At 45.9% G+C, this 72,089-nt stretch overlaps 2 protein-coding genes across 4 annotated transcripts in view; one reads left to right on the plus strand and one right to left on the minus strand.

Moving 5' to 3' along the window:
- The first annotated feature begins 5,233 nt into the window (after positions 1 to 5,233).
- Positions 5,234 to 55,824, plus strand: LOC135813709 (uncharacterized). Of its 3 annotated transcripts, XM_065326735.1 has the most exons (9): positions 5,234 to 5,403; positions 5,654 to 5,732; positions 6,112 to 6,414; positions 18,408 to 18,536; positions 28,077 to 28,160; positions 30,435 to 30,494; positions 34,845 to 34,904; positions 47,691 to 47,864; positions 55,612 to 55,824. In XM_065326735.1, the coding sequence occupies exons 1-8, from the start codon at positions 5,386 to 5,388 to the stop codon at positions 47,858 to 47,860; spliced, it is 903 nt and encodes a 300-aa protein (XP_065182807.1). In that variant the 5' UTR covers positions 5,234 to 5,385; the 3' UTR covers positions 47,861 to 47,864; positions 55,612 to 55,824. The 3 variants fall into 3 exon arrangements, with proteins under 3 accessions (XP_065182807.1, XP_065182808.1, XP_065182809.1); XM_065326736.1 differs by lacking the exon at positions 30,435 to 30,494; XM_065326737.1 differs by lacking the exons at positions 28,077 to 28,160; positions 30,435 to 30,494.
- Positions 55,825 to 61,350: 5,526 nt separating this feature from the next.
- The window catches only part of LOC135813540 (uncharacterized), a 21,094-nt gene continuing 10,355 nt past the window's right edge, over positions 61,351 to 72,089 (minus strand). The window contains exons 6-12 of the mRNA XM_065326631.1: positions 71,536 to 71,595; positions 70,993 to 71,040; positions 70,396 to 70,446; positions 63,984 to 64,129; positions 63,121 to 63,244; positions 62,743 to 62,815; positions 61,351 to 61,991 (exon numbers count right to left, since the gene is read on the minus strand). Coding sequence (XP_065182703.1) covers positions 61,988 to 61,991; positions 62,743 to 62,815; positions 63,121 to 63,244; positions 63,984 to 64,129; positions 70,396 to 70,446; positions 70,993 to 71,040; positions 71,536 to 71,595 — 506 coding nt within the window. The 3' untranslated portion in view covers positions 61,351 to 61,987. The remainder of the gene's footprint in view (positions 61,992 to 62,742; positions 62,816 to 63,120; positions 63,245 to 63,983; positions 64,130 to 70,395; positions 70,447 to 70,992; positions 71,041 to 71,535; positions 71,596 to 72,089) is intronic.

Consider the following 72,089-nt stretch of genomic DNA (forward strand, 5'->3'; position numbering starts at 1 on the left):
CCGCACAATCTGGGTTTCGTAAAGGCGACTCCACCTCTCTTCAACTGACCCGCATCGTGCAGCAGGTGTGTCAGCATAGGGATAACAGAGCGCTTGCTGGCATTTGCTTCTTTGACTTGGCCAAGGCTTTTGATACCGTCTGGCATCGAGGACTTTTGGCAAAGCTCGAGCATGCATTCAGGGTACGCAAACAGCCACTCTCCTGGCTGAAATCTTATCTCTCTGGGCGTTATCAGTACGTAACTGTGCTTGGCACATCCTCGGCTGCAGAGCCAGTATTGTCGGGCGTTCCTCAAGGATCAATTCTTGGTCCCCTACTATTTATAATTTACGTAAACGACTTACCTGCAGTCTTCCCTGGAACGTCTCTGTTTGCTGACGACACGACCCTTCTCACCTCATCAGCTTCCCTCACTGGCCTGAAAAACAACTTGCGTGCTGGCATTCAGGAAGTTCTTTCCTGGATGTCGTCCTGGAGGTTGTCCCCAAATCTATCAAAAACAAAGATCATGCTCTTCCCGCCCCAACCGGAGTTCACAACCCTCATCCATGCCAACTTTCCAAATCCAATTGACATAGTGTCTTCTCACAAACACCTTGGCGTTGTGATTGACTCTGCACTCTCTTGGGTACCTCACATCGAATATATCTGTAAAAAATCAAGTAAATCCTTAGGAATTCTCTCCCCCCACTGCTCCTACCTCCCACTTTCTTGCAAGCTTCTTTTTTATTTCGCCTACCTTCGCCCAATATTTCATTATGCAGATACGTCTTGGGTTGGGTTATCCTCTTCCGCTGCTGCAAAGCTTGAAATACATCACAAGAAAATCCTTAAAATTCTCCTCCGTCAACCCCGCATGCTCTCATCATCTGCCCTTTATAAAATCGCTCACACAACCCCGTTATCACATGGACGCAGTGCACACCTGGCTTCTCTTGTCCATTCTATTAAGCTTGAGTTGTGCCCACCTCATCTCATGTGTTTTAATTGGTTCTCTTCTCTAAGAACTAGAAACTCACTCTTACTCCCTAAGTGTAACTCATCCACTCTTTTGCGCTCCCCTCTCTTTATTGCTTATTCTGTTTGGCTCACTCTACCCAGAGAAGTTAAGGACCTGACCTCACTCCGCCTGTTTAAGATCCGTGCCGCCCATTATTTACTACGACATGCATAGCTCATTATCCACATGTCCTTTGCGTCTCTGTGTTTTTCACTGTTTTTATTTGACATTATCTTTCTTTACGGAGTTGTTGTTGCTGTTCGTTTTGCTACTCTTTCTTTTTCCCTCCCCTTCTTTATATTTATCGCCGTGGATGGCAATCACCCACTCTCGTAATATTGGCCGGTGTTTCCGCCGAGTCTTGAGATGTTGCAATAAATAAATAAATAAACTACTACTACTACTACTACTACTACTACTACTACTACTACTACTACTACTACTACTACTACTACTACTACTACTACTACTACTACTACTACTACTACTACTACTACTACTACTACTACTACTACTACTAAGGAGAAGTCGCAGAAGGCACTAGTCGCGGCGTTGTATCCCGATCTGCCCCCGCCTCAGAAATGCCTCACAGATATCGCCGGTGAGAAGGGCGTGTCGTCATGGCTGACATGTGCCCCGCTTACTGCGCACCGGACAATCCTGAATAAGTCCGACTTTCGAGATGCGGTGTGCATACGCTATGGGTACCTGCCACTGGATGTCCCGTGCAAATGCGCTTGTGGAGCGGACACCACCCTACACCACTCGATGACGTGTCCACATGGGGGGTACCCGATGGCACGTCATGACGAAATCCGGGACACCCTGGCGGCTGTCCTTGGCGATGTCGTGCCAGACGTGGAGGTCGAGCCTAGACTGCTCCCTCTCGATGGCGAGGTGCTCGCCGGCCGGACCGCCAATCGCAGCGCTGAAGCTCGTTTGGACATCAGGGCCGGGGGTTTCTGGACAAGGCAGCAGGACGCTTTCTTTGATGTCAGGGTCACCCACCCTAAAGCGTCCCTGCTGTCGCGTTCCGAAGCCCTTGGCCAACTGCGCGCCAACGAGTTGGAGAAGAAGCGGAAATACTGCCAGAGGATCACGGACGTCGAGCGAGGTGCCTTCACTCCGTTGGTGTTTGCTACGAATGGCATGGCTGCTGCAGAGTGTGGAATGTTCCTGAAGCGGCTTGTTCAGCGCGTGGTGGAGAAGCACTCTGACCTACAGTACTCCGTCGTCATGCACCATCTTCGTGCCAAGATTGCCTTCTGCCTCCTCCGCTGGGCCGTAACCTGTCTGCGTGGATGCCGGGGAGCTCGGGGCGTACGCCGTGGCAATTCGTTTGTCACGGAGTGCAGGCTGCTCCGGTAGTGCCATGGGGCTGTGTGGCCAATCCTATACGGATGTTGTGACGTAACAGACATATCTGTTTTTGAGCATGTCTTTGCATTGTTTTTTTTGTTTTTTTTTGTTTCTACTTTTATAATAGTTTGTTTTGTTTTGTTTATCGGACAGATCGAAATAAGCATTCACACGCAGACAAATTATACATCCACCACCCTATTGGTTTATGATGTTTTTACACATATACCCCCAATAGGCTATTTATCAGACTCGAGTTTTCAACTTACACATTCCACATTCACCACTCAATCGGCTTTTGGTTTGTTCACACATACGTACCATACGCGATCTATTGGACTTGAGTTTTACCTTCTGTCCTTTTTTGCAGTCTGCAGATTCTTTTGTTGGACATTGTTTATTGAGGTTCTTGTTGCTTTTGGTTTACGCATATGCGTCATTTGCCCGTAAAAGAGGCCTTGTTACTACTACTACTACTACTACTACTACTACTACTACTACTACTACTACTACTACTACTACTACTACTACTACTACTACTACTACTACTACTGCTACTACTACTACTACTACTACTACTACTACTACTACTACTACTACTACTGGACCTCCAGTATGGCCTCGGCACGGCAGGTGATTGATTTGCTTCGTCGCCCTGATGCTGACATTGCTCCGGCTGATTTGCAGGCGGAGGTAATGGCGTTGCGAAATGCCGAACGTCGGAGAATGGCTACTGCGGCTAAGGAGGCTCAGGTTGCTTTGCGTCCTGAGCTCAGCCCATGTCAGCGAGTGCTGTTGGAGATTGCTGCTGATGCTGGCGTGTCCAGTTGGCTAACGGCTGAGCCTCTGGCTGTGAATGGCTTTGCGCTAAATAAAGCATGTTTCCGGGATGGTCTCGCCCTGCGCTATGGCTGGGGTATTAGGGAGGTTTAGTCCCACGTAATCCGTGGGTACTTTACGTGTGTGTACCACGTGATACTCAGTGACCCACGTACAGACGTTTTCTAGTTCACGACATACCGTGTATGGAGGCTCACCCACGTTCCGCCAGAACGTGGGTGAAAATCAGAATGGAGCGCATTGTACGAGCTGTGAGGGTGCTCAGCTGAAGAAGTTTCCGAAGCACGAAATCAAAATATTGGATGAGCTTCTTAGGCCCGGGTAGCTTTGTCTTTGACCAGGTTTGGGCCTTTCGCTTCATGCTTTTGTTTGTTCCGTGTGACTAAACACAACATTGCAACGTAGGTGCCCTTCATCCACTTTACGTGGATCACCCACGTACGCGTTTCCGTTACGTGAGAACTAAACCTCCCTATTGATGGCCTCCCACCAACTTGTGTGTGTGGTAGAGACATGTCTGTCGACCATGCATTGACATGCCCTACAGGGGGCTACCCAAGTCTGCGACACAATGAGCTTCGCGATGTGCTGGTGGAGGTGATGACTTCTGCCATCCCGGATGTTCAAACAGAGCCACCGCTTTTGCCGTTGGATGGTGAACAACTTCACGGCGCTACCGCTAATCGTGCTGCAGAGGCTCGATTGGATATCCGTGCAAGGGGCTTTTGGTCGCCACAGCAAGATGCATTTTTTGATGTGAGGGTTACTCACCCCTCGGCGTCTTTGCTGTCTCGACAGGAAGTCCTTGCACAGATTTCCCGGAATGAACATCAGAAGAAGCGGGCCTATCTTCAGCGTGTTGTCGATGTCGAGAGGGGGTCATTCACTCCGCTCGTATTTTCGACAAACGGCGTATGTGGCACGGAGTGCTCTCGTGCATTGAAGAACATTGTTTAGCTGGTGGTTAACAAGCATAGTGACCTCCAGTACGCTGTTGTGATGGCACAGCTACGCTGCAAAATTGCATTTGTTTTGCTGAGGTGGTCAATCACGTGCCTCCGTGGTTGCAGAGCGTCTTACTTGAGGAAGAGAATAGGCCCATCTTTTCTCGACCAATGTCGCCTTCTGTCCATGTAACCGCCTTCGGTATTCATATGTTGGCCTATTTAACATTGGCATGCTCTGCGGATTTGTAGGCATGCTAGGCAATTAAAATATTATCCTGCAAAGTATTTTGTAGGTGCTTGACTACTATACTACGTCATGTATTACAATTGGTACATGACTTAATAATAGCCGTTTGGCATGGTACAATGACCTTTTTTGTTTAATTTTTAATGGTTTTCTCTTCTTCCTCGGATGGTTTACAATTTGTATCACAATTATTTGTGGGTTCAGCAATAAAGGATGTGACTACTACTACTACTACTACTACTACTACTACTACTACTACTACTACTACTACTACTACTACTACTACTACTACTACTACTACTACTACTACTACTACTACTACTATAAACACCCGGATGAAAACCAAGGCGAAGCCGAAGTTTTTACACCTCTCCATATTCGCCGGGTGTTACCTCCTAATGGCTTCTTCCTCAACTACTGCTAATTTCCCTAAGTTAGCGGTGTATGATTCATACTTCATCTCGCGTACGGGAAACCCATCGCGCGACCGTAGCGCGATGGGTTTCCCGTACGCGAAATAGTTGAGCTCAGATCAACTTTTTCGCGTGTACTTCTTAGCTCTTTGTCGTACATGCTGCTGCTTTTGTGTCTCTTTGTTGTACATGCTGCTGCTATTGTGTCTCTTTGTTGTACATGCTGCTGAGCCGTGCTACACGCTGCTGCGCTGTTTTTGACTCCTGCGTACATAATAATAATACTAATAACAACTTTATTAGGATGACCCAAAGGCTGACCATGCGGCTGCACCGTCTTCTGTCATAGGTCTGTGGGGAATGCCCTAGAGAAATATGAATAAATACTATCAAGAGTACATAACAAGTGTACATAACCCCGTGTAATGTATTGTTGACACTATACTTCTCTAGTTGGAGGGAAAGACACAAACGGGAAAAGTCTGAAGAAAAAACTTGACTATACTACTAATATCTTTCCAAGATCGTGTTAGTGAGTCAGGTCAGTGTAGTGAAGTTTAATCCTTATCAACATCAACATGTCTCGTCCGAACGCCGTAAGTTTTGGTTTCGTCAATTTAGTGTTTGTATCAGCAGCGTTATGAAGGCGTTCAGTTGTGATGGTGTCAAGTAACAGTTGAGAACCTTTTGATGCCTGATGGTCATGATGCCGGTTGTCGTCGATCCAGATGTCATTGCTGCCTGCCTCAAAGCCTATATAACTAGGCTAGGGATAGGCCAGAGAACGGCATGTTATTGCACTAGATGTATGATGGCTATTCTTCTCACTTTCCTTCTGTACTCCAGGTATCAATTGTGCTGATAACCGCCATCCTGCTGGTCGCTTTAATTTCTTCCACGATTGCAAAACAACACGCAAGCTACAGTGAGTGTGCTCGTCTTCAAACGTTGTCGCACCCACACGTTTAGAAGGTCTAGCGAACTATCGCATAGGGTTTCAGGGTGGCAGCTGCCTGCAGCACATATGCATCGTGATGATCATGAGCAGACGAGTGTTTCATGGGATTCTGAATACTGTACCTCAATTGCGCACCACATGTTTATTGTTTCTTCGTTCGTCGCTTTCACCAATATACCTCCCGTAGACACTTCTACGTTTTTTAGCTTAATCCATTGCAAGTAAAACTTCTTCCGCGTATCCGGCGTGCTGTTTTCTTTTCAAATGACGACGGTTCTGACTTTGAAACAACATACCTGTAGTTGGTGGCTAATACATCTCGGTTATTTCTATTCCATTTTTACAGCTCGTGCAAGTCTTACTGGCTACAAGTACTGCGCTGCAAGGTCAACCATCCTGAAACGGTCGCTGACTGGCGAACAGTTCACTTTTCAAGGCGCAAAACAGTTATGCCAAACCAAGGGTGGTCATCTTGTCAGTGTGCACGCAATCTCAATTGGCTGCGTATCGGATCTGATCCCTTTGGGGCTGACAGTTTGGATAGATGATCTTCTGCCGGGATCAGGCGGTAAAATTGCATATGTCACGGCCCCGATTGGTATTTTAATCAGTTCCACAAGAAACCGTCAACACGTCGTGTGCGAAATCCGTAAGTACGAGTAAAGCCTGATTCATACTTCATCTCGCGTTCGGGAAATAGTTGAGCACAGATATCTAGATCAACTTTTTAAGTTAATAATAAGTTACGAGCTATGACTAACAGTCCACCAAGGTAACGAGATATTGTTCAGTCAGCTGGTGCGACAAGGCACACAGCTGACAGGTAGGGTCCAGCGGATAATGCTCCGAAAATGTTCGTATAATGCTAACCATAATGCTCCAAAAAACTGCCTTATATTGCTGATTTTATTGCTGATTTTATTGCTGATTTTATTGCTGATTATAATGCTTCAGCCAGGGATACATGTATAATGCTCTTGGTGTGGGACAAAAATTATTATTACTATTATTTAAATAATCGACGCGGAGGCAACAATTTTATAATAGCTATAAAGAGAACAAATTCTGCTGTCATCGCCACACTACAACAAAGTCATGAAGGTTTACCAAAATCGATTTTCTTGTCACAATCAACAGTGGAAAGCCGTGACTGAAGAATAACCATGCCAAATCAATAATTTATATACATTCAATAATGTGTTACGAGAACAAAACAAAGTGCTAAAAATATAATGAGGGAAGGTGAGACAATAGAAGTAAAGTGAGAGCTAAGTGCAACAGGGGTGAGGAACTAATTGCAACGCTAGCACTGTGTAGTGAGACAAACAATCATGCTGTGCACCTACGAAAACAATCTTAACGCAACTACATGTTTCTTCTGCTTACAAAGATCAGGCTTATGCAAACGAATACAAACAGCCTCAAGTACTTTCAACTGACTAGCGTACCGTGCACGACAAAGAATAGAAAAACTAAAATCATCATACACCTGCAGACACTTAGGGTGAGACAACAGATGAAGAAAAACGGCTGACTTCTTACGATCACAATCACCATCCGATTTGTTTTGTTCTCGTAACACATTATTGAATGTATATAAATTATTGATGTGGCATGATTATTCTTCAGTCACGGCTTTCCACTGATGATTGTGACAAGAAAATCGATTTTGGTAAACCTTCATGACTTTGTTGTAGTGTGGCGATGACAGCAGAATTTGTTCTCTTTATAGCTATTATTATTATTATTATTATTATCTCTCCTTTATTCACTTCTTTCGAAGGCGATAAGCCAGACCCACCGGGAAATATTTCCATGGGTGGGACAGCAAAAAGAAAGTGAAAAAACAAACAAAAATAAATAAAAAAAACCTAAAAACCAAAGGGACAAGAAATAGTTGAAAGAAGAGGAAGAAAGGAAAGAAACTCAATCCGAACTCCAACATCAAAACAATAATAAAGAATTTGCAGCGACAGGCAAAATACATCAACCAATGAAGGGAGTAACAAAGGAAATATCAGTCTTTATCAGTCGTTATTCAAGTTATTATTATTATTATTATTTGAAACTCGGATGTTGAGCCAATAATAAATGTAGAAAGGAAAAGGAAATATAGATACGAGTTGAGAGTAACTCTCCATCACTGTAACCAAATACTATATACAGTCAGAAAGTGCAACAATGCTACGGAGATGTGTTGAAGCTAGGTGTCAGGACGTCGAATGTCTCAGTACTCTGTCAGTGTTGTGCCTAGTTGTTGCACTTCCTGACTGTATATAGTATCTGGTTACAGTGATGGAGAGGTACTCTCAACTCGTATCTATATCTCCTTTCCTTTATACAATTACGTGGCCATGTGTCCAATCCCATAAAGGTTGTTTCCAACCATAAACACCTGGGAATAATGCTTGATGATCGTCTCTCTTGGTCTTACCATATTGATGCTCTTTGCAGCCGTTCAAGCTCTGCCGTGTTATACGTCCCCATTGTTTCCATCTTCCTGTCACATGCAAAATTTTGTTTTACAAACTGTACATCCTGCCTCTTTTCATGTACGCTGCTGTTCGCTGGTGTGGCTTGTCCTCGGTTCTCGCTGAGCGTCTCGAAATCCACCATAGAAAACTTCTTCGTATCCTGTTTAGTCTACCCCCTCTCTACTCTTCTGCTTCCCTGCATGTCCTTGCAAATGCTTGCCCACTGTCGACTCACCGTCAAAAATTAATTTGCACTTTTGCTCACAAATTAGGGGTGAAAGTTGGCACTGAGATCCCGAGTTCGAGTACTCTGATTTTCTCCGATCGAATATTCGAGTATTCGAGTATTTTTCATCTCCTAAAAATTGCACACCAAGGGCATCAAAATAACATGATACAACCCTGATTGAACCGAGTAGCAGTCATTTTTCTCGGGTATGTTGGTTGGTGGGTCATTTGGGCTCTCTCTACTCGTGAACAAATGTTCACCACACAGCCTGCACATCACCATCTGCCGACTGCTGCCCTGAAACTTCAGATTTCTGTAGTAAATGCATGTACCATGTATGAACGAGTACTCTGATTTATTCCGAGTACGATTATTTTTGAAAAAACCGAGCGAGGACTCGAGTACTCGGTATAATTGTTTCACCCCTATCACAAATTTAAACTAGCTCTACATCCTCCTCATCTTAGCTTGTATAACTGGTTCCGAATCACAGATGGCTCCCAGACAAGATGCTCTGTTGCCCTCCCCTTGGCTAAACTATGTGACGTCCTCCCTTGTACACTCTCCACTCTTTGTTGCCTACTCTGCTTGGCTTGCGCTTCCCGCTACTACCCTCAATGCCAGTACCCTGGATGCATTTAAATCTGCTCACTAGATTCACCATCACCTGTCCCTCCCATGCTTCTCCGTCTTGACCATTACTTTTCTTCTTTTATTCACCATGGTTGGTTAACACCCACATCTCCCGTACTGGCTGATTTTCTTTCATGCCATGAGGTGTTGTCTATAATAATAATAATTATAATAATAACGTGCATTCTGTGCACCTGGTCTGGCGGCGGATGTGGATGCTGTTTCTGTGGAGGCCCGCATTCCCGCCACTACGTGACGCTAAGTCCTCCTGGGGTTTGCCGCTCTCCGGTCCTCTTTCATCCCGTTCTTCCCCCTTTTTTAGGGATTCTTTGTACTTCGTCTTTCTTGTTTTTCTTGTTCCTTTGTTTTTTGTAGGACAGATTTTTGGTGTACTGATTTCGGTTGTTGTTGTGTCTGACTCTATTCCCAATATCTAATTCTGTGGTTGGTTTTCCAACTCATTGGGTTGTAGTTTCCATCATGAGTTTGATTCCATCGTGAGTTTGATTCCATCGTGAGTTTTGATTCTATTTGCTATTTTTCGTTCCATTTTTGAGCTCATATTTTATTTTCCTGATTTCTTCTCCAGTGTATGTTGTATTGCATTTTAAGGGGGCAGACTACCCAAAAATTCGCTGAAAAATCGAATTTGTAAATTCATATTGAGTGCTACGTCAGTTGAAAGACTCAAGCGTCGGCCTGACTGGACGACTTCCAAAGAAGACCTCAATGTTCTGTCCTCTTGGGAATCTTTAGCATGGCGACGGCAGATTCTTGGCCTTGTCTATTTCCACCATGTATTCTCCCAATACCCCTCCTTGTTGTCTCACTTCCAGCTACCCTCTTCCCAAAGCAGTCGTCACCCTTCATCCATAATTCTTCCTAAAGCTGGCACCTTCTTTCGTAAATCAACCCTTTTTTCTTTGAGTGTTGCCTGGAATAAACTTCCTGAAGATATTCGTTCACTCTCTACAACAGCGAAATTTAGTATTGCTGTTCGTCGGTATCATTCGCAATCTATGTTTTCTTTGAAAGGTATTCCTGACTTTTGTGTCTAGGCTAACCACATCTATGATAGTTTCAATAGTTTGTGTATATGTCAGATAGTAGTCCGCAATGCTGCTTTTCTAATTCTCATTATGATTAGCATGCAATGTACTACCCGAAGTACTGAATTTACTTCTTCTGTACTCTATATTCTAATGTATCTTCTACCTCTTCTCCCTTACGAACATACTTTCTCATTTTACATACTTACTTAGGAGACTCCCTTCGATAGGCATCTATTTGCCTCTGGAGGATCCGTGAAATAAAAATCAATCAATCAATCAATCAATCAAAGAGCATGAATAGCTGCAAATTCTCTGAAAATTGTGTCCCGATCTGACCGGCCGTTCAAGAGTTATGGCCGAAAATGTGCCCTTGCAAGGAAAGATTTTTTTGTTGCACGCTGTCATTTGTTGGCAGCACTGTATTTGAATGTGAGCAGACCGTGCGCAATTTGTCGTATCATGGAAACACGTGAAAGTGTGCAGAATTTTGCTCCAAGTCCAAAAAATCAGGTTTTTGAGCCACGTATTGGGCTGCACGGCGGCGGGCGAAGCCCGCCGCCGTGCAGCAGGACTTTTGCCAGCACCCTCGTGACGTTGCAGATATGTGGCTTGATTATTGTAGTTGACATTGATTTAGTGACTTTGGCAAGTTTGAGTCGTGTCAAGAAGTCAGGTAGGATTCAGTACTAGGCAGTAGTGAAACGTGAGTGGTAGTCTTTGCCGGTTTCTGAGGGTATCCTGGATTTGGTGTGCAGCGCTGTGGAAATGGCTTGCTGTGGAGGTCCCAGCACTGGATGTTGTATCAAAGGTACGACCTCGTAGCACACCCTGAACCTAAAAAAATTCAAAAATTGACTTGGGTCTGTGGGAGTGTGTGAGAGAACGCCAACTCGTTCCGTTGTGACAGATTCCAGGGCCTCGTTGAGGGGCCCTACCCCATCACCCATGGCTGCTTCTGGACTTGTTCTAGGTTTGAGTCCCGCGCACGAACAGAATGAGCACGAAAATGTGAAAAAATTGTAAATGCATTTGTTTGGCTCCTGGGTGGCTCGCACACCGTGGCACTATGCCGGAAATTTGAGTTTTTCCGGCCTGGAAAGCCTGTCAGTGAGGCGCAAGAACTTGTAAATCATGTCCTGAGGGCCAGCATAGTGGCAGGAGTGTGTGGTCAAAATTTCACTCAAATCCATTGAGAATCACCAAAGTTACGGTCAATTGAATGCCATATGAAATTTATGGGTAGGCTGCCCCCTTAACTTAATACATTGTGTTAATTTTTGCCCGTAAAAGAGGCTTGCACTTCAAAAAAAAAAAAATAATAATATTAACTGGTTTGAGGGAGAGAGACAAACGGGAAAAGTCTGAAGAAAAAATTGACTGTCACCACCAGGACTCGAACCAGGGATCTATAATAATTTTAATGTTATTTTTCTTCCAGCTCTCATTGCTCGCGCTAGATAGGATCTAAATTTTCCTTATTGGCCATGGGCCATCGTGGAAATAAAGAATAATAATAGATTATGACTTGCATTGTGCGTATATATATATTGAGTTTAGAATTAATTTTGATTTGCCAGTAATCCTTCTGATGAGATGGCCACGAAAACATCCAAGGAACAAGTTTTTAATCATGAAACAAGGTTTTGCTAAATGGTGTTTGTACTGAGTGCGCAGCTTACTCTATTCATTGCGTTAATTATTATTTACTCAGATGGAGAGCCACGGTTTAATTTGTACAAAAGAAAAAGACCAAGGTACTGTTAGAGGGCAGTATAGCGTAACTTGTAGTTCCTTGGTCTTTTTCTTTTGTATAAATTATTATTATTATTATTTCTAATTTTCTTTCACCGCCCACGGCCGCACAAAGTCCTTGGCTACAAAAAAAATTAAAGTCTCTCCAAATCTCTCAAAACCAAACTTCAAACTCCTTTCCAAATTTTCGCCCAAGAGGGCATCTTCAGGGATATGTGACTCCTGTGAACAAAACAACAATATAACTACAGAAAAAAGGGTAATAACAATAACGTGGCAATATACCAGCAACATCATAACTAGTGCTAAGAATTGAGACTAACATTGAAGATAATGTCACATATTCAGAAACAAAAACAGAACCTACCCACAATATCGCACGCCAGGTAATAGCCTAAAACAAATGTCTCAACTTGCAAGATCTCAAGTCAGGTGATGATGGGTCAGCGTGAAGTGCATGTCTCAACTGGTGTGATCGCCAATTACTTCAAGTAGATGTGAAGGTGACGAGGCCAGAAAGAGAGAGAAAGAGAGAGAGACAGAGGCAGAGAAAGATAGTGTGTATGTATGTGTTTGTGTGTGTGAGTGCACGTGTGTGTGTGTGCGTACGTGTGTGTGTGTGTGAGCGTGCGTGTGTGTGTGGGGGGGGGGGGGGGGGTGTGCGTGAGTGCGAGCCTCACGGGTGGTAATTGCATCCATTCGATGAGATGGTCTTGCCCACAGTAACCATGAAGGTCCTGTTGTCTTGATGAATTTATGCCGATAGTCTCCATCCAGTGTCACAGTTGATTGCTGGCTTTCTGCTTCTGATTTCGGTTGCTTCCATGTACTTGCGGGAAGGCAGCGAAGACTCCCTGCCGAGAATCTTGGCGTGGTGGAAAGGCCGAAAGTTAGGCGATGATGTTGCAAATTCTCGGTGGTCAGACTTGTAATGCCCCCCCCAGGGAGTCTTCACTGCCCTCACCCTTGCCTCTCGATAATGTTCCTTGAATCTTTCCCTCACTGGACGCTCAGTTTCCCCGACGTAGAGCTCCTCGCACAATGTACATGACATACAATAGACACTACATTCTTCGTCAGACATTCACTGCTCTTCACATCCGCGTCGCATGCTCTGCACACCATTGGCCTGCCAGGACCATGCTTCACCTTCGCACGCTGCACATAACGCGGACACATACGCGTACCAAACGACGAACGGACAAGTCTACGCTTCAATGATGGACCAGACGTGAAAACAAGACGAACATCTGGACTATACTGACGAACACGGCGAGAAACCCGAGCGGCCAGTGCATCATTGATGAATGGGAGCTTGAGAATTGATTTATTCGGCTTCTTCCATGGATTCATCTTGCCACGATTCGGTTTCTTTGCTGTTTTAACTGCCCGCTGAATTTCTCGATCTGGATAGTCGTTGGCATCCAGTAGCGCTGTGATTTTCTGGATTCCAGCTCCTCTTCCCGCCTCCGTTGAACCGTTGGAGATTGCCCGACGACACTGATTAACTGCGACTGCACGCTTTGTTGACAAAAGGGACAGACGACAGGAATGACAGGTGAACTCCGCTGTGTGAAGGCTTGACAAACAGCTCCCACTCCAACGTACACTCGGGACTGACACTCAACGTCAAATCCAGGAAGTCGATGCTCCTGGTGTCGTTGTCGGAGTGTGTGATGGTGAATGTTATGAAGGGGTGTTGGTTGTTGAGATGGGCAACAAACCTGCTCAGAGCCGCTCGTCCATGTCGCCACAGCATGATTATATCATCGATGTAGCGCTTGAAAATGCAGGGCTGAAATTCAGCAGAAGACACGGCTGCATTCTCAAGCGCTGACATGAAAATAATGGCCAATGGCGGCGCCAGATGGTTGCCCATGGCGATTCCCTTCAGCTGTCGGTACTGCTGATTGTCGAACTCGAATATGTTATTCGTCAGGATGAATTGGAGGGTATCTTGGACATCCTTCACACTCAGACCCAACATATCGACATCCTCGCGGTGCTCCTCCAGTAATGTGGTCGCAGCTTCAATGGCGTCAGCGATCGGGATGTTGCTGTAGAGGCCGACCACGTCGAGGGACACCAACAGGTAGTCTTCATTCAATTTCTTGTGTTTCGTGAGCTCTTGAATGCATGCCAAAGTAGAGGCCAGGTGCGAGGGTACAAAACGCAACAACTGGTTAAGGATTCGTTCCATCAGCACAGATAGGTTGCTTGTGGGTCCATCACAACAGCTTACAACTGGTCGGACTGGCAAACCTTCCTTATGGTCTTTTGGAAGACCATAAAATTGTGGCATTCGACTATAACTCGGGTTCACGGCATCCTCAAGCTTCTTCGGAATCTTGCCATTGATGTGTTCCTTGAGGAATGCTTTCGTTGTGTCGTCCAGTTTCTCAGGTGTCATCTCTAGCTTCTCGTAGCTATTGCAGTCTTCGAGCAGGCTGCTGCACTTGGCGACGTAATTCGCCTTGGACATAAGGACGAAACCCTTGGACTTGTCAGAAGGCTTGATGATAATGTCGTCGTTGTCTTTGAGGTCTTGAAGATGCTGGCTCTGCTCTCTGGTGAGCTTCAGGTTAGTACTTTTCCGACTCCGTCTGTCTTGCTCCTTCTGAAATATGTTTACTACATCTTCCTTCAACCTTCGTATGTTTGCTTCCTCTTCATGGCTCAAGGATGGCGGCTGTTTCGACGGTTGGCAAAGCCTCCTTAGCTTCAGGTCGTTATCTAGGCAGGTATTCGGTGTTGGGACTTCCACCTGCGAAGCAGACTCGGGTAAATCAGCTTGTTGGTCTGTCGGATAATCCCTGCGTATGTCAGCCAGCAGCTCTTCAGATCTCTGTGCCTCCAAACGGGATGTCCGGATGCTTTCCATCCAGCGCCTCCCGAACGCCATGCGCTCAATGGCCACACCAACATCCCTGACCGTTGAATCTGTTATGGTGGGCTTGAAAACGAAATTAGGTCCGTGAGCCAAGGTGCTGACGGCCACGTCCGACACGCTCTCCGCAAGGGAAGGGTCCACGACAACTCTCTTTTCCCGAGGGAACCACTTGCTGTCTCGGGCTGCAGCACCCTTCCGGACAGATTCTCCACCGCTTGTCAGTTTGCGAAGCTTAAAGTCGAGGCGCTCGCTATCATCTTTACCAACCCGGTCTGCAATCACTCTCGCGTGGCCCTTTATCCAGTGGCTCTCCGGCGGGCTGAAGGAGGTCTCAACCTCCTCCTCCAAGACCTTTATGTCCCTGTATAGTGAGTCAATGATCTTGTACTTGTGGCGGATCAATCGAGACAGGACACATCGATGAAATCCCTGCTCAAGTGTTGCAATTCCAGCGGCGTTCTTGAACAGCGAATTAGCTTTGGAACAATTTCTCACAAACGGTGGCAAAACACCGAGACGACGACTATTAGAGAGGAACCGCACTGACACACGAGTCTTCACAAGAGTCACCCGCGCCTTCACCAACCTCCATGGAGTTACAAGCGACGGACCATCGCCATATCGTTTAATAAGGATGGCGTAACTCCTCTGTAGCCTTGTCATGATTTCTAATTTTCTTTCACCGCCCACGGCCGCACAAAGTCCTTGGCTACAAAAAAAAAATTAAAGTCTCTCCAAATCTCTCAAAACCAAACTTCAAACTCCTTTCCAAATTTTCGCCCAAGAGGGCATCTTCAGGGATATGTGACTCCTGTGAACAAAACAACAATATAACTACAGAAAAAAGGGTAATAACAATAAGGGCCTGTCCACACTAGGTAATAAAAACGGCGTGCCGTTTCAGAGTACGTGACGTACACGCGGTGCGCTGTCCACACTTCGCTCTGTCACCTGTACCACTCCGTGTACCTGTTCATTTTTGTCCGTGGATGCACTACTGGCAGACACACAAGTGACTTATAGTTGTAGCGTGTACACCAGGCAAGCACTCCCTGGCTTGGTCTAGACCTACCCAGCTAGCTACAAAAACGAGTGGCGGCCCAGCGATGGCAGTACTGACGCCGAGCGCAAGGAACATCACCCTGAACTCTGTTCCAGGTACGGAAATTTGGCCACACTCTCGCGGCAGCGCAGCATCACGGTCGAGGCCCGCTATAGCATCGCTTGATGAACTAATGGTTGTGGCCGCCGTGTATTTCCAGTAAAAGTCCCTGGCTTTGGCCTTCAGGTCGTCAATTTCTTTCATCACAACTGAACAGGGTTCTACTTCCGATCCAAACAGTTTCAAATTCTCGCTCGTCAGTGAATCATCTCTCTCTCTCTCTCTACTACACCTTCCTCTTCACCAGACCCCGGGATTTCTCTGCATGTCCAGCCACGACTGTATCAATGTCGCCTCAGAGTCGTAGCTGAAACGGACGTGTGGCATTATGAAAACGGCAAAGCAAAAACAAGCTGCAGCAGCTGGAAACAGCAAGAAAAAATGCGATCCGAAAACTCCACCGATCGACTCTCACACAACAAACACCGCGAAAACGGCACGTAGATGAGAAACGTGCTTTGTACAGGGGTCCTCGACTCACGTTCCGCGTGAATCCCACGTTCCCCGTTATCGGCCATTTTTCGTCACTCACCTTGGCAACAAGCATGTTTACGGCGTGTTTACGTGGTTTCCTACCTAGTCTGGACAGGCCCTACCGTGGCAATATACCAGGAACATCATAACTAGTGCTAAGAATTGAGACTAACATTGAAGATATTGTCACATATTCAGAAACAAAAACAGAACCTACCCACAATATCGCACGCCAGGTAATAGCCTAAAACAAATGTCTCAACTTGCAAGATCTCAAGTCAGGTGATGATGGGTCAGCGTGAAGTGCATGTCTCAACTGGTGTGATCGCCAATTACTTCAAGTAGATGTGAAGGTGACGAGGCCAGAAAGAGAGAGAAAGAGAGAGAGACAGAGGCAGAGAAAGATAGTGTGTGTATGTATGTGTTTGTGTGTGTGTGAGTGCACGTGTGTGTGTGCGTACGTGTGTGTGTGTGTGTGTGTGTGTGTGTGTGTGTGTGTGTGTGTGAGCGTGCGTGTGTGTGGGGGGGGGGGGGGGGGGGTGCGTGAGTGCGAGCCTCACGGGTGGTAATTGCATCCATTCGATGAGATGGTCTTGCCCACAGTAACCATGAAGGTCCTGTTGTCTTGATGAAATTATGCCGATAGTCTCCATCCAGTGTCACAGTTGATTGCTGGCTTTCTGCTTCTGATTTCGGTTGCTTCCATGTACTTGCGGGAAGGCAGCGAAGCACGCACGCTCACACACACACACACGTACGCACACACACACGTGCACTCACACACACAAACACATACATACACACACTATCTTTCTCTGCCTCTGTCTCTCTCTCTCTTTCTCTCTCTTTCTGGCCTCGTCACCTTCACATCTAATTGGCGATCACACCAGTTGAGACATGCACTTCACGCTGACCCATCATCACCTGACTTGAGATCTTGCAAGTTGAGACATTTGTTTTAGGCTATTACCTGGCGTGCGATATTGTGGGTAGGTTCTGTTTTTGTTTCTGAATATGTGACATTATCTTCAATGTTAGTCTCAATTCTTAGCACTAGTTATGATGTTCCTGGTATATTGCCACGTTATTGTTATTACCCTTTTTTCTGTAGTGATATTGTTGTTTTGTTCACAGGAGTCACATATCCCTGAAGATGCCCTCTTGGGCGAAAATTTGGAAAGGAGTTTGAAGTTTGGTTTTGAGAGATTTGGAGAGACTTTAATTTTTTTTGTAGCCAAGGACTTTGTGCGGCCGTGGGCGGTGAAAGAAAATTAGAAATCATGACAAGGCTACAGAGGAGTTACGCCATCCTTATTAAACAATAATAATAGTAATAATAATACAGAATGCTGTAAAATGTGGGGTTTTTGAACTTTACTTCCTGTTTTGCCTTTCGTGGACCCATAAATGGGAGAGTGCGTATTCATTTCTCAGCTTGGGTTCATATCTGAACATGTATCATGGCTATCCTTCACTGAAAGAGCACTTTTTGCCAGTTTTCACTGAAAAAAGAGCACTTTTTCAGCACATTTTGAGGGACGCGAAAAGCACTAAGTGGGAATTAAAAGAGCACCTTTGGGAAAGGGCTACTGTCGGTCCGCAGCGTCAGCATGATCTAGCGGCTGGTGGTCCAGTGGTGGAGGGTACGCCCATGCCGGCCGTGCTGAAAGAGACGGATACCAAAATAATTTCCGGAGGCGGAGGTACTAGGTCGACCCTTGAACGGCTGAAGCATTCCGACTAGTGCCTTCACCGTTGGCCAAGTGAAGATACATGACTGTACATATCCACTGCCAGCTAGCTGTGGAGGAGAAATTGGGGCCAAACAAAAGATATGGCCAGCGAGACTGTAGGGCGCGTGCTGCCTTGTGATCATCTTACTCTGGGGGCAGCTAGTCAACGCCTGTACAGAGTGCTTGGATATGTAGGATGAAAAATGGACAAGATATTCCTTCTTTTTGTCTCTTGTTCCTCAGCTTGTCACCGCAGTGCTGGAGACCGGATTGCTTCCATATCAAAAACAGGTTCCGTGACATGTATTCCTGGGGATAAATTTGATAGTCTTCAGCCCGTGTGCAGCGATGGAACGCATGTTGGGAAATGTGGTGAGTACACAAGCTGTTTTACTCTACGCTGTGTGTTAAGGGGGCAGCCTACCCATAAATTTCTTATGGCATTCAATTGACCGTAACTTTGGTGTTTCTCAATGGATTTGGGTGAAATTTTGACCACACACTCCTGCCACTATGCTGGCCCTCAGGACATGTTTACAAGTTCTTGTGCCTCACTGACAGGCTTTCCAGGCCGGAAAAACTCAAATTTCCGGCATAGTGCCACGGTGTGCGAGCCACCCAGGAGCCAAACAAATGCATTTACAATTTTTTCACATTTTCGTGCTCATTCTGTTCGTGCGCGGGACTCAAACCTAGAACAAGTCCAGAAGCAGCCATGGGTGATGGGGTAGGGCCCCTCAACGAAGCCCTGGAATCTGTCACAACGGAACGAGTGGGCGTTCTCTCACACACTCCCACAGACCCAAGTCAATTTTTGAATTTTTTTAGGTTTAGCACGTGCTACGAGGTCGTACCTTTGATACAACATCCAGTGCTGGGACCTCCACAGCAAGCCATTTCCACAGCGCTGCACACCAAATCCAGGATACCCTCAGAAACCGGCAAAGACTGCCACTCACGTTTCACTACTGCCTAGTACTGAATCCTACCTGACTTCTTGACACGACTCAAACTTGCCAAAGTCACTAAATCAACGTTAACTACAATAATCAAGCCACATATCTGCAACGTCACGAGGGTGCTGGCAAAAGCCCAATACGTGGCTCAAAAACCTGATTTTTTGGACTTGGAGCAAATAATTTCTGCACACTTGCACGTGTTTCCATGATACGACAAGTTGCGCACGGTCTGCTCACATTCAATTACAGTGTTGCCAACAAATGACAGCGTGCAACAAAAAAATCTTTCCTTGCAAGGGCACATTTTCGGCCATAACTCTTGAACGGCCGGTCAGATCGGGACACAATTTTCAGAGAATTTGCAGCTATTCATGCTCTTTCAACTGACGTAGCACTCAATATGAATTTACAAATTCGATTTTCAGCGAATTTTTGGGTAGTCTGCCACCTTAAGTTGAAAATCGAATGTCCATCTTCCGCTTGATCCCGTAGTACATCATACAGGATACAGCAGTTGAGCAGGGTACTAAGTAACTAGGGTGTAAAACACTGATATACGATTTAACTGGAGTCTGGACTCCTCTGGTTTCTTTTCTTCTACCTTTACAATCAAACTTGTATCTGCGAAAAAGGAAAGTTGAACAACCCTTCAAACTTCCTCCAGAAACAAAAAATAGGGACCTTTTTATTCACATTTTTATGGAGTTTCTCTTCTCAATCAATTATTTGGCTCAGTGGAACAAAATCGCCTGAAGACAGTGAATGGATGTGCACTTTTGAAGCCTCCATATGCGAATGTGCACTATTAATTAATAGTATTAGGCCAAAACAGAAAATAGGCTTGTTTCCGGTCGGCAACCCCTCAAAAAGGAGACTCGGTCGGCCGGAATGAAACTTTTTTTGGATACTTTTTTTGGTTCCTCAATCGTTGTGGTATTGATGGACAAGAGCACCTACACATGTACATTGTACATACATGTACATCATGGCAAGGATCAATGTCAAAGTTGACTGACTCACTGTTCTTGTACAGCATGTGGTGTATTCCTGTTTTCGTACATCCTGAGAAATCAAGCAAACAGTTCAAGTCCTTCCAGCTCCGTTATTCTAGCTCGTATCGACCCCGGAGGTTTTCGAGCCGACAGCTGAGAATCTCTGCTACCTTGTAGGTGTTTCGATTGTGGAATTCGGTTGAGATTTGACTGAGTTATGACTCATTGAGTGCACTTGCACACATGGCATTGCCACCGTTTGTATACATTTGGGACCAAAAAAAGTTTCAGAATTTGGGAAAAAGTGGCCCGGTCGGGCGACCGGAAACAAGGTCATTATTTGTTTTGGCCTTATGCAAAAGAAATTATCACCGTATTAGTCTCAACACCCAAGTTCCACGAGACCACGGAGAAGCCCAGGGTAAATTCATATCCAGTGCTACATCAGTTGAAAGAGCATGAATAGCTGCAAAATCCCTGAAAATGTTGTCTCGATCTGACCAGCCGTTCAAGAGTTATGGCTGAAAACGTGCCCTTGCAAGGAGAGATTTTTTTGTTGCATGCTGTCATTTTTTGGCTGCACTGTATTTGAATCTGAGCAGACCGTGCGCAACTTGTCGTATCATGGAAACACGCGAAAGTGTGCAGAATTATAATTAAGTCCAAAAACGTTTTTAGCCATGTATTGGGCTGCATGCACGACGCGACGTTTGCCAGCACCCTCGTGACGTCGCAGATATATGGCTTGATTATTGTAGTTGACGTTGATTTAGTGACTTTGGCAAGTTTGAGTCGTGTCAAGAAGCCAGGTAGGATTCAGTACTAGGCAGTAGTGGAATGTGAGTGGTAGTATTTAACTCTTTGCCGATTTTTGAGGGTATCCTGGATTTGGTGTGCAGCGCTGTGGAAATGGCTAGCCGTAGAGGTCCCAGCACTGGATATTGTATCAAAGGTACGACCTCGTAGCACGCCCGAAACCTAAAAAAATTCAAAAATTGACTTGGGTCTGTGGGAGTCTGTGAGAGAACGCCCACTCGTGCCGTTATGTCAGGCTCTAGGGTCACGTTGAGGGGCCCTATCCCACCACCCATGGCAGCTTCTGGACTTTTTTTAGGTTTGGATCCCGCGCACGGACAGAATGGGCAAGAAAATGTGAAAACATTGTTAATGCATTTTTTGCTCCTGGGTGGCTCGCACACCGTGGCACTATGCCGGAATTTTTAGTTTTTTTGGCCTGGAAGTGGAAAGCCTGTCAGTGAGGCGCAAGAACTTGTAAATCATGTCCAGAGGGCCAGCACCAGCATAGTGGCAGGAGTGTAGTGAAAATTTCACTCAAATCCATTGAGAGACACCAAAGTTGCTGTCAATTGAATGCCATATGAAATTTATGGGTGGGCTGCTACAGTACCTTAAAAGCAGTGACATTGGCAGAACCACACAAACCTTATGGCAGGAACTTCCTCGAATTCTGATCCATTTCTTTTTCCACACACCAAACATGCATGACACAAACCAGAAAAATATACAAATTTTGCCAATTTTCTGCCGGCATTATCCGCCGAGAGCTACCACGGTGAGGACGTTCACCAAAGAGGGTCCAACATACAGTCGACTCCTGATTATAGCGAACATCATTGTAGTTCTTTATAGCCAAAGTTCGTTATAACAGAATGCACTCACAAGTATACAAACAACACATCACCACTGGCATGTGCATGTGGCCCACTCGGTTATCATGCCGCCCTACAAGAAAAAGGTTCGTTATATACGAAAACAGTTTGTTACAAAGGGTCACTTTTGTATGGGTTCAAACAGGGACAAGAACAATGGTTCGCTTTATCACGAAGTTCGCTGCGAGAAGTGGAGTCGACTGTACATAGACCCTTTTCAGGTGATCCACGGATATTTGCCCTCGTTTGAGGGGATTATGGCTCATAATCCCCTCAAACGAGGGGATCTCATATCCACAGGATATCCTCTGGATCCCCCTCGGACTAGGGACCGGCGGATTCTGCTCGAAAAGGTGGCAGATTCTGCTCGAAAAGCAGTGAAATTGGCAGAACCATACAAACCTTATGGCAGGCAATTCCTCGAATTCTGCTCCATTTCTTTATCCACATACCAAACATGCATGAAACTTACCAGAAAAAGTACCGAATTCTGCCAATTTTTCTGCCGGTAAAATCCGCCGGACCCTACTTCGGACCCAGTCCTCCTACCAGCATAACCAAGAGAGCTAGCTCCCTTGGCTGCTGTTTCGCCAATCAGCTCCAGACATACCTCAGCGCAACAGAGAAAATATGCAGTGAACAATTTGCCTTTGTGAAAGACAAATCCGCCACAGACTAGCTGGTTGTTTTAAAACCAACATATGGCATGCTACATTGACAAGAAGTCAATTTTCGATTTAGGCTGTGTTTACATGAGAAATTTTGACCCGGGTCGAGTTCAGCCCGGGTTGAAAGTCTGTACGACAAACAAAAGAGGTGAGCGTTTACATGAAGACAGTTGACCCGGGTCAAATACTGATATGCCGCCAAAAGTCCACTTCTACAGTCCTGTATGGTCACGTGAATCCGTTCGCGCGAAATTTGCATCTGCAGTGCTGTTCAAACCTGGCGCGAGATACGCACAGAAGTACGTTTGTACGATTTTCTTGACCCGGGTTGATTTCAACCCTCCCTTTGGGGGGAGGGTTGAAATCAACCCGGGGCGAAATTTCAACCCGGGTCAAGCGCAATGCGTCATGTAAACGCGCCATTCACTTTGTGCACATGGCGGGTTGAAATCTGACCCGGGTCGAACTCAACCCGGGTTGAAACGCTTCATGTAAACACAGCCTTAGTCTCCCTCGACTTCTGCAAAGCCTTCGACATAAGCGGTACAAGTTGGGTCATGCACATTGTTACCGAAGATCACCAACTGTGGTGTGCCGCAGGGCTCACATTTATCACCTCTCTTGTTCTTAATCTACATTTTATGAGCTACCTAATACCATGATGCATTCCCATACCTTCCTGTTTGCGGATGATGTGACTTTACTCCACCCATACGGACACACTCCGACCAGCCCAGCACTGCAAGCCGATATACAAGCGTGCCAAACCTGGGCTCGAGCTAGAGGAGGCGAGTGTTCGCCATCGAAAACCTCTGTCATCAGCAATTCCTACAAGTCGGTATCGCCGTGCACAGCTGCAGCATACCAAATAGATGGGGCGCCTCTCAACGATACCGATGTGCTGAAACATTTGGGAATTCGCTTCACCGCTAATCTAAACTTCCACCAGCATTACATAGATATGAGTGGAAAATTCAAACAGAGAATTACGTTGCTATGTTACATGACCCAACGCCTTACTCCCAAAGCCATGATGCTCCTTTACAAGAGCTACATTCGACCCGTCATAGAGTATGGTGTTGTGGTGTGGGCGTACCGGCTACCTGCGTCTGATTTGTGCGAGCTAGACAAACTCCAAGCAAGATTCATCAGGTCGTACTTGCGACGGTGTAAGTTTCGATTTGCCTTCGACACGCCATAGCAAGATCTGAACGCATTCGCCAAACTAGAATTGTTTGTTTGTTTGTATTTATTTTGATTCGCAAATTCAAACGGGCATAGAACCCAATAACATGAAAGCAAATATGAAAATGAGAATGAGAATTAAAATACTTAGATCTTCAGCGTAGAGTCACTCAGCGGTAGATCAGAGGAAGATCGGGTACTAGTACAACAGAAAGAGAACAGAAAAAAAAAAGAAAATTTCGCTTGTCTTCAGCATCTACAGGGTACAGGTATAGGGGATTACCTGCGTGCGAAACTGCGGAGGGTGATGGATGGCACGGATGTCGCTCGAAATGGCATTCCATAATACAGCACCCTTGCAAGCAAAGCGCCCCCGCCCCGCAACCGAATGGGAATCTGGCACGCACAGGCCCATGGCAGATTGGAGCCGAGTAGGGTCGGGTGCAACGGGGGTTAGCAGGGCTTGCAACTCTGGACTTGCCAGTGCATAACGACAGCGCCACACCAGGTATTCAGATTGAAGACTTCTGCCACACGGAACACTGCCATGCGCTGCAGCAGATCGCGGGCAGACGACCACGGAGGGCGGCCAAAGACAGCACGAGCCCCACTGTTCTGCAGGACCTGTAGACGGTCGAGGTACCTTCTTTGCAGTGAGCTAGAGTACGCGTTTGAGGGATACAGCAGAAATAGACATGATCAGCGGTCTAAAGTAGGTCATGCGTGACTGGTGATTCAGGTAGCGGCGCATTCGCCAGAGTGCTCCGATCTTCTGCGACAAGCGTGAAGAACATTCGGCAATGTGGGCGTGCCAGGACATGCCGGAATCGATTGTGGCGCCAAGATAACGAGTACTTAGCACACTAGGCAGTGAAGTGGCATGGCAGACGACCCGTAGATCAGCTGTGTGCTGACGGCCGGCAGGAATTGGCACTACTTGGCTCTTGCCAGCATTGAGGATCAGGCCACGCTTTTCGGCTAGTGTGTTTCTGTGGTATAGCGGACTGAAGAATAGTAAACGTGTTTTGCAATATATGTATAAAGCTATTTTGTATATAGTATGTTCCCATTCCGTTTTTGCTTTGGTGTAGCCCGGAGGTTGATTGCTTATTCTACCCTTCCTCTCTCCATACTTCTGTCCCCCCCCCCCTCTCTCTCTCATTCCTTCTGTCGTCCACATGTATCAAAGGAGGCGCAATCGCCTGTTTGTGGTGCGACGTTAAATAAACTTCAACAACAACAACAACAACAACAGGCCTCGATCCTTCAGCCAGTCTGCAAGGATTGAAACCGAAGTAGATAAGACATCGGATACCTCCTGTGCTGTTCGCCCGCTGCACGCGAGCACAATGTCGCCCGCGAATTGAACTGACTCGGGCTGGCCAACTACAGTGAGGACCTCGCGGGTGTAAATGCTGAACAGAATGGGACCCAGCAGCAAACCTTGGGGACACCACTCGTGCAAGCTGATATAGAGCTAGTTCACGACCCCAGACAGACACGTTGAGTGCGACCGGATAGGTAGCTGGTGAACCAGTCCAAGGCAGAACCGGACACCCCAACACTGTGGAGGTCCTGCAATAGCTTGACATGTTGGACTTTATCGAAGGCTTTGGACATGTCTAACAGGCATACACCTGTGAATAGGCACTGGTCCTTGGTTGTTAGGATGCGGTTTGACATAAGGACTAATGCGTCTTCAGTAGAGTGGCCACGCCTGAACGCAAACTGGGTTGTTGGTAACGATGCCGTTATGTCCAGGAATGTGATGAGCTCCTTCTGAACCAACTTCTCACTGCAGTACCGTGGACAACTCATTAGCCTAGTTACATTGTACAAATATATTTTCAAATACCGGAACACCTTGGCTCAGTTCAGTTTTAATATTTCCCGTAGTGAGAGACGCCCCAATAAAATTATCCTCCCCAAAGCCTTGACAACTTCCAAATCACTTTTGTTATTCAAAACCTCCCTTTTATGGAATTGTCTCCCACCCACATTGACTTCGGAATCTTCTGTCCATGTATTCAAGAAAGAGCTGCGCAAACATTCTTGTCAGTATTCAAGTCTACTCGCTGGCATGCCGTTACCCTGTTCATCGTAGTCCCCCCCCCCCCTTTTTCCCAATCTGTACTCTCTTGTACCATCATCCTTCAATGCGACGGACCCCACGATAGGCGGTCAGGTCAGCCTTTGGGTCATCCTAATAAAGTTATTATTATTATTATTAGACATTGTTAGCAGTTTACCGTTCACGCTATTTTCGACGGTCGGCCTGCACCGTTTTTTGTGTGTGTAGACATGGCATTTTACAGTTCACGCGCTAGATCCAACGGCACTCGTACCCCAAACCCAAAATACCGTCGGTTTGGTACCGTTTCGACGATAGAAGGCTCTTTTTAGCGAGAGAACGAAACGGTAAGATTCCAATTAGGGTTACCTCACACGTCTATCGTTGCGTCAGGAGTCAGGACTCAAAACAAAAGAAGTCGTTCTGCTAACTGTGTCTCGAAAACACATCAAAAACAGTAGACTCGCCCTCCACACGCTGACCGTCGAAAACAGCGTGAACGGTAAAATGTTAACCATGTCTATTATTATTATTATACCGGTATGTAAGAATGGGCTTTCCAGATTATGGTCTAACATGGAGAAGTCGCTATAGTTGTCAAAAGAAAAGCATATTGGTGAAACAAAACTAGGGATGTGGCAATCTTTCTATTACCAACAAACAAGAGCATCTTAATTTACAACATACTACATGAACCGGATGTGCCGAACGCCGGTAACCATGGAGACAGGCCACACTCTCATATACATACTGGTTATAAATAGACCATATAAGGAAAATAATCCGATAGGCTACGAAGAGCAAAAAGAAATTGAACCAATGACAACAAATACTCGTCCAGCACACAAGTTGTCATAGAAACATTGAACGAAATGACAAAGTAATGAGCATCGCCGTTCAATGCAAAATTGGTTTCTAGTACAGTATTAGGAAATTTCCGTCTTTCACAGACCTGAAGGATAAATCTTTGCAGCAGTTAGCCTACTACTAGCTCAATGTCATTGGTTCTAGATGTACTCATTCACGCTTTACTGCTATACTGGTCTTGTCAAATTTGTTCCACACGATCGCAAACAATCCATCTTATTTCGGGTACTCTTACAACATAAGACTAAGCCATGAGACGGACGTCAGTGTCTGACAATTCTTCATTGTAGTCTTCGAACCCGTTGCTGGGTTCTCTGCTACTACACACCCATTTCCACTGTCCATTTTGTGTAGCCCTTTCCCAAAGATGCTCGCCACTTTTTTCGCAACTTTTCGTAGTTTAGGAGAAGACTCCCTTCGATAGGCATCTATTTGCCTCTGGAAGATCCGTGAAATAAAAATCAATCAATCAAGAAATCGCAACTTTCGCAACTTCCTTCTTTTTCGCGAACTATTTCGCAACTTTTCCGCAACCTTGGCCCCATGGCATGTGGTCAAAAGGTCAAGTCACGGACTGCATGTCGGACAAATGCATACTCGCTCATTTCTCGCCTACCTTCAGACTCATTTCAGAGAAACAGTAGATGAACGGTAGGTACGATAATTGGGAGGTTTCGCTCTACCAAATTACGTATGAAAATCCGTACGTCGTACGCGCCGGGGAGCGAGGCCAATTTTCAAACGTAAATCTCTCTACGGATTTCCGTAGGAAAGCTCTTTCCTACGTTGGGTCCTCCGTAGGACTTTTAGAAATATTTTTTTCGCATTTTCCGCATTTGTCAATGGCAACAATCAAGCCGCGTTAAACACAAGGTACACACACCGACACCGTACACCACGTGCAAAATATAATGGAAAACGCGGTTTCGGTTCATGGTGCATGCGGTGGGCGCATGCAGCCAACGCGTATCCAAAGCAACAACGCATGTTTAGTAGTAGTGGAGAAATCACGTAGAGCGAAACCCAACAGCTCTGATTTTTACGTATGAAAATTCCGTGCAGTTCATACGTTATTTTCATACGTAATTCCGTAGAGCGAAACCTCCCTAATGTGCATTCCCTTTGCCTTGCACTGGAACGATGAAGGATACATCCAACAGGATACTGGAATTGTGTAAAATGGTGATTCACAGCAGGAAAGGATGTACGAGTTTGACTTCTGCTATTTCTGCACAAGAACACTCCAATTTTAAGTTGCGACATTAGCAACTGTTGAGCTTTTTCTGAAAATATGGATGCGATTTCAGCAACTAGCACATGTTGTGGCACGGTTGCGAAAAGCAAAAGTTGCGAAAATCTTTGGGAAAGGGCTAATTTTGTGTGGGCCAAGTCCATTCCGTGCATAAATTTCAAGTGAATAGTTAGCTGTGCTTCTTCTGGGTCTATGGGTAAAGATATTGGTTTCATTTTGGTTTGTCGATGATCTCCCTCTCTGTCCAGATACAGTCAGCACCGCCTCCGTAGTCGCCAAAGGTAAAGAGGGTGGCTCATTATTAGGGTTGAACCGATTATACAAATTACCCGGTAAGCGATCGATAATTCCTTATCAATCAAGTAATCTATTACCGTATTTTTTCGGTTGTAAGTCGACCTTTTACGACTAAAAATAGAAGGAGAAAGGGTGGGGGTCGACTTACAACCGGGATTCGACTTATGACCGGGAACTATCAGAATCTTACAAAAAATGACTTGCCCTGCATGCATGAGTGCACCATGTGTAAACATGTTTGCCAGTTTATTGGCCTTTTTCAAGGATTGGGACGTTATACCCTCCAATAAGGAATGTTTACATGATTTGTTGAGGTGTTAGTAGCAGGGAGTGGTTGGTAGTGCTTCGTTGGGTGAAAACTTTAAAACGCAGAAATGAGACCTCCGGATACGGGGGTCGACCTATAACCGGGGTCGACTTACAACTGGTAAAATACGGTAACTGGTTTGAGGGAAAGAGACAAACGAGAAAAGTCTGAAGAAAAAGTTGACTGCCACCACCAGGACTCGAACCAGGGACCCTCTCTTGTAGCCAGCGATGCTCTAACCACTGAGCTATGGTGTAGTCGTCATCCCAGCAGAGGCCGTTCAATATTTTCTTCAGACTTCGTAACCCACACTTCCTGTGAATCCACACAGGCGGGTGGGACGCAGCTCTCACTGTAACCCACACACTTCACGTACAAACTAGCACGCGGGGAGCCCCAAGTCATAAAATATTAACTGGTTTGAGGGAAAGAGACAAACGAGAAAAGTCTGAAGAAAAAAATGACTGCCACCACCAGGACTCGAACCAGGGACCCTCTCTTGTAGCCAGCGATGATCAAGTAATCGTTACGTTAAAGATTACTCGTTAGGGATTTTGAGCCCAAAAAGTGCTGAAAACACTCTTTTTGTGATGTTTGAATCAGTTTCCTCTGTGAGTATGCAGTTGCCGGGGGCATAGTACCATTAGCAATGTGTCCCCCCCCCCCCCCTCCTCCACCACCCTACACAGTGGGTCCATTGTTATTAGGCGTCTGCCAGTTTTGGTTTCTCCACTATAAATAAAAGAATACTACTACTACTACATGGTGCATATTCTGACTTTATAATTGCCATGTTTCGGAGCTACCCTGTCACTAATACAGATTTTGGTGTTATGAAGGCCTGACTTTTTTGCACACAATTCTGACACCAGTTGCTAACGATTATAATCGATTAATCGATCGTTAATTCTCTTGGCAGCGGAAAGAGCGCTTCAAAGAGGCCTAGATTGTCAAAATCAAGCAAACAGAACGTAAGTTATGGTGGAAATGGTGGAGTGAACTGCAATTGCGTATTTTCACGCGTTCAGTGGCACCTCAAAGGGTTAAGCTAAAGAGTAATCGATAGGTGGAAATCCACGATCGTTTCAGGCTTTCAGCCCTAGCCCTTTCCCAAAGGTGCTCGCCCTTTTTTTCGCCCTTTTGGCCCTTTTTGGAAAAGCACGTTTCTTTCGCCCTTTATTGCGTTTTTTGGTGAATATCGCCCTTTTTGAGCTTTTTTAACTGAATAAGTGCTAAAATCTGTTTGCTCATGCATGCGATCACAGTTTCCGAGTGCTCGATATGCGATGGGCCGTGGCACGCCGCTTTTTGGGGGGGCAACAAGTAGGTGAAGCTTGTTTCACAATGCTGTAAAGAGTTTTTTGAACTTTACTTCCTGTTTTGCCTTTCGTGGACCCATAAATGGAAGAGTGCGTATTCATTTCTCAGCTTGGGTTCATATCTGAACATGTATCATGGGTATATTTCACTGAAAAGCGCACTTTTTACCTGTTTTCACTGAAAAGCGCACTTTTTACCTGTTTTCACTGAAAAAAGAGCACTTTTTCAGCATATTTTGAGGGACGCGAAAAGCACTAAATGCAAATTAGAAGTATTACAAAATAATTGAGAGCCTTTGAATCGTTTTTTATCAAAATCTTAATATTTGCCGGGTTGAAAGGTGGGAATCAGTCACTTCCTCATCATCCGTCTGACGCTCAGTCTCACCGCGCTCCTCATCACCCTCCAACATGGCTCCATCATCTCCACCAGCATCACAAGTCATTTCACCGCTGCTCCGCGTCACTGGGTTCTTCAACTCTAAATAAAGAAACAAACAAACAAACCGTTGCTGGGTTCTCTGCTACTACATACCCGTTTTCACTGTCCATTTTGTGTGGGCCAAGTCCATTCCGTGCATACATGTAAATTTCAAGTGAATAGTTAGCTGTGCTTCTTCTGGGTCTATGGGTAAGGATATTGGTTTCATTTTGGTTTGCCGATGATCTCCCTCTCTGTCCAGATACAGTCAGCACTGTGGATCCCAGCACCAGGGGGACCACCGTCTTGGTAGTCACCAAAGGTAAGGGTCGCCAAAGGTAAAGGGGGTGGCTCATTATTATTATTATGTCATAAAATGGCTTTAAACACAGTCTAATGTACCGTAGACAATTCATTAGCCTAATTACATTGCACAAGTTTATTTTCAAATACCGGAACACCTTGGCCCAGTTCAGTTTCAATATTTCCCGTAGTGAGAGACGCCCCAAAAAATATATCCTCCCAAAAGCCTTTTACCAACATCCAAATCACTTTTTTATTCAAAACCTCCCTTTTATGGAATTGTCTTCCACCCACATTGACTTCGGAATCTTCTGTCCATGTATTCAAGAAAGAGCTGCGCAAACATTCTTGTCAGTATTCCAGTCTACTCGCTGGCATGCCGTTACCCTGTTCATCGTAGCCCCCCCCCCCCCCCCCTTCCCAATCTGTACTCTCTTGTACCATCATCCTTCAATGCAACGGACCCCACGATAGGCGGTCAGGTCAGCCTTTGGGTCATCCTAATAAAGTTAGTGTTACATTATAACTGTGTGCAAACACACAGCATGAGGTGATACAGTGCAACATAACACGAATTTTTTTATCTGATAGCCAGCTACGAGAACAACTTTAATTAACGCGACTACATGCTTCTTTTGTTTACAAAGAACAGGATTATGCACACGAATACATACAGCTTCCAGGACCTTCAACTGCTTAACATAACTTGCATGGAACAAAACAGAAATTTGAGAATCATCGTACACACTAAGACAATCTTGACGTGATAAAAAGTGACAAAATACAGCTGACTTTTCGCTCACATCGCTCTCTTCCGTCTCATCCCGCTCCTTTCCTTCCATCTCCTCCGCCTCATCCTCGTTCTCCGTCTCATCTCCATCATCATTGCCATCATCATGTGACCAAGCCGCTTTTACGGGCAACAATATTATGAATATAAAACGCAAGGTATTGTAAGAGCAATTTTCAAAAAATGCATTATCACACCGTAGCCACTTTTATGGGCAAATTCCAATACAAGGCAATAAGAAAACGAGGATGAAGTTAACCTTTTAACCCAAAGAAAAGACAAAAGATGTCAACAATAGAACTACAAATATAAAAAACAAACATCAGGTCATAAAAACTACTTTAAAACATAACCAAATGACAGCAAAGCGTGGAGAATGAGATTGACTTACAAAACAAAAGTAGTCCTACTATGCTTACAAAACAGAATCTACCTACACCACTAAGGAAGAAATGATTGCAGTCTCACAAACACCGGCCTCTATCTAACGACCCATCAAACAATAACTCCTGAAATTCTTGACTGACTTTTTCATGTGACCAAGCCGCTTTTACGGGTAACAATATTATGAATATAAAACGCAAGGTATTGTAAGAGCAATTTTCTGAAAATAGTGTTAAAACACGAAATATAAACATGCATTATCACACCGTAGCCACTTTTATGGGCAAATTCCAATACAAGGCAATAAGAAAACGAGGATGAAGTTAACCTTTTAACCCAAAGAAAAGACAAAAGATGTCAACAATAGAACTACAAATATAAAAAAACAAACATCAGGTCATAAAAACTACTTTAAAACATAACCGAGTGACAGCAAAGCGTGGAGAATGAGATTGACTTACAAAACAAAAGTAGTCCTACTATGCTTACAAAACACTTTTTCATCATCATCATCATCATCATCATTATCATCATCATCATCATCATTGGAAACGGCCTCTTGTACGGGCTTGAAACGGTGATAACCGAGATTATGTGCAAAAATCGTGATAGATATTCAGGTAAAATATGACATTTAACAGTTGAATGATTAGTACCAAATAGATATTCAAATGCTGATTATTTTACCAGATAGATATTGAATGACAGATGATGTTACTTTACCAAATAGTTATTTAAAAAATGTGATGTTATCCATAGTGATATTGTTGAGAGGCATAGCATAAAAATTCACTATGCGGCCAAACGACACTGGGCCACAAAGGAATTCACCCGCCGTCTGTTATAAGACCCTCGGCAACCACGAAAGCACGTAAAGCATCATCATCATCATCATCATCATCATCATGGTTCGTGAGTTGGCGATGGTGGAGGGTCGGGTACCCTCCCGTGATTAGTGCTGCACCGAGCTTGTTTTGTGTGAAAGTATAATATATTATTGTTATTATTATTATTATTTTGAAAGGATTGGGAGAACTTCAAATTCATAGGATCAATTGGGGAAGTGAACTGCCTGAAAAGAGAAAAAACCGCCAGACCCACCAGGACTCGAACCCGGGACCTTGCTTGTCATGAGCAATGTTCTAACCACTCAAAATTTATCACTCTCTTTTCACTTCTGGTAGGGTCCAGAAACCGACCGTGGTTGGTCCCCTGGGGAGGGAGAAAGACCCAACTGCCATCAGTATGTGTGGCACGTGGTGTGAGCTGCCTTTGGAGTGAAAGACTTGTCAGCGCCTTCTAGGTTCAGCCCGGTCCCATAGCTCAGTGGTTAGAGCATTGCTCATGACAAGCAAGGTCCTGGGTTCGAGTCCTGGTGGGTCTGGCGGTTTTTTCTCTTTTCAGGTAGTTCACTTCCCCAATTGATCCTATGAATTATTATTATTATTATTATTTGGAAAGGATTGGGAGAACTTCAAATTCAAAGGATCCACCTGGGAAGTGAACTGCCTGAAAAGAGAAAAAACGCCAGACCCACCAGGACTCGAACCTGGGACCCTCAGTGGTTAGAGCATTGCTTATGACAAGCAGGGTCCCAGGTTCGAGTCCTGGAGGGTCTGGCGTTTTTTCTCTTTTCAGGCAGTTCACTTCCCAGACTGATCCTTTGAATTATTATTATTATTTCAGTCTCTGCTGGGATGACGACTACACCATAGCTCAGTGGTTAGAGCATCGCTAGCTACAAGCGAGGGTCCCTGGTTCGAGTCCTGGTGGTGACAGTCAATTTTTTCTTCAGACTTTTCCCCCTTGTCTCTTTCCCTCAAACTAGTGAAGATTTTATGACTTGGGGCTCCCCGCGTGCTAGAGTGTACGTGAAGTGTGTGGGTACAGTGAAGGCTGCGTCCCACCCGCCTGTGTGGATTCACAGGAAGTGTGAGTTACGAAGTCTGAAGAAAATATTGAACAGTCTCTGCTGGGATGACGCCTACACCATAGCTCAGTGGTTAGAGCATCGCTAGCTACAAGCGAGGGTCCCTGGTTTGAGTCCTGGTGGTGACAGTCAATTATTTTCTTCAGACTTTTCCCGCTTGTCTCTTTCCCTCAAACTAGTGAAGACTATTATTATTTATTATTATTATAAGAAAGGGCTTGCTCGCCACACCGGAGCTCACCGACATTACTGTGGAGAGCAAACCCTTTCTTACAAATCACCGCCAAAGTCGCAACCACTACTTCGTATTATTATTATATTTAGAAGTATTACAAAATAATTGAGAGGCTTTGAATCGTTTTTATCAAAATCTAAATATTTGCCGCGTTGGAAGGTGGGATCATCATCATCATCATGAGAAGGGCCTCTTTTACGGGCAATCCAGAGAAAACTGAATAGATAATCATCAATAAATATGTTAATATAGTCGGGAAACCATTGAATTGAGTTAAATTAAGAATATTATTGTTCCAGATAAATATTGGATGATTGCTGATATTGTACCAAAAATATATTGTCTAATGTAAGATATTAATCCCACATACATGTACGTATTGAAGTGACATGTGATATTCTGCTCAGGTCAAGTGCAATGCACTAACGAGCCTGACGTCACTGAGCAACAAATGAATTCAAGCGTCTTTTGTTATACGAGCCACGGGCCCACGGCATCTACGGAAGCAAGTAATTGCCCACCGCAAAAGTCAAAATGATAATCGGGTACGCAGCATACCCATGACAATGGGGTATTTGAGATCATTATGGCGCTCTACCGAAAGGGAGGCCAAAGACTTCAAGAACTGATTGGTCTCAGGTCTACTGAATCCATATGTAGAAAACATCAGTGGGGTGAATGAGCCACGCTCAACGTTCACAACCCGATTGGCGTATTGATTTTTCATCATAATCATCATCATCAGTCACTTCCGCATCATCCGTCTGATGCTCAGTCTCACTGCACTCCGCATCGACATCCAACATGGCGCCATCATCTCCACCAGCATCACAAGTCATTTCACCGCTGCTCCGCGTCACCGTTGCTGGGTTCTCTGCTATTACACACCCATTTCCACTGTCCATTTTGTGTGGGCCAAGTCCATTCCGTACATAAATTTCAAGTGAATAGTTAGCTGTGCTTCTTCTGGGTCTATGGGTAAGGATATTGGTTTCATTTTGGTTTGTCGATGATCTCCCTCTCTGTCCAGATACAGTCAGCACCGTGGATCCAAGCACCAGGGGGACCACCGTCTCGGTAGTCACCAAAGGTAAGGGTCGCCAAAGGTAAAGGGGTGGCTCATTATTATTATTATGTCATAAAATGGCTGTAAATACAGTGTAATGTCATAAAATGGCTGTAAATACAGTCCAATGTAAATAATAACAATTGTACTTCCAAATGTACAACTACGATGTACTTAGTACAGTCATGTCAAAAACCGGCCTTCGATACCGAACACAACTGCCTCAGGACCGGATAGCCGCTTCAGCCACCACCCTCACGACAGAGGTGTCCATGTAAAGAAATCCTGTTCTGCTCTACGTTCACGTAGAAAAGTCACGTGGAATGTGTACTGGGAATTTTTCCCTTCCATATTTGGCAGTTTTCTGCCTGCACTCGAATGATATCCAGCAAATCTGTACGCATTTTATTTGCGTGTGCCACAACCATGTAGAGAACCTTATCTGTGCGTAGAAATCTGGAGTCTGGACCCAAAACACGCGAAGCCGTAGACTCTAACCCAGACACCTGCTCTCTACGTGATTTCTGTATAGACCTTATTCGATAACGTGACTTTTGGACTCGCCTCCAGGGATTTGTCATAAGCTAGGGCACGCGTACGAGAAACGAGTGGCAAGAAAGGCCCAGTTTGTACAAAAGAGTAGTAAAATACCGGTATTTATCTACTCCTATGTTCGCACACAGAGTCCACTGTGCACTGAGCGCAGATCTCTTGCCACTCCCTGGATCCCGGGACCCCGGTTCACGTGACTGTGACGTTTATCGAATAAGGTCTATACGTTGCACATATAGCAGAACCTCCCTAGCCCTAGTGTCAAGGCACTGGAAGAGTCAACGGCCGCGGTTGACTCCACTCGGTCGGGATGTGTTCAGCGCACATTTCTCAAAAAACACATCACTTGCAGAAACAGCCTTCGTGCAAGTGATGTGCATTCACGTGCAAGCTGTGGCACTATGGACTTGGCCACAGGTGTTTTCGACTTTCTTAGTTTGCGGCGTTCTTTTTCCAAGTTGGTGCTGTTTTGATGTGAGGTCCCCCTACTCGCTGTGCCGATGATGCTGTACGTGCTGGGGCAACTCAGTGTAGTTTGGGCCTTTCAAGGCTGTGAGTAGTGTCAATTGTACCTACTCCCCCGGGGGATGGGGGTATGTGCGCTTGGTAGTGCACTAACGCTAGTAGTTTTGTACTGGATTCTAATTTATTATGGCGATTGAGTGAAGAGTGTGCAATGAAAAGGTTTGTCCGGAAGATAACCTACCCCAGTAACGCTGGCCGAGAAAAGGGTGGCTCTTCACGCAGTTTATGCAGTAGTGATGTCTCCAGGGAACCATCTCCCCCTGCCCCAGGCGCTCATAAGCGTAGAGCTGAGAGCCCAACGGAGAGTCTCGCCCCAAGCGAAATTGACAACCCGTCCCAAAGCCGACGAGCTGGAGCTGAGAAGACAGCTCGTAAACCGCAGTACAGCCTGACACCAGATCGTCAAGCCCAGTGCGCCGGAGTGTCAGAAGGTCCTGACGACAGCCATGCTGTAAGGCAGATCAAGGACCTCTTCGAGACGTTTCAAGGGCAATTTCGATCAGAGTTCAAGAACAGCGTCGAAGAGACCCTGGGACCACGACTGGGCAGCCTGGAAAAGAGGCTTGACGATCAGCGCCAAGATATCAACCGTTTGTCAGCAGAGAACCGTAGGTTGAAGGCTGCAGTAGAGAAATGTAATGACGATGTTGGCAAGGCGGACAATGGTGCCAAGTTCGCCATTGTCGAGATGAAGAAAACATTTGCCGGCATCCTGCCGCCAGTTTAAATTCTGCTGCAAGCTCCAAATACGGACCGTCAGAGGACACACTGCGTGACCTTTTCGCGGAGGCCAGTGAGCAGCAGAACAGATCAGAGTAAACAATGTAATCCTTCGCGGCCAACAAGAGCTCCCATCGGAGAACCTGTCTGCCATAATCGGCACCCTCGCCCCGCAACTCGCTCCAGAGGACATCACATCTGCAGCCCGGCTTGGCCCCAGCCAGTCATCACGGCCACGGGATGATACACCTGGCTCACGTGCTGGGGCAAAACCGGCGCATGGTCTTGTGCGAGTGGTGGTGTCCCCACAGGGGAAGAATTTACTTCTACGCCACAAAACAACGGCACAATACAAAGGAGACAGCGTCTACATCCAACACGACCTAACCCGACAAGAACAACGATGACGGAAGGACTTAGTCCAGAAGTTTCGGGCTCCTCGCGACAAGGGTGTACGATGCCACCTCCCCCGTGACAAAATTATCAATAATGGTGCACCGCTATCATCAGACGACATCACCCGTCTCCTCAACACAGTCACCCGGGGATACTGCCAGGGTATCCCCTCAAACGTCAGCACGAAAGCTAAGTATCGCTCGCCTTAATGTATGTAGCCTGTATACATGAAATTAAAGGGGAAGTATACCCTAAAATCAAATTTTCACCAGTTGTAGTCTTCAGGGTGCTGAGTCGAATGGTCTTCGTCCGAGAAAGCTGAGACGCTCCCTTCCTTCTTTTTTCCCAATCGAACTCGCGCACTTCCACCGAAACTGGGTCACTGCGCCCTACTAGATGGGGATTTGTATGCAAAATCTCACTAAAAGCGCCATGTCGTTCTTATAAAAGCACGGATGACCGCGATTGGCCCATATGTTGTAGTCTTTTGGACGCTGAGTCGACTGGGTTTGGTCCGAAAGGGCTGCGATGCAGCGTTCCTCCTATATTCCAATCGAACATGGTTGAACAAGCGGTCATGTGCTCCTGGGTGCCCACTGCCCAAATCACCTGGTCACCGCGCCAGCAGGCGACAACTTTCACACCAAGGTTCAACTCGAGTTCTACTCGAGTGACAGGACTGCTCAAAAAAGGTCAAACAGGCTAGTAAGTAGTACCCTGCAGGCATGGTGACCAGGTGACTAGTGTACGCAGGAGCACGTGACTGCTTGTTCAACCATGTTCGATTGGGAATACAGGAGGAACGCTGCACCGCAGCCTTTTCGGACCAAAACCAGTTGACTCAGCGTCCAAAAGACTACAACATATGGGCCAATCGCGGTCATTCGTGCTTTTATAAGAACGACATGGCGCTTTTAGTTACATTTTTGCATATAAATCCCCATCTAGTAGGGCGCAGTCACCCAGTTTCGGTGGAAGTGCGCGAGTTCGATTGGGAATAAAGGAGGAAGGGAGTGTCTCAGCTTCCGCGTACCAAGACCATTCGACTCAGTACCCCGAAGACTACAACTGGTGAAAATGTGATTCGGAAACGTGGCTAGCCTACAGTGTACCTGACATATGTAGTACAGTACCTGGATATACCATGCATAGACTTGATAGGAACTCAAAGAGAGGAGGTGGTGTCAGTATATACGTAAGAGAAGGCTTTGGTAATCGAGCACTACATCACTCCTCTCCCATTGAAGCCCTTGCAGTACACGTGAACATTCACCCCCAGCCTCTCACTATCCTCTGTGCATATAGAGCTCCAACAGTACCTGTAGCATTTTGGCAAAGCTTATCTAGCCTAACTGATGACATACTGGATTGTACACCGGCCTCCTCCGCGTGCATAATTCTAGGCGATTTCAATGTCAATGTCCAAGACCCTGGTCACGCACACTACCCTCACCTACGAACATTCTGCCATGATTGTGATCTCCGAAATGTTGTCACGTCACCAACTAGATTCCCCAGTGCAGCAACCATAGACCTAACGTTAGCACTGATCTCAAGCTCTTCCTCAACCACGTCCACTGCAAGACCAGGCAGGGATGAACTGATTTACAAAGACTGCAATGTTATTCCATGTGATATTTCCGATCACCAACTTGTTCGTGTGAACTACACTATCCATGCTTCTACCAGCACGCTCAAGACAAACAGACAGGTACAAGTACGAAAGCCACCACTGCGTACGTTGAAGATCAAGCAATTCCAAGAGACAGCTGCTAAACATATGTCTACTCTCCACCAGCAGATCACACGCAGTTCTTCACAGATGTCTCCAGATAGTAACACTGAACACTGGCAGGATGCTGTCAGTGATGCCTTGAATGAGTACTGCCCACTAAAGACTGTTAACGCCAAGAAGAGCTATACTCCATCGCCTTGGGTAGATCATGAGCTCCGGCAGATTTTATTCAAGCGTAAACGAGTACACCGTGCAATGATAAAACGTCCTGATCACTCAGACCTGCTGCAACAGTTCCGAACTCTACGAAGACAATGTAACCTTTTAACTAGGAAGAAAGGGGCTACATACTTCCAGCAACAACTACTCAATCATCGAAACCACCCAAGAGAGCAATGGAGTGTCATGAACAATCTACTGGGTAGAATTAAAATCAACCAGGAACCTGCTGCCGAAGTAGCCAACATCATAAAGACATTTACAGACGTTGTCAACGATACATCACTTTCTGGTAGTACACTACGCACTCCCAATGGCCCTGTATCGGAATACTCCCTGACACAGTTCACACCAGTCACTGTTCCACAAGTCCAACTCCATATCCAGAGAATGAACAGTCGTAAAGCCACAGGACCTGATAAATGATCCCCGCCCAGGCCTACAAGGTCATCAAAGATGAGATCGCCCCATCTTTAGCCAAACTATTTACCATGTCTCTTAATACGTCTGGCGATTTTCCATCGACTTACAAACTAGCAAATGAGCGGCCTATCTACAAGCGTGGAGATAAGTCAGTCCCATCCAACTATAGACCAATATCACTCCTGTCCCACATGCTCAGGTAGAATAAGGACACTTTTCTGGTGCCGCTGTACTTCAAGATCAGCGCTGCAACTCGCCATGGTGATAATGTGGCTGACGTCATGTTACCAAGGAAAACATGGCGTTTGGCCGTGTTCGCCGCACTCGAGCGCTCAGCTTTTTTTCACAATCTTGTTTTGAAAAATACTTCAAGTCTTTTGCAGCACTTTTGGAGGCCAGTCACATCGCGATCTGTACGAGTATCTTTATCATGGCCATTGTCTTGTGTCGTTTTGAGCTCGAATAGCTTTCTCTGATGAAGGATTCAAATATCATGACGTTCTCTATTTTATCGTGGGCATGCAGCTCCCCACTCGCAGCGGAGATGACATCGGACGGAATAAATGTGTCGAGTCCCGAGCAGGAGTTCTGCTGACAAAAAGTGATTAGCTCCTCGCGACCTGGGGCATGTGAGGACTACAGTTCTAGTTGGGCAATACCCCACGGACACATCTAGCTGGAAGCGCAGAGTCGATTGAGAAAAATGTCATGACGTTCTCTTTTATCGTGGGCATGAAGCTCCCCACTCGCAGCGGGGATGACATCGGACGGAATAAATGTGTCGAGTCCCGAGCAGGAGTTCTGCTGACAAAAGTGATTAGCTCCTCGCGATCTGGGGCATGTGAGGACTACAGTTCTAGTTGGGCAATACCCCACGGACACATCTAGCTGGAAGCGCAGAGTCGATTGAGAAAAATGACCAAGATCATAAAGAAGGCTTGTTTGCTTCCACAAAATGTTTTAGTAGCCGAGTCCACGCACTGAAAACTGCACTTGCATTGTTCCTGTCCAGTCAACTAGTCATACAGTACATCAGTGCAGTACAGAGTGCACTTGCAAGTCACAACGACACGAGCACAGTCACGTGTACAGTACAGACTCAGTTCACAGTTGTGACCAGCGATCGCGCGTGGGAGTCAAGTACCCTACTCAAGTGCGCATGCTCGGCTCGCTGCATGCACTGTCTGTAGATCTACAGCAGATAGCTGGTGTGATGCACTACATGTACAGCGCAGTCATTTTATGTGTAAGAGACAATGTCGGCTAATTTGAAACGGCAATGACAGCTTCATCCATAAACGCGGAGCGTGGGGAATGTCTTTGGCGAATGAGAGCTGTTGCATTGGCTAGCTGTACATCCCAGCAAGCGGGAATGTGCTGGATATCGATACTAAACGCCCGTTCATCGCGGTGGTGAGTCTGAACAGACCCCGAGGTACGACAGCTTCGTATACTAAATGTGTACAGTGCGTATGGTGAAACAAGTCGATACTGGTTTCCAGCGAAATGTTGTTATCTATGTACAATATCCACCAATATCCTTTATCTAGGGCCCAAAGGCTATCCAGTTCACCAGGATTTGTGGCCTTACTATTTTTCGTTTTCTCCGCGTTTTAGGTTGAAATCTGAACATAAAAAGTAGCACTGATGACGTCATTCAGCTCATAATTTAAATTTGATATTGGAAATCGATGACAACTAACCCAATGTATCACCACAGAAAATTTGGTTGAAAAATATTAATGTATGCCAAAGTTATTACCAATACAAGTTTTGTACACACATGATCACCTTATTATACCTGAGTGTCTAAGCTACTGGAACATATTGTACACGACCAACTAATGTACTATATCTATAATGCACCACCACCGCTGTTACCCCTACCTGCTGAGCAATTTGCCTACCGCAGAGACCACTCCTGCGAGGACTTGCTCACTCCCGTGATCAACGACTGGATGCTCTCCTTGGACAAAGGTGATTATGTCGTAGCTGCCTTTCTAGACATGTCTAAGGCATTCGACACAGTTAGTCATGAAGTTCTACTGAGTGAACTTCTGGAGATCGGTGTCGGTGGTACTGCCTTGCAGTGGTTCTGTAGCTACCTTACCCACAGGAAGCAATGTGTGGTCACCAAGACACAGCAAGGCCTGACATATAGCAGCAACAGGGAGGGGGGTCCGCAAGGCTCCGTCTTGGGGCCCTCTCTCTTCAATCTGTCAGTCAGAAAGCTCCCCTCTGTACCCCAGCACTGCAAGGCTCGACAGTACGCGCACGATGTCTCCCTTTACACAACTGGCAAGAACGTTAAGCAGTTGTGCAAGGAGCTGACAGAAGACATTGTCACAGTGAAAGAGTTCTTGGCGGCCAGAGGCTTACTGCTGAATCCTTCCAAGACCCAGTTTGTCGTGTTCAGGTCACAGTGCAAGCCCCTTGACCCTAGCGTCGCTCTACAGCTGGGTGAGGTCACAATCAACCCTAGTGCACACATTCGATACCTTGGCATTGTACTCGACGAACATCTCTCCTTCGGAGACCCCGTTAGGCAACTAGAGCGGAAAGTTGGAAGTAAGTTATCCATGTTCAGAAAGGTCCGAGATCACATGACGGTAACTGTGTAATGGGTAGCCGAGTGGTAGGCGCGGTGAAATCAACAAGAATTACTTTTATTCTACTTCTTTCAGGTACACACCTGAGATATAATTATTAGTGAAAGAAGAAACGGCAAAATGACTGACTTTCTCTCCGGTGCACACCTGGAGGTTGAATAGCTCGTTATTATCAAAATCTCATCTTCATCAAAACAGAAATGCGCAGCCGCTTATATGCAGCAGACGCCGTACGCTTACATACGGAGATACACTAAATATACATCAGGCAAAGCTCCGTATTAGTTCCGTACTGCTTCCGTATTGGTCGGGCAGGGATACTACACCCTCCCTTCCTACAGATAATCACGCCCTCGTGATTTTCAAAAAATTAGTGAAGAGTTACGAACACAGCGTCAACCGGAAGATGGCAAATAATATATCGGAAATGATAACGTTTAGAGTAGACAGAAGAAATGAACTGATAACAAATCATAAAGTAGAAGTAAAAGCACACAAGGTTCACACGATCTCACGGGGTCAAAAGGGAAAGAACTGTCCTCCAAATAGGACCTGAAACCACAGCACTCTTGCTGCACTACGCTGGCACAACCCGCCAGGAACATCGCAGTTCAAAAACCGAACTGAATACACTATAACTATAAGGGGCGTTGTCACACACATTGTCCCACGTTAGCTGGGTAAACCGTGGCTCACCATGATCAGACGTCTACCAAACTAAACTGGATTCACACACTCGCATAAAGGAAGACTGAAAAGAACAGGGAGACTGAAGGAAGAGAGGAAAGAAAATGCCATACCTAGAATCAGCGTTATCGTTATCGGCTGGAGCTACGGCGGAGGGCAAGCCAGGTTTTATCTTCATCTTGGTTGAGCCGGTCACTCAGAGCGGCTAGCTCGGCGTCAGACAAATGACCTCCCTCCTCGACTTGAATCGTGGTCTTCACATTGTCGATAGCATCGCTTTGCGTGACGTAAACAGGCGCGTCGGAACGACTTTGGAAGTGGGGCGGCCATGGAAGGGGGTCCGGGGGTCCTCCCCCGGGAAAAAATTTCAAAAATTAAAGCCAATTGCAAGCATTTCCGGGCATTTGGTGCCATTTCAGTGTACGGTAACTACAATGAAAGACTTTTTGATTCTGCAAAAAACCAAGAAGATGCTACGATCGGGGACAAACATTACCCTCCCCCGGGAAAAAAATTCAAAAATTGAAGCCAATTGCAAGCATTCCCAGGCATTTGGTGCCATTTCAGTGTACATGGACTTATGATTCTGCAACAAACCACGATCGGGGACAAGGATTTGCCACGTTTGCGCTGAGATCATCGCGCTTTGTTGCAGTGTGCTAAAAAAAAAAAAAAAAAAAAAAAAAAAAACGGCCGAGAAAGTGGGGCGGCCATGGCCGCCCCGGCCGGTGCGGTTCCGACGCCCTTGGTAAAGAGTGATGGTCTAGCCAGGAAGAGTGTGGACGAAAATCTGCATCCCACCACGGAGACGAAGTACCAAATGAAGAGTGGGCTCCTGCTTCCGACTGCGTGCCGGCGAAAATCAAACGCTGCTGGTCTTGGGGAACACCCTCCTTGTCTTGGGCAGCAGCCTGCCTGTTGTCGTCCTCATCAGCTTCGCCATCACCACCGGTAGTAAACATGTAGGTAGCGGGTCGCTTGGAATCGCCATCGGAGTCTCCAGTGGATGCCATGCGGAGGGAAGGGTGATCCACGCTAGCACCCTGACTGTGCTGCAAGCTAATAAGTATGGCCAAGCCCAGGACGGCAAGAAACATGATTCTTATCTTGATTCGTCGCAGGGAGCTGCAGCGGGTTGAGCCATGGGGGTCTGGGGTCGAATCACGTTGTTTTATTTATTTTTTAAACACACCGCTGCCACCAATGTAATGGGTAGCCGAGTGGTAGGCGCGGTGAAATCAACAAGAATTACTTTTATTCTACTTCTTTCAGGTACACACCTGAGATATAATTATTAGTGAAAGAAGAAACGGCAAAATGACTGACTTTCTCTCCGGTGCACACCTGGAGGTTGAATAGCTCGTTATTATCAAAATCTCATCTTCATCAGAACAGAAATGCGCAGCCGCTTATATGCAGCAGACGCCGTACGCTTACATACGGAGATACACTAAATATACATCAGGCAAAGCTCCGTATTAGTTCCGTACTGCTTCCGTATTGGTCGGGCAGGGATACTACAACTGCAAAGCGTGCATTTTATATTTGTTCCAGTCAGACAGTACTCGAGTATGGTAGTAACTCATTTGCTCATTGCTTGTCAGTAACTCTTCATGATCGTCTAGTCCGTCTTAATAATAGAGCTCTACGCATTGTGTTCAGTATGCCTCGTTTTTATGACGTATCCCTTATTAATGCACGCCATCACATTCTCCCTTTGTCTGTGCGCTACCAGTTCAAACTCTATATCTTAGTGTTTCGTGCCCTGAATCAGTTAACTACTACTCTCCTTACTGATTGCTTTTGCCTTCGTTCTACTTCTACTCGTACTCGTGCCAATTCCTGCACTCGCTCTCAGGTATCTTCGTCTGTCACTCTACCAAAAGCTAAAACTCGTTTCGGTCTCTTTTCAGTTTCTTTCATCGGTTCCGACCGTTGGAATGCATTCCCCGCTGCAGTCCGCTTATGCTCTTCACTGCACCTATTCCGTAATTCATTACTTTCATTTCTAGGGTACCCTGTAAGAAGGCCTCAGGTCTGTGGGGATTGCCCTATAAAAAATTTGATAATAATAATAATAATAATAAAGGGTTTGCTCCCCACACCGGAGCTCGCGCTATTCCGCCGGCGGAATAGCGCGAGCTCCGGTGTGGGGAGCAAACCCTTTCTTACAAGTCATCGCCGAAGTCGCAACCACTACTTCGTAATAATAATAATAATAATAATAATAATGCTCTAACCACTGAGCTATGGGACCGGGCTGAACCTAGAAGGCGCTGACAAGTTTTTCACTCCAAAGGCAGCTCACAACACGTGCCACACATACTGATGGCACTTGGGTCTTTCTCCCTCCCCCAGGGGACCAACCACGGTCAGTTTCTGGACCCTACCAGAAGTCAAAGCGAGCGGTAAATTTTTGAAAGGATTGGGAGAACTTCAAATTCAAAGAATCAGTTGGGGAAGTGAACTGCCTGAAAAGAGAAAAATCACCAGAATCACCAGGACTCGAACCCGGGACCTTGCTTGTCATGAGCAATGCTCTAACCACTGAGCTATGGCACCGGGCTGAACCTAGAAGGCGCTGACAAGTTTTTCACTCCAAAGGCTCTGGCTCTGGTGGGTCTGGCGGTTTTTTCTCTTTTCAGGCAGTTCACTTCCCCAACTGATCCTTTGAATTTGAAGTTCTCCCAATCCGTTCAAACATAATAATAATAATAATACGAAGTAGTGGTTGCGACTTCGGCGATGATTTGTAAGAAAGGTTTGCTTGTTGTTGTTGTTGTTGTTGTGTTTATTTTAATTCGCAAACCAAACGGGCAGATCTGCCCAATGAAAAGGTGGCGAATGCAGATAGAAAGCAGTAATAAATGAAATTGGGGACTGATGTAATTAGGATAGAGGTGGAGAAAAACTTCAGGCACAATCTTCCTCAGCCTACTCAAGCTCAACTGATGAGGAGTGAATTCCCCGAAACACTGTGTATTGAGCAAGGAGTGGTGCTTTCTTACAGGTTTGCCGAGTCGAAGGTTCGATGGACTTCTCGTGTGCTCTGGATGGCAGTCGTGAGTCAGTCAAGTGTCAAGTAAAGTCGCCGGAATAGCGCGAGCTCCGGTGTGGGGAGCAAACCTTTCTTAAAATAATAATAATAATAATGCAATTTGAAACTCGGGTATTGAGCCAATAATAAAAGTAGAAAGGAAAAGGACATATGGAAACGAGTTAAGCCTAGTTCACATTCGACGCAACGCCGACGGTACGGGACGTAAGGGCTTGTCGGGAGTGCTGGGGTGAGCTGTAAAATCCTGTACGATTGGTACGACACGACATGCAGCAGTCGTTGCGATGTTCAACGTCGAACGGCGCGAGTCATAAGGCACGGTCCGTGACGGGGTGACTTTCGGACCTAATTTCTCGTTTTCGGGACTTCTCTTCAATTATTTCTCCTTGAAAGAAGCGGAATCAAGTTCACAATACCAGTTTTCATGAAGACCAAAACATTAGCCCTGAAAGTTGTGGCATTCAAATAATAGCCCCAGGAAATGATAGAATAGTTCGTCTGTCACGCTTCTGAACTATCCCTAAATACAATAGGTGACATGAGATCTTATGTTGCTAAAATTCAACTCAAGTCGTGCTAGCCATTCTGTGACTTATCATGGGAAGCGCAGTGTTCCAAATGCTAAACATTTCCAAGTACGAATCGGGAGTAGTCGGCGCACGACGCCGTCTCCTGTTCACACTCGAATTGCAGCCGTTTTGTACGCTTGAGTCCCCGTCTACGACCGTCTACGGTATGAAAAGTTGGATCGATCCAACTCTTCCCGTCGCTTCCCGATCTGTACGGTAGTACAGTTGCGTTCCCGTTCCTGGTGTTCACATTGGACGCCGTCAGTCCGTCCCGTCGCTTCCCGTCGATCCTTACGTCGCGTCCCGTCGCGCCCCGTCGAATGTGAACTAGGCTTTAAGAGTAACTCTCCACCACTGTAACTAGATACTATATACAGTCAGAAAGTGCAACAACTAGGCACAAAACTGACAGAGTACTGAGACATTCGACGTCCTGACACCTAGCTTCAACACATCTCCGTAGCGCTAACCGACAGCCTTCCAACTTGGAAGGTTCAAGGTTATGGAAAGACCAAAGAGGGGAAGGCAAGCTCAACGAAAACGAGCACAAGCTACAGTCCCAACGGAACAAAGAATGTCGATTGTCACTGGTCGATGACGAGACCAGTAGGCGATTTGACAAAGCGGTCTAACTACAATTCGAAGCAGCAAAGCAGCACACCACCCAACTTGGGTGGGTCAAAAATATCAAAGATAAGTTAAGAAGGGGGAAGCTTTGCAATGTCATGCATGAGGAGTACTGTAGGAGTTTAGATTTCGGCTTGTACAATTCGTTCTCGCAAAGCTTCCCCCTTCTTAACTTATCTTTGATATTTTTGACCCACCCAAGTTGGGTGGTGTGCTGCTTTGCTGCTTCGAATTGTAGTTAGACCGCTTTGTCAAATATCGTATTGGTCTCGTCATCGTCCAGTAACAATCGACATTCTTTGTTCCGTTGGGACTGTAGCTTTTGCTCGTTTACGATGCGCTTGCCTTCCCCTCTTTGGTCTTGCCATAACCTTGAACCTTCCAAGTTGGAAGGCTGTTGGTTAGCGCTACGGAGATGTGTTGAAGCTAGGTGTCAGGACGTCGAATGTCTCAGTACTCTGTCAGTTTTGTGCCTAGTTATTGCACTTTCGGACTGTATAATAGTATCATGTTACAGTGATGGAGAGTTACTCTTAACTCGTATCCATATGTCCTTTTCTCTTCTACAATAATAATAATAATAATAATTTCTCAGTTTCCCAACAGTAACGTTACAGAACGTGCAGTAACCTATTACATCAGTAAGCCATCAACTCTTCCTATGCCTTTTATGCTTGCTTTGCTCTGTAGCCCCTGCCCGGCCGCGCGCCCACCAGCCCAGGAGTAAAAATCCGTTTTGTGAACAGGCTCTGAATGCTGTAGAGCGCTTCTGTAGGGACATATACCTTAGAACTTGGAAAGCCGGTGATAGATGTCATCGTGCACGCAAGGGCAGACGTCTCTATTGCACATACTGGTAATAATGTAAGTATGCGTGATATCACTGATAATACGTACATGTACTGTACATGTATGGGATATACACCAAATGTCGTAGTGTTTATTGGGAATTTACACGTACATGTACACCCAGCTGGTATTAACCCCTCCCCCTCCCTCTTACAGGTTGTAACTTTTCGACTTTCAAGGGAGTTTGAAATTTTCTCTCCAATTGAAAGAGAGAAAATAATAGAGAAAGGAAAGTAGCTTTAGCAGGAATGTAAGCCGCAACCACGACTTCCAAGCACATATCTTGACCACCCAACAGTTCCCACTTATTTAAATAATTAAACAAGAAATGAATAATGATTCGGTGCGAAATGAAAATAAGAGCAAATATTATGCAAGTATTGACCTTTGATATAATCATACCCACACTCATAAGTGACCACACCATGAACAGTATCAAATTCAAATAAATTTGCTTTGACTCAATAAATACCACTGCACTTTTCCCTACAAAAAGGAGTATTTTATAAACAGTATGTATTGGCCTGAGTGGTATTTTAGATACAGTCAACTTCGCCTGTAACGACACCCGGCGGGGCATCAGAAAAGTGTCCTTATTCGCAAAGTGTCGTTATACATGTACCTGAAGTCTCATTATATGTATTACAGTTAGATGGGACTTTGCTCTGGGCATTGGAATTCTGTCGTTATATCCGCTGTCATTATTAGCGAAGGTGACTGTACAGTAATTAAGTATATATTGTGGCATGGTTGGGTGGGTAATACTGGATTTTCAGTGCCCGACAAGTGAGCTCCAGGGCTCACTTGGAGGGCACTGGAAATCCATTATTGCCGGACCAACCATGCCATAATATCACTTTCAGCCTAAGTAACGTTACTGAAGACACTAACCTGAAAGAATCAAAACTACAGTAGTAAAGGAGAAAGTCGACCTCGTGTGCAGCAACACTTGAAAAGGAAAGAAAGGAAAGAAAAAGAAAAGCTGAGATCGCCACTTTTGAACACGCGTTCACGTGTACACTGCACTGTACACAGTCACTGTGTTCAAATCCCGTAGATTTCACGCGTCCAGTGTCACTATCAGGGTCGTCACGGACGACGGGCTTTGGACACGGGCGTTGGACTGATTTATTGCCCGCTCATACAGATCAGTGATTGGCCCGATCCAAGGAAACAGTCATGTGACATGTGAAAAGTACTGTTTATAATTATGCCAGTAAGGCCAATAAATGTACAAAAAATGTTGCGACATTGACGGTGATTATTGAAGAAAGTGTCTGCTCCGAACGTCGGAGCTCGCCAATAAAACACTTTTTAGGGAAAGTGCAGGTCAACATACACTGTGCATAATAAATGTGTAGAGCCGAAGGATTTATTGCAACTGTATACCAGTATAAAAACCGAGTTTTTTATACTGGTATACAATTGCAATGAATCCTTTGGCTCTACATGTATTATATACATAATAACACCCCGATAGTGCGCTATTATATACATGTACATAATAACACCCCGAAAGCGATAAGTCCAAAATGAAGAAGGGGGGGGGGGATCAATAGCCACATAGCGTGTGCGTAGTGCAAAATTGCACCAAATAATGATTAAAAGGGGAAGTATGGTCTAGAATCAAAATGTCACTACCCTTAGTCTTCACTCTTCAGGGTGCTGAGTCGAATGCATGGTCTTGGTCCGAGGAAGCTGAGACGCTCTCTTCTTCCTTTATTCCCATTGAACTCGCCACTTTCACTGGAACTGGGTGACTGTGCCCACCAGATGGAGATTTATATGGAAAATGTTACTAAAGGCGCCATTTCGTTCTTGTAAACGCACGGATGAACGTGATCGGCCCATACGCAAGAGGTACACAAAAGGAAAATAAAATACAGTCGACTCCACTTATAACGAACTCATATAATTATAGCAAATTTCGTGATATAGCGAACCATTGTCCTTATCCCTGTTTGAACCCATCGACCCCATATAGCGAACAGTTTTCGTTTATGGTTGATAAATATGGTGGTAAAGACACACCCAGCAATATGGCGGTAAACACACGCCTGCCCACACACGCTCTCTAGGCTGCAAAGTTCTAGCACAGAGCTCTCCTTCCGGCGTGTGTTTACCGCCATATTGCCGGGTGTGTCTTTACCACCATATTTATCAACCATCAGTACAGCTGCAATGGTGTCTTCAACTTCATTTCTTTTTTAGTTTTCGTTTTATATAACGAACCAAATCTTGTAGGAAACTAACTCTCCTCCTCCATGCGCTCTAAAGCCGACCATTGCTACCCTCGGTAGCCATTACTCACACCAATAACTTCAAACAACTAAGGAGTCACGGGTAAAACATTTCCTTCTGACAGCTGTTTCGCCTATCAAAACAGCCGAAAGATACCGTTCAACAGTTTATTCAAATCTTGTAGGGTCACATGTAAACCAAGTGCGCTCATACTGTCATGCGCCACTTGCCAGCCATGACTTGCTGTAAGTAATTAGCTGTATAGTGTGAGTGCATTTCGGTTATAACGAACTTCGGCTATAAAGAACTAATTCTTCTTCACAATGGGGTTCGTTATATCAGGAGTCGACTGTAGGGCTGTTTCGTTGTTACTCGGAGTTTTATTGGCCCATATGTTGTGTTCTTTTCGACTCTGAGTCGACTGGTTTTGGTCCGAGAAGGCTGCGATGCAGCGTTCTACCCATTTCCCCCCATCGAACACGGTTGAATACGCGGCCACGTGCTGATGCGTTTACCAGTCACCTGGTCACCGTGCCCACAGGCTGCAACTTAAAGCATGTTAAGGGAGGCAATTCACACGACAGGCACTAGCACATTTTACAGGGAGTGATATACATGTACGAGAAAAGACTTAAAGGGGAAGTATACCCTAAAATCAAATTTTCACCAGTTGTAGTCTTCGGGGTGCTGAGTCGAATGGTCTTGGTCCGAGAAAGCTGAGACGCTCCCTTCCTACTTGAATCCCAATCGAACTCGCGCACTTCCACCGAAACTGGGTGACTGCGCCCTACTAGATGGGGATTTGTATGCAAAATGTCACTAAAAGCGCCATTTCGTTCTTATAAAAGCACGGATGACCGCGATTGGCCCATATGTTGTAGTCTTTTGGACGCTGAGTCGACTGGTTTTGGTCCGAAAAGGCTGCGATGCAGCGTTCCTCCTTTATTCCCAATCGAACATGGTTGAACAAGCGGTCACGTGCTCCTGCGTACAACAGTCACCTGGTCACCGTGCCTGCAGGGTACAACTTACTAGCCTGTTTGACCTTTTTTGGGTGCAGTCCTGTCACTCGAGTTGAACTCGAGTTGAACCTTGGTGTGAAAGTTGTCGCCTGCTGGCGCGGTGACCAGGTGATTTGGGCACCCAGGAGCACGTGACCGCTTCTTCAACCATGTTCGATTGGGAATAAAGGAGGAACGCTGCATCGCAGCCTTTTCGGACCAAAACCAGTCGACTCAGCGTCCAAAAGACTACAACATATGGGCCAATCGCGGTCATCCGTGCTTTTATAAGAACGAAATGGCGCTTTTAGTGACATTTTGCATACAAATCCCCATCTCGTAGGGCGCAGTCACCCAGTTTCGGTGGAAGTGCGCGAGTTCGATTGGGATTCAAGTAGGAAGGGAGCGTCGCAGCTTCCTCGGACCAAGACCATTCGACTCAGCACCCCGAAGACTACAACTGGTGAAAATTTGATTTTAGGGTATACTTCCCCTTTAAGTGACTGTTTGGAATTACACAGCTGTTGTTGTTGTTGTTTCTTTATTTTACTTCACCATATGAACAGGCAAGACTGCCTTCTCACCGGGGCTGTTGGCCCACGGCTCTCACAATATGATGAAAATGCTGCACTCGACCACAGGAACATTTGCATTTTTGAATGCTTTACCGACCAGAAGCCATGGGCATTTCAAATTTTCAAAACACGCTCATCATGCTCTAAAAAGAGCCGCGTAAAAATCAAGTCTTGTTTCGCGCTCTTTGGTGTAAATGTTTGGCACCTATGAAATCAGGGGATGGCCCACGCCTGGTAAAAAAAAGCATGATTGTGAATGAAAAACGTAAAATGTTTGGCACCTATGAAATCAGGGGATGGCCCACACCTGGTAAAAAAATCAATGAGGAGCTAAATACAAACAAAACGAACTGAAAATACCAAAGTAAATGAATCTCATTACCATGGGAACACCATTACCATAGAAACTGTACAAGCACATGTATAATGTACACCGTTTATGGCACCAGGGCACATTCAGCAGCCGCCAGCACAGCTGACCCAGACAGATGTCGAGACGGGTTCCGACGGTGACCACGTAGACTGGCAACCATTGCCTGAACAAGGTAAAAGGAGATCTTCGCCCGTACAAAAGCCATCGTGACCGGGAGCGCCAGGATGGCACATTCTTCCTCGCCGGGGGCCTGGCGACTAGTCAGTGCAGGGAGGAAGCTTGCCTGATGGAGTTTTCCAGCAGTGTCAGGAGGTCCGCGATGGCTGGCATTGTCCTCGCAAGGAATGCCATTTATGGCGGAGACCATGAGTAAGGACAGGGTAAGCAGCCTGAGGTTGAGACGCCGCATGTTTGGCGAGGGTCTGCAGCTCTGTGCACCATGTGTCAACCTTCTGGGACACGTAACCGTCGCAGAACAGGGCAGAGCCAAGGGCAGCACCAAGATACCGATAGCCGTCCGTCCGGCTGTTAGCCCCGGTTGTGGCGAACAATTCTTTCCTCCAACATACAGGTGAGCTGGTGAGCGGTAGGTGTTGATGATAGCTGGCGCGAGCTTAGGACATAGCCGCTTAAGGTGGCAGACTACCCAAAAATTCGCTGAAAAATCGAATTTGTAAATTCATATTGAGTGCTACGTCAGTTGAAAGAGCATGAATAGCTGCAAATTCTCTGAAAATTGTGTCCCGATCTGACCGGCCGTTCAAGAGTTATGGCCGAAAATGTGCCCTTGCAAGGAAAGATTTTTTTGTTGCACGCTGTCATTTGTTGGCAGCACTGTATTTGAATGTGAGCAGACCGTGCGCAACTTGTCATATCATGGAAACACGTGAAAGTGAGCAGACTTTTGCTCCAAGTCCAAAAAATCAGGTTTTTGAGCCACGTGTTGGGCCGCCGTGCAGCAGGACTTTTGCCAGCACCCTCGTGACGTTGCAGATATGTGGCTTGATTATTGTAGTTGACGTTGATTTAGTGACTTTGGCAAGTTTGAGTCGTGTCAAGAAGTCAGGTAGGATTCAGTACTAGGCAGTAGTGAAACGTGAGTGGTAGTCTTTGCCGGTTTCTGAGGGTATCCTGGATTTGGTGTGCAGCGCTGTGGAAATGGCTTGCTGTGGAGGTCCCAGCACTGGATGTTTTATCAAAGGTACAACCTCGTAGCACGTGCTAAACCTAAAAAAATTCAAAAATTGACTTGGGTCTGTGGGAGTCCGTGAGAGAACGCCCACTCGTTCCGTTGTGACAGATTTCAGGGCCTCGTTGAGGGGCCCTACCCCATCACCCATGGCTGCTTCTGGCCTTGTTCTAGGTTTGAGTCCCGCGCACGAACAGAATGAGCACGAAAATGTGAAAAAATTGTAAATGCATTTGTTTGGCTCCTGGGTGGCTCGCACACCGTGGCACTATGCCGGAAATTTGAGTTTTTCCGGCCTGGAAAGCCTGTCAGTGAGCCGCAATAACTTGTAAATCATGTCCTGAGGGCCAGCATAGTGGCAGGAGTGTGTGGTCAAATTTTCACTCAAATCCATTGAGAAACACCAAAGTTACGGTCAATTCAATGCCATATGAAATTTATGGGTAGGCTGCCCCCTTAACATTGCGCAGGCAAACAGCTCTATTTAGGTGATTGATTGCGTTCATTGCATCCGTGAACAGGACTCCCTCCGTGTAGTCATCATCGAAGGTGGTCTTCACGGCATGAATGGCGGCTTTCACGTCGCACTCTTGCCCACCGCATAACTGCAGACAGCCAACAGCACTCTCTACTGCCGATTATAAATACTGGACATGGATATTGCATTAAACTGTACTCAGTGACTTTTTACATTTTACAGGCTACGTTTTATTATTATTATTATTATTACTTGTATTATCAAGAGTACTTTCCCTCAAACCAGTTAATATTTTATGACTTGGGGCTCCCCGCGTGCTAGTTTGTACGTGAAGTGTTTGGGTTACAGTGAGGGCTGCGTCCCACCCGCCTGTGTGGATTCACAGGAAGTGTGAGTTACGGAGTCTGAAGAAAATGTTGAACGGCCTCTGCTGGGATGACGACTACACCATAGCTTGGTGGTTAGAGCATCGCTGGCTACAAGCGAGGGTCCCTGGTTCGAGTCCTGGTGGTGGCGGTCAATGTTTTCTTCAGACTTTTCCCGTTTGTCTCTTTCCCTCAAACCAGTTAATATCAAGAGTACCCTTGTTATTATTGTAAAGCTTTCCTTTTGATCTTGTCTCTTATTGTTGTGACCTTTCCACAATAATTGTGTTGCATTGTCAACAAACCAGTGAAAAAAACTGTGTAGCCAAAAATAAAACTCTATTCTGCCGAGCCAACAATCTGGAGTATGGATTTGACCAGAATGAGACGGACAACTTCTCCGATCCAGATAGGCCGAACACCTTGCTGCTTGTCCAAAGGCACTAGATGGCAAGCCACATAAGCTTCCAGTGAGATGGGGTCCACATACTTGGTAGCTATTTGCCTGGCACAGGTAACCAGAGCATCGCACAGTGCATCCGAGGCTGAGCAGAAGGTGTAAATGTACTCGTGCATGCCACGATTATCGTGAAAGTGGGCCCTCAGCTCGCTTGCACTTTTCAGCCACTTCCAGCCACTTTTCTCGTTCATAGGTAAAAAACCATAGCAACTAATTACTTTCCGGTGCACGTGGATTTGCCTGTCGTGTGAATACCCTATACGTTTTAGGCAAAAGTCTTACATGTACGTCCGTGAACTTTTACGTCAAATTTCAAAAACATTCACGTAAAATTTGACGTTTTGTCCGCAATAAAACGTTTTGTTACGTGAAAAAATTTGACGTGTTTAATATACGTGAGTTGACTGTACCACGCGTAGTTACGTGACGTGGGTTTTTGGAAGTTTCGTTTGATCATCCCGATCGGATTTGTCTGAGTATCCATAGTTTTATCGAGTTTGTTGTAAGATTTGAAACTTGTGTGTTGAGAAAATTCTGATGTTCAAACTAAACGCGAATCTAGCCATGGCAATATTTCACGTCACGTCGCACGTGTAACTTAAACCTCTAATAAAATTTACAGGTAACGTGAGATTTTCACCGCGCTTTAAAAAAAAGTAATAAAAAATGTGTATCTTAGCCTCTCTACTGTGTTAGAAGTTCCACGGACGCCACTTACATAGAACAAATATGGGATTTGTCGTAATCATTCGAAGTTAGCAAAGAATAATTCAAAGTTCACTATATTTTCTACAAGTCTGTTTGGCTTGCATGCGCAGGCAGTTCTGTGCCCACTAAATCTGTGTCTAAGGTGCGTAGCACAACCCTGCATGACAATGCGAGCATTTTAACATACATGTCCATTGTACATAATTGTGTTGTGGGTACATGTTTGGAGAATTGGTGTGTCCGGATAATAACAGTTGTTCTCTGGCAGTTTGAGGTTCGAATTGACAGGATTCCACCTGTATATTTTCGACGTGAGGGAGCGCATTATAATATTTTATTCATTGCGATTTTTCTTTTTCTTTTCTTTTCCAGGAACACAGGGTTAACGTCGAACTGTGTTAGATTCGGAGTCGAGCTGCATTCGGCTGGTGTCGTTTCGTACTCTCCGACTATGACAATTTAGATGGACAAAAAGCAGCAGTAACAAGCGGCAGTTTCACACGACGATCGTTTCGCTGGTGGTGGTAGTACATGTAGGCTAGTTGTGTTATCATTGCGTAATTGTAGTTCCCAGGCGCGTGCCCCCCCCCCCCCCTCCCACCCTTTCTTCGCTCAAAATGCAGGATTTAAACTGGATTTTGCTTTATTTTTTGAAAATTATCCTTCTTTCGACCCCACTGCTCTGTGCCCCTTCCCTCGCTTTCTCTTGTCCTTATTGTCCTCTGACTTGTTGAGAGGCCTGAGCGAATGCTAGAGGTGGATATGCACTATGTCGATTTGTTGATTTCTGTGTGTACAGAAAGATAGTATAATTGGGTTGAAATTGTTCAAGTAACGTGTCGTGTTTGGTGCGACCAAGCTTGGCCGCTTTCTTTCTCTTGTTTGTTCATTTTTCCATTTGCAAGTTTATTGTTAGCACACGCATTTGTTATTGCTCTAAAGGTTAAAATTCACACTTGTAAATTTCACTGCTGTTGTTTGTTTTGTTTGTATTCTTTATTTGGAGTGGGAAGTCCAAAACAGGCCCTAGCCTAATAACAATGGTCCCACTAGTGAGGGAATGCTGTATATCTGTGCATAAGGATCGGTGAGGGGGACAGCAAATAGTAGGGAAAGAAAAAGAGAGGAGAAAAACAACTCAAAACAGGAGTTGCGACTTGCATAGGAAGAAATTAACGGAAAGAGCAGTGCATACAGCATTTATAAAGAGGCTTATTTATCAGGTAAGCAAAAAGGCAAGAGCCATTAAGGTGGCAGACTACCCAAAATTTCGCTGAAAATCGAATTTGTAAATTCATATTGAGCGCTCCGTCAGTTGAAAGAGCGTGAATAGCTGCAAATTCCCTGAAACTTGAGACCCAAACTGACCAGCCGTTCAAGAGTTATGGCCGAAAATGTGCCCTTGCAAGGAAAGATTTTTTTGTTGCACGCTGTCATTTGTTGGCAGCACTGTATTTGAATGTAAGCAGACCGTACGCAACTTGTCGCATCATGGAAAGACGCGAAAGTGTGCAGAATTTTGCTCAGTCCAAAAAGTCCAAAAATCACGTTAAAAAACCACGTCAAGTCCTGCTGCACGGCGGCGGGCTTCGCCCGCCGCCGTGCAGATGGACTTTTGCCAGCACCCTCGTGACGTTGCAGATATGTGGCTTGATTTAGGCCGTCATCACACCACGTTCTCCGACTCCCGTTTACGTCTACGTCTATGGTGAAAAAACCAAAACGGGTGGTCGTGTCATCAGACAGGCACAGTTCTTGACGCGTACACGCAGTCAGGTTTGTGGAGAAATTTGAACCCACGTACATCGAAGTACAGGGTCGCTCGGAAAAAGGCTGGGGGAGATACGCACGTTCATGCAAAAAGTCGTATACCCCCGGCCCCCCTCTCCATACCACGTCCACGTCTCCCGTTTCCTCTGCTCCCGTTTTCACCCCGTATACGGATCATCATGACAACCGACCAAAAACTCCTTACGTGGACGTAGACGCAGCGCTTTGTACCATGGTGTGATGACAGCCTAAGGCCACCCTTTGTTAATTCATTGTTTAACGTCCTTTTTTTTCGCGAAAAGGTACGCGGGAGGGCGGAAAAAAAACAAAAGCCGATTCCAAAAACTGGAAACCCCAATCAAACATTTTGACCAGTAAAGCATGTGATATATACAATATTTCCGGGTCTAACGGCACTTGCAGGCATAGAACAACACTCTTCGATGGTACATTGGAGCACATGCCTGATGAATCCAACAAAACAGGTACATGTACATGTACATAGCATGGAGTTAGCATGTCATGAATTCATTACATCTGAATTTTTACTAGGACACACACCGTACGATATTTAGAAGCCAACAAAAAAGAAAAAGAACACAAGACAAAGGCATGCCCGGGAGGCAAGATTATAAGTTTAAGGTCATGATCGGCACACTGCACTGCACTGTAGCTGTAGGCGTTGGCGGATAATGCCGGCAGAAAAATTGGCAGAATTCGGTACTTTTTTCTGGTAAGTTTCATGCATGTTTGGTATGTGGATAAAGAAATGGAGCAGAATTCGAGGAATTGCCCGCCATAAGGTTTGTATGGTTCTGCCAATTTCGGTGGAAAAAAAGCAGAATCTGCCACCTTTTCGAGCATTATCCGCCAAGGCCTACTGCACTGTGAAACTACACAATCATGTATTTACAACTTACTTCGCATATTATTGGTACTACTACTTTCTTGGTTTTTTTTCGGTCGGAGGCAAAAAGGTACGCGGGCGCGGACGTTAAACAACGAAAAAAGAAAGGGTGGCCTAATGTAGTGAAGTTGACGTTGATTTAGAGACTTTTAGACTTTTTTTATTTAGAGGGCAAGTAGTGTTAGTTTGAGTCGTGTCAAGAAGTCAGGTAGGATTCAGTACTAGGCAGTAGTGGAACGTGAGTAGTCTTTGCCGGTTTCTGAGGGTATCCTGGATTTGGTGTGCAGCGCTGTGGAAATGGCTTGCTAGCTGTGGACATCCCAGCACTGGATGTTGTATCAAAGGTACGACCTCGTAGCACGTGCTAAACCTAAAAAAAATCAAAAATTAACTACTACTTTGGTCTGTGGGAGTCTGTGAGAGAACGCCCACTCGTTCCGTTGTGACAGATTCCAGGGCCACGTTGAGGGACCCTACCCCACCACCCATGGCTGCTTCTGGACTTGTTTTAGGTTTGGGTCCCGCGCACGGACAGAATGGGCACGAAAATGTGAAAAATTGTAACTTGATGATGCATTTGTTTGGCTCCTGGGTGGCTCGCACACCGTGGCACTATGCCGGAAATTTGAGTTTTTCCGGCCTGGAAAGCCTATCAGTGAGGCGCAAGAACTTGTTAGTCATGGCCTGAGGGCCAGCATAGTGGCAGGAGCAGGGAGTCGTCAAATACCTGGGCAGGAGTGTGTGGTCAAATTTTCACTCAAATCCATTGAGAAACACCAAAGTTACGGTCAATTGAATGCCATATGAAACTTATAGGTAGGCTGCCCCCTTAACTTAAGGCCGATTCACAATACAGTCGTCCCTCTCTAATCCGGCACCTTTTGCTACGACGTTTTCTGCTGGATTAACGAGGGTGCTGGATTAAGAAATCCTGCCCTCTGACCCGGCCCTACCCAATTGTATGCATATATCATACGTCAAAACGCAGGGTTTTCCGTGTCAACCCAAGTATTTGGTGCACGGCTTTATATTCTCAACTGTTCTCCAGGAATATACACAGTGATAAAGTGATAAAGTAAAATAGAGAACATGTTCACATGTACTCTTGCACACACACGCACACACACACCTGAAAATTGGCAGCACACTACTCCTTGCTGTCAGCGAATTGTGAAAATATAGCAGTCAGGTCTGCAGCAGTGATTGTGGCACCGCAACTCGAGTCAACTGAACTGAACTCTGAAGTGGCCCCGCGCGCGCGACACTGACCAGCTGGCCTAGCCTGGCCGGCCTGGCAAGGAGTGCACCTGTTCCGTACGCGATTTACGACCGCCGGATTATGAAATCAGGCTGCATTGATTTAACTTTCTTTGCAACTCCTGCAGTCTAGGTACTGAGTATCATTGTTATCCTCTGTGTGTGTGTGTGTATGTGTGTAGGCGAGAGTCAACAGCTTTGATAAAGTTATTGTGTTTACCCCTCTTGTTTTCTCATCATTGTGTTGCTTTTAATTTTTAATCTTGCCCGTAAAAGAGGCTGTCGTTACAGTAAAAAAAATAATAATAATAAAAAAAAGATTATGAAATCAAACTACGTTCAGTTTGAGCGATTCGTTTCAAAAAGTCACTCCTGGAGGCGGAATTCAAGTGCCGGATTAAGATGTAGGAATCGAACGAAAAAAATCGGTTTCGTCAGAAAGTGCGCCGGTTGGCAAGGGTTCCGGATAAACAAGTGCCGGATTAGAGAGGGACGACTGTACAACCCAGGGTCGAAATTGTACTCCATTGGTGTATGTCGCGTGTCGAATGTCGCAAAAGTTGAACTTTCTTCAACTTCTGCGACAGGCGCCTTGCGACAGCTTGCGACAGCTCGCGACAGCTATACACGCAGTTTCTTGTCGCAACTGTCGCAAATTGCGTGTCGCGTCGCAGACAGGTGTCCTGTGAATAGGGCATTATAGTCCGAGCTAGCGTGATGTGCCTTCCGTGGGCAAGATCCTCATCCGCACACCGTGACACCAGGGACCCAGCGTCTGTCGAAGTAGCCGTAGCACGTGTTTCCTTGCAGGACCGTTGAACTAAAGACATGTAGATGTGTGTCTCCAGCCCTTGGCGAGCTTTTCGCCTCCACACAAATTTCTTGCCCCTTATTATTTCACGGAGAAGGCGGAGAGCCCGAACGTGCGGAATTTTAATTTTTTTTATTTGCCATGGCGACCCTCGTCAGCCCTCATAACTGGCAGGTTAGGGTTGGGCCTTTTTTTCTTTTTCTTTGACATATCTACGTCTTGTTTTGTTCGCCCGTAAAAGAGGCTTCGTGCAACTGTGAGATAGAGCTTGTTGACTTTTGTACAATTGTACAATTCGTTCTCGCAAAGCTTCCCCCTTCTTAACTTATCTTTGATATTTTTGACCCACCCAAGTTGGGTGGTGTGCTGCTTTGCTGCTTCGAATTGTAGTTAGACCGCTTTGTCAAATCGCCTACTGGTCTTGTCATCGTCCAGTGACAATCGACATTCTTTGTTCCGTTGGGACTGAAGCTTGTGCTCGTTTTCGTTGCGCTTGCCTTCCCCTCTTTGGTCTTTCCATAACCTTGAACCTTCCAAGTTGGAAGGCTGTCGGTTAGCGCTACGGAGATGTGTTGAAGCTAGGTGTCAGGACGTCGAATGTCTCAGTACTCTGTCAGTTTTGTGCCAAGTTGTTGCACTTTCTGACTGTATAATATCTAGTTACAGTGGTGGAGAGTTACTCTTAACTCGTTTCCATATGTCCTTTTCCTTTCTACTTTTATTATTGGCTCAATACCCGAGTTTCAAATTATAATAATATATGTCCATTGTTCCTCAAGATTCTGAGCTTTCTGTTTGTCTTTCTCTTTATCATCATCCTGAATGGCACAAGTGAAGTAGGCATCCCCGCTTACATCGCGATAGTGCTTATAATATTATATTATAAGCACTATCGCGATGTAAGCGGGGATGCCTACTTCACTTGTGCCATTCAGGATGATGATAAAGAGAAAGACAAACAGAAAGCTCAGAATCTTGAGGAACAATGCTGTAGAGCACAAGAGCCGGTATCGATTGGATGCACTACAGAAAGGTGAAAATGATTAGTTCATTGATAATAGCTGGTGAGTTGTCTCGTAATTTCTGAATATTCGGTCTGGAGTGGTTTGAACAGTTTGGTTCTAGCAAGTTGCCTTCAGGGTGCGCCAGCCTTTTCTGTCTTGGGCCGGGACATGTCCCTAGATATGGTGGTGTAGGTACCTCGCCAGTTAACCCTGCCCCCCCCCCCTCCCCCCCCCCCTCTCCCCCCCCCCCCCCAATCCCCACACACCCACCCATCTCACCGCACCACACCACACCACGCTTGATATTCACACAACCACGTACACATGTCACCTCAAAGCCAGTACAATCATGTAGATCCACTTACTTTAGTCTGAAAATACAATCATACCTTCAGACAATGCACACTGCAACACCAAAGTGATGCTAACTTGCAATGAATCAGGTCAGTGTAGCACCCATAGTGGACTTACACACTCTTGGGATGTACAAGAAACAGCAAAAAATAGTACACGTGCACACATATTCTGATACATATCTAAACATCTACTTTAAAGCATGCGAACACACACACACACACACACATATGTACATATGCACACGCTCGTGCACACGCGCGTTAGCATCTCAAAGTCGTCTACAAGATTACAGAAGTACTATGTTAACGTTCTTTCCAATTGGGTGTGTTTTGAATAGCGATATGGCTGTCTCGCCAAATCCAGTCCTGAATGTTCTAGGAGGCACAAACCGCGCTAGATCCCCATTGTCCAGCGAGAAACTACAATAATTCCTGAGTAGCCGTCCTCTCTTCTGGACAGTTGCAGGACAAAGAGTAGGCAAGTCTCTGGACATTGTAGGTGACTGACGAGTGACGATGTTGCACATACACACACACACACACACACACACACACACACGCAGACACGATGTATACCACGCCCCTGGTGTGAAGAGAGTGTTTGATAACTGCTATCAGCTAATGAGGTTGCTTGTCCTTTCTATTATCTGCGTGTTTAAATAGACACACGTACACATCCATTCACAAACAGACACACACACACACACACACACACACACACACACACACACATACCATATTTATTGGAATGAGCCAGCAATTAACCCTCAAACACGTCAGTGCGGTCTATACTGTGATAATCAAATAAATGGTGATAGGCAGGATAGGTGTCTTGATTTCTTGACCAACAAATTTGAATGTGCCTTTCACTCCAGTGCAGCGTATACTTCGGACAGTACCGCAATCTTCAGATAATCTCACTGCTCTTTACAACATTCTGAATAAAGCAAACTCGAGAATAGGACACTTTCCCCATGAACAATCGAGGCACATTATTCGCAAGGCTGACTGTAGGGAGGTTTTGCTGGAAAGATAATAAATTGTATTATCTGAATACTCTACCAACCGGGTTATGGTTGTAGTCCGGAGCACTATGCGCCCTCGCCTTGTAACATGCTGTCAAAATCGAAAAACATGTTTGCAAAACTACCAAGGCAGGCTTCTTTATAATATACTATCTGAATTGCATTACATAACGTTAGGTGAAGGGGGAGGGAAACCCTGCTCGTTTCACCATTAGGGTAAAAAGAAAACTAAATTCCGACTGCACCTAGATAGTCTGGATCTACATCTGCACCTTAGATCTGTGCAGGGTGATGGCGTTCCTAGGGATGCAGAAAACTGATTCTATTAATTAAACCGAGTCTCCAGCGAACCGTGAAATAGTTTAGTACTCACTGAGAGTGGACGAAACCCTTCCTTTGGTCGTGCGTGTCTTTTGCCTCTCCGGCTTTCCTCGTCGGCTTCAGAACTATGCAGCGCAAACAGAACAAAAATGCACAGAATCATACACTGTAGATATACACAACAAAAAGAACAGCTGACAGAACTAGGAAAATATGGGAAATGCAGAATCACAATTCCAGCACATGTTTAAACCCAAAGAACATGATAATATGAAGAATTTTGAAAATTGCAGCCGGCTCCTGAAGGGTGAAAGCACAGAAGCTAAAAGAGCTGACTTGGCTCGAGTCTGTGGCCGTGTGGTAGAGTGAAATAGCTTCATTGACAAGAAGTGGACTCCGAGTAGTACACATTATATTGCATGCTTCTCACCACATAGGGAGGCAGCGGTGGATTGCTCTGGCCCGTCCTCTCCGGTTGAGAGATCCATTGTAGCTGTCTTGGAGTTCTTTACTCGCAACCAGACAAGAAGCCCCTGGTTGGATGCCAGTAATTTCTGATTGGCAAAATGAAGAGCAGATTCAGAAGAAGAAAAATTAAGACAAAACAGGAGGAGAGGATTTGTACCGGACGTACTCGGTTGGAAGTGGCGCTCGATTATAAGTCACACTTGATTGCAAGTCGCATTCGATTGCAAGTAGCACTCCATTGTCAGTAGTACTCGATTGCAAGTCACACTCAATTACAAGTCGCAGTCGATTGTCAGTAGCACTCTATTGTCAGTAGCACTCGATTGCCAGTAGCAGTCGATTGTAAGTTGCACCTCCATTTTCAGGTGTGATGAACAGTTCGAATGGCGTATGCAACAAAGAGGCCACGTTTCGAGCGTTCGAGTTGGTTTCCATAGAACGCGCTGATTCTTCAAAAAATCGGACAACAAATGAAACAAATTCTAAGCAGTCACAGCTTCCAGTGCAGCCATTCACACATTATATACTGGGACACCTCAACCCAAACACTCCAAATACGGTTCTTTGCTGCTTACGTCATCAACTTTTCCGCCATGGCCTATCCCCAGGGTGAAAATACTCCCATGAAACATGACATGAGCGATACTTAGCAGGACAAGTGTGTCGCATACACATTTAGACTAGGTACCTACAATCTACACTTCGCGCTCAAATTCTACACAGAGCAAAGTTACGTAAGGTAAACAACTGTTGTAAATGGAGCAAGTTGTCTTTATGGAGTAGACTGAGCGATTATGATACAATTTAAACAAACTTAATCTTTACCTTGAAACACTCGAATTTCTTCAGTGCTTTGCGATCCTTGCGCCTGAAAAGTCGCATACCGCTCTGGGCGCAGGTGCTGGCGGAAACTTCAAATTTGTTTTCTTCCCTGTGCAATTGCAGTCGATATCCTTTGCACTCCACAACACCTGCACATGAGCAACAACAGAATAAAAACATCACAATAAATTGATTCTAGATTGGCGTAGGATTCATACGCAAATCCTAAATTTTAGCGTAGGATATGCCGGTACATGCGAAGTTTCACTCCTTGTCGAGAAGATAAACTCCATTACGTTTGGAATGTAATTTTAGGTGTATAAGAATTTCGGTGTCAGGAATCAGCCAGAATTCAGTTGTAATATAGAATTACGTGACACGTATTGCCTTCACATACAGTATTGTATTTGTATTGTATTTTATTATTTTACTTGGGCATTCCCAACAGACCCTAAGGTCTTCTTACAGGGTGCCCAAGATGAATGAAATTGTTTAGTTCCTGGCGATATGAATTGGGGATATGATTTGTGCGAAGGGATTCGGGAAGCGCATTAAAGCGGTCAGCACCAAGGAATGAAATAGATCTGTATCCAGCTTGAGCTTGCACAATGGGTAAGGAAAGGGAATAATTGACTTGGCCGCGGGTTACTCTGTCTGTGTGAGCGCAGTCACGGCGAAGGGAGAACATGTCAGAGAGGAGTGAACTGCAGATATTGTGGATGCAACGGAACACGAAGAATATGGACTTAGTATGATATCTTTTGTCTAAGCTAATTATGTGGTATCGCTCAAGCAAGTATGATGTCAGCGTGAATGTGTCATGCTCAAATATGCATCTAAGTGCTCTCTTACTTATGCGTAGCAGCTGATCTCTCACATTGTCAGCGAGGCAGTGGACGTAGGCAGTGCTGGCGTACTCGAGCTTGCTCTGGACTACTGACAAGTAGAACTGCCTTCTGGCCTGGACAGCAAGGTTCCTCCTTCCACGTCGAAAAGCACCTAGTTTCTTTCCGATGTCTTCCCTGAGGGAGTTAACGTGGGCACTGAAACTTAAAGTTGAGTCGAGAGTCAGTCCTAGATACTTAACTTCGTCAGACGGGGCAATAACAGTCGAACCACAGACAATGCTCAGGTTAGGTGGGGGATGTGAGCGTCTGCTGTGGATCAGTAGTACTTGGCTCTTGCTGGAGTTCAGGAGCAGGCCGCGATCTGTGAGGTGCTGCTTAACCACTGAAAAATCGTCTTCTAAGTAAGACATGAGAATTCGTGGACACTTTCCAGAGGCATACAGGGTGGTGTCGTCTGCATAAAGAAGGCATTGGGAACGCAATGGCAGAGTGGGGACAAGTCGAGTGTAGATGCTGAAGAGGGTAGGGCCTAGGACGGAACCCTGGGGAACGCCCCTAGTGCAGGTTCTACAGTCACTTGTGGTTCCGTTCACTTCTACGCGTTGCTGTCGGTGAGACAGATACGACTTGAACCACTCAAGAGCATTTCCACGGATCTTCAGATTGTGAAGGTCATCTATTAGCGTTTGGTGGTGGACGCGGTCAACGGCTTTGCTCATGTCGAGCAGCAGTACGGCCGTATAGTCTCCGGTATCCATGCTTCTCTGCCAGTTATTGATGGCAAGTGTTAAAAGGTCCTCAGTACTGTGGTTCCGCCTGTATGCAAACTGTTCATTTGGAATTGCTCCGGGTGTGATGTCCAGATGGTCGTGAAGCTGCTGGAGCACTAGTGATTCCAAGACTTTGGAGATAATGGGCAGTAGCGAGACTGGGCGATAGTTGGAACTGTCGTAGGGGTCGCCTTTCTTAAACACTGGACACACAGACGCTAGTTTGTAGGCTGACGGTACCTTTCCGCTAGACAATGACTGGTTGAAGATGGAAGTTAAGGAATTGGCCAGCTCGGCGGCATGGTGTTTCAAGATGTAAGCTGGTATGCCGTCTGATCCAGATGCTTTCGCGGTATTCAATCGTTCGAGAATCTTCGTTACTGCTGCTGTTGTAACGGGTTGGAACTCGAGAAGGCAGTTGTCTAAACAGTCGTCCGCCGGAGTACACACTTTTCAGTTTGCGGTTTAGTAAAGTTCCTTGACGACGTATTGCACGATACTGCTGTCGGAGGCGGTCATCCATGGGGTGCTTTATTAAGGCGCGGTGGGCTGAGCTTCGTCGATGAAACATCTGTTTCAGCTCTGGGGTGACCCAGGGCTGGGGGCGGGGTTTGGAGTAAGCTGCGTGCTTCTGGGTAACGAATGGTGCAAGATCATCTAGTACTGTCATGACACTTTGTTGCCAGTGGCTTGCCACTGCATTTAGAGTATAACCGCCGGATACATCTGAGGGCCCCCGGTCAAGGATGTGTTTGAGAGCTGCAGACGTTACACTACGGTCAAGGTGAGCCAGGCTAGGTTGGCGTCTTCGAGAGAATTGCTCGTGTGGCTGTTCAAAGTTGGCTCTACTAACACGGACAGAGAGGCCAATAAGATGGTGGTCGGACAGGCCATCGACGCTGTGAACAAATGTACTATGAAGAGACATGGGAGAGGAAGACGGAGCAGCCGTTGTCATTGTTGTCGGTATGAGTGCAAGGTCTAGGCATGACTGACTAGGAACTCTGGTGGGCTGTAGTATGACGTTTTGTAAGCTGTGGTCAGCGCAGAGGCCTTGTACATAGCAGGCGTTTGGATGAGGTGGGACAGAGAGCATGTTGACATTGTAATCACCGAGGAGGAGGATGTCCGGACATGTTGCGGAGGCCATCTGCACGCTATTGTCGAGCTGCTCCCAGAAATCCACATGGCTGTCGGGAGCGCGGTATACGCAGCCGATGGATAGAAATGGATTCGTTCGGCTATGGGTGTGCAACCCCACGAATATGGTCTCTAGCCTGTCGTTTACTTGAAGTTGCCTGGATTTCAGTTGTTCCTGCACATACATGGCAACGCCGCCACCCTTTCTGCGATCAGCTCGGTCCCGGCGATAGAGAGTGTAGGCTGGTATAGCAAGATCGCAATTCATCACAGTAGAGTCCAAGCATGTTTCACTGATTGCTAGCACATCGATTCTGTACTTGTACATTATGCAATGGATTTCATGAGTTTTATTTCTTAGGCTACAGATGTTGATGTGGGCGATGGTTAAGCTCTTGATGGGTGAAGACGGACAATCAGGCACTGTTTGACTGGATGGATAGTTACAAGGATTTCTTAAAATGTTAGGTGCTGGGTCAGCGACGACATCTGTTGCTCGGAGATGAGGTGAAGTAGCTGAGAGGGAGTGTTGCTGGTGATTACTTGGACACCCTGATGAAACCTATTGTGTTGCTAGCTCATCGATTTCAGTTGCACTGTATGGGGTGCCATCTGGGTTCAAAATCTCACCATACGGTAGCGAGCAACGGATCTCCTTTTGGCGGAGTTCCTTATACCTAGGCAGGGCCTGTCGTCTAGCAATCTGCTGTTGCTTGGTCAGGTCGTTGTTCACGTACACATCTTGATCATTCAGTTTCAAATCCAGACGTTTACGGTACACTGACAGCTTGGCCTCGTGGCTTTTCATGCGTAGCCTCACTGGCCTGGCCTTGTCCTGTACGGCTTTGCTGGCGGAACCAATGCGCTCTGCAGAGAGTATTTGGTCAGCACTAATCTGGAGGAGCTGCTCACATCTGGATGACAGTGCTACGCTGTCCTCATTGTCCGCTTCGGGGATGCCCCTGAGAATAAGGTTTTCCGACCTCTTCACCCTCTCCACCTCCTCTGCTATGACCTCGGCAAGCTGCGTTGCACTGTGGCTCCCAGCTGTCTGCCACGCGTTTCCACGTGGTGCATTGCTTTGCACCGCACTCCTGGTACGGTACACAGGGCCATCATCTCGAGTACGGAAAGTCCTCTCCATCTCCTCCACTCTCACTTCAAACTTCGTCAGCTTCTCTCTCAAAGAGCGATTTTCCGCCATTACACTTTCTAGCTTCAGGGAGATTTCGTGAAAGATGCTGTTAACTCTCATACTCAAATCCTTCTGCTCCCGCAATATCTCGTTTAACGTGCTGCGCATTGACGCAGTGTCGTCCTGTTCCCATGATCTGTTGCCGAAATTACAGTCACACCGAGAACAACGTGATATACTATATGCAAAAACCAGTAAAACTAGTTATCTGCATTAGCTAGCAGGATATGCACCCATCACATACACAGTGCTGCCAAACCGTCCAATTTTTCGGACAGTGTCCGATTTTTGAAGCCTCTTCCAAAAACTTGTCCGAAAAAGGAAACGTCCGAAAAGCACCCAAAATTATCAGGGATCAGTACTTTCCTATGCAGAAGTCCTCTATTTTCACTTTTCAGCGCAACTGAAGGTACAAATCACTCTACTAGTAGTACATGTACTCTAGTCATGTACATGTACACTAGGCATGTACATGAGGAAAAAGGGCTAGCGCTTGGCCGGCTGTGGAAGTGCAAACTTGAGAGTTGAGTATTACCAAGAGTACTTGTACTCTTGGTAATACATGTATGCCTGGGTACATGACACTGTACAGTGTGTGACCACACTCATGCATTCATTACAAAATAATAATTCATGACAACTTCGGGGGTGCCGTATCAGTTACCATGGCAACGGAGCGATTTTTCATGGTATTTTGGGCGATATTTTGTATTCTCTGGAAAAATTGACAAAGAGAAAAATTCGCACCACGTGGCCAGCCTTGGCGGTGACGGGTGTCCGATTTTTCGGTGGTGTGTTTTCTTCATGGGGCTTCTATTCGTATGGCCCCAAGGAATGGGAAATCGCGAAAACTAGACCCAAAAAGTCGATACTATGAAGCCAGGGAGGGCCAAGTTTGTCTCCACCACGGAGGGTTTTGATGGAGCTCAATGCGCTCCCGGAGCTCGAATGGGAACACTGCTGAAACTGTCGAGGTGAAGAGTTGCAGGGTAGTTGTCAAGTTTTTTCTTTCATGTCGTCTATGTGCCAGCTTCAGATTTCCTGTCTGTCATGCGAAGGTGCTATGCTCCCGGCTGTTCAAACGATTCGAAGGATGAGGCGTGCACAAATTTGACATTGTTTGTGTTTCCCCACGACGCTGAGTTGCGTCTTTCGCGGGTCAAGAACATGGGCAGAGCAGCTCGAGTCGCCGGTGGGAAACCCACAAGCTCTTTGAGCCAATAAAGTGGGATCGATTGTGTTCAGCCTACTTTGAACCGGCCTGCTTTCAACGCGATCTGATGAGCGAATTTATGGCTAGCGAAGCGATGAGCAGCCCATCTGGCAAAAGCGACCTTGTAAGCTCGTCGCATGGAGGGTGCAGTGCCCACGTTATTTTCGAGTTCAGGCGTGTCTGCAAAGTCTAGTTCCACACCGAAAACAACACCTCTAAAGGAATCACTTTACCTCAAGCAAAAACGCGAGCAGAAGGAGGGATCGGACGAGGAGCTGGTAAGTGTTTAGACAAGCTGACGGGAAGTCGGGGTGATGCGTAACGCATGTCAAAGCGCTGTCATTGCTAACAGCTCCATCGCTCTCTCGACAGGAAAGGCAATCGACTGCCCTCTGCATCACTTCACATTTCTGGCAGGGACACCAATCGTTTCTTCCTTGTCGACCAGTGAAGTCGGCTGCTCCAATCTCCTGGCCCTCATCACGCTGCGCTTCTACCGGTGGCACCTGAGGAGGCCCTTCTGGTTCCTTGGAGTATGGCCGCAGTTGTGAAGCTTGGGAATGTCTCCCAAACATCGTTCTTCATCATCAGGAAATTCAAACAACTAACACCATCGAATGCAGGGAATTTGATTACTAATCACAGGTGACGTCATCAAAACCCTCGGCGGAGGAGACAAACTTGGCCCTCCCTGGCTTCATATATCGACTTTTTGATTCTAGTTTTCGCAATCTGCATTCCTTGGAGGCCATAATATTATAAGGCCCCCATGAAGAGAACACATTACCGAAAAAAATTCCCGGAGTGCCCCTTTAAGCGACCACCCTACAGTGCAATCAAAATCGGTCGTTAAAGCCAGGTGGCCTTTGGAACCAGGTCTCACAGTGTCTGTGTAGAACTGTCGGTGCATGGAAAACGGTCGCTAAGAGCAGGTGGTCGCTAAACACAGAGTTCGCTTACACTAGGTTTTACAGTGTATATTTAGAACCGGTATCTGCAATCTGCACTTCGTGATCCATGGCTCCTCTTTCAGCTTCTGGAAAAATCGACACAAGTTCCTTATCTAAAACATAAACCACCGACTGCTATGCGAAACAACAAAGGTCAGCTAACGAATTCACCGTTGACGCATCTGTTGCTGCTTCGGATGCGAAGCACAAATGAAGCCACACCATCAATTAAATCTAAAAAACCGACATCAAGCGACACAGATTTACTGCTATCGATTGGACCTTCCTTATCAGCTTACCTGAACTAAAGAGAGGCAGGCCCTTTGCGCTTGTGCTTTGGGATTTAGATACTTGAAAAATGAGAAGAAATAAGCACACAGCGCATATATATTTAGACTAGGTATCCGCATCCTGCACTTCGTGCTAGAAGTCTGCCAAGAGCAAATTTACGAAAGAAAAGCAAGTTGTTGAAAATGACGCAAGACGACTTTCCGGAGTGGGGTTTTTACCGCTGTGGCCAGGCCCGAAAACTTGGTGAAATGTAGAGTGAAGTAGTGAAGAGACTGTGGCCTGGGTGTGAGGCTGTGTGGTGAAATTGAATGAGTATGTCACAGGGGTGTCGGAAGGTATTTTAGCGTGGTACGGTCAGTCATCTGAACTGTACAATATACTCGTGAGGGAAGTGTGGCTGAGCCGAGAATTTTGGAAATTCAGAGAGTGCATTTTTTATTGATTTACGAGGTACTTGGTGCAAACAGTGGTACAGTCAATACCGTATGGACCATACCGTGTGCAATGCCCCAGTGTCATATTAGAGCTTGTGATAACTGAGTTCCCCCTACAACGATAGTCAAGCACAGACACCTCCCTTCACCTGTGCTTCACGAGTGACATACCTTCTTCTTCTGCTGTGGGCGCTTCTCTATCGGAGCTTGGTGCCACATCTGTGGCGAGAGAAAAGGACCAGTGAAACACAATGTGCTTGCAGCACCGCATGCAAACAAGAGCGGGGTATATCGTCATCCATTTTATCTCCGCGCAGCCCGGGAATAGGCAATTGGTAGATAGTTCCCCAGGCAGCTTGGGTTGCGACACAAAAGTGATTTCAGCAAGACTGGAAGTGTGTTGCATATACCATTTAGACTAGGTATGTGCAGTCTGCACTTCGCGCTCGAATTCTACACTGAGAAAAGTTACGTAAGACAGACTAGTGTGGAAAATGGAGCAAGACGTCTTTCTGGAGGGGATTCTGCTTCTCCGGCTCTCCCTTTACCCCAATGCTGGGCCAGGTCATGCCCGAAAATTGGGTAGAACGCAAAATGATTCTCAGTGAAGAGCCTTTGTTTGGTGCTGGAGAAATCTTATCACAGTAGGGGTGAGCTACCCCTGCAACGAAGCACTGACACCTTTCTTCGCCTGTATTTTCACCAATTACATACCTTCTTCCACTTCAAGGGACGGTTGTGGCAAATCTCCACTTTCCGCGCTTGGTGCCTTAGCTGCAGTGCGAGAACAGAAACCAGCGGAACACAAAGCTCTTGCACAACAAGCAAACCAGGAGCATGGCGGTCGCCCATCTTTTTATCTGCATGCAACCCAGCAAGAATAGGCACTGGCAGATAGTTCCCCCCGCAATTTGGGTTGCTGCGCAAGGGGTTTATTTCACCAAGAGTGCGGCGGGTTTTCCCAGCTTGAGGTGTTAGGAGAAGTATGGTACGATCCACCAGGCCCTTCTTTTTCAACTGAGTCCAGTGTAATAAGGTACATCATTCAGTTTCCCATCACAGGTCCCCCACCCGTCACAGGTCCCCCCATCACATGCTTTGGATTGTATGGATTGCACTGTTGAGGCTGGCGCAGCTTTGAGAACTAAACAGAACAAAAATGCACTGAATCATACACTGTAGATATACACAACCAAAAGAACAGTTGACAGAACTAGGAGAATAATTATAGGAAATGCAGAATCACATCTCCAGCACCGTTTTAAACC

Source organism: Sycon ciliatum, chromosome 4 (assembly GCF_964019385.1).
Source record: "Sycon ciliatum chromosome 4, ocSycCili1.1, whole genome shotgun sequence".
NCBI classification, from domain to species: domain Eukaryota; kingdom Metazoa; phylum Porifera; class Calcarea; order Leucosolenida; family Sycettidae; genus Sycon; species Sycon ciliatum.

Excerpts from the sequence above, each read along its gene's own strand:
- LOC135813709 (XM_065326735.1), top strand. Across the intron at positions 6,415-18,407 it reads ACACGTCGTGTGCGAAATCC|CTTGTCACCGCAGTGCTGGA; the intron begins GTAAGTACGAGT and ends CTTGTTCCTCAG. Across the intron at positions 18,537-28,076 it reads AACGCATGTTGGGAAATGTG|ATACAGTCAGCACCGCCTCC; the intron begins GTGAGTACACAA and ends CTCTCTGTCCAG.